This window comes from Papaver somniferum, chromosome 8 (genome assembly GCF_003573695.1).
Source record: "Papaver somniferum cultivar HN1 chromosome 8, ASM357369v1, whole genome shotgun sequence".
In the NCBI taxonomy this organism is placed as follows: domain Eukaryota; kingdom Viridiplantae; phylum Streptophyta; class Magnoliopsida; order Ranunculales; family Papaveraceae; genus Papaver; species Papaver somniferum.
In genome coordinates, this window is record NC_039365.1 from 40,747,604 (window position 1) to 40,819,692 (window position 72,089).

At 37.7% G+C, this 72,089-nt stretch overlaps 3 protein-coding genes across 7 annotated transcripts; 2 read left to right on the forward strand and 1 right to left on the reverse strand.

Annotated features, from left to right (window-relative positions):
* Nucleotides 1-9,060: 9,060 nt before the first annotated feature.
* Nucleotides 9,061-13,587, forward strand: LOC113306714 (exosome complex component RRP45A-like). 2 transcript variants are annotated; one of them, XM_026555624.1, is made up of 10 exons: nt 9,061-9,216; nt 9,337-9,475; nt 10,047-10,256; nt 10,779-10,874; nt 10,967-11,081; nt 11,647-11,727; nt 11,813-11,998; nt 12,434-12,672; nt 12,810-12,868; nt 13,098-13,587. In XM_026555624.1, exons 2-10 carry the CDS (start codon nt 9,339-9,341, stop codon nt 13,304-13,306), a joined length of 1,332 nt encoding a protein of 443 aa, XP_026411409.1. In that variant the 5' UTR covers nt 9,061-9,216; nt 9,337-9,338; the 3' UTR covers nt 13,307-13,587. The 2 variants fall into 2 exon arrangements, with proteins under 2 accessions (XP_026411409.1, XP_026411410.1); XM_026555625.1 differs by having other exon boundaries at nt 13,101-13,587.
* Nucleotides 13,588-14,120: 533 nt separating this feature from the next.
* On the forward strand, nt 14,121-16,346 carry LOC113301694 (2-(3-amino-3-carboxypropyl)histidine synthase subunit 1-like). Of its 4 annotated transcripts, none has more exons than XM_026550484.1 (2): nt 14,121-14,216; nt 14,791-16,346. In XM_026550484.1, the coding sequence occupies exon 2, from the start codon at nt 14,821-14,823 to the stop codon at nt 16,192-16,194; it is 1,374 nt and encodes a 457-aa protein (XP_026406269.1). In that variant the 5' UTR covers nt 14,121-14,216; nt 14,791-14,820; the 3' UTR covers nt 16,195-16,346. The 4 variants fall into 4 exon arrangements, with proteins under 4 accessions (XP_026406269.1, XP_026406267.1, XP_026406268.1 ...); XM_026550482.1 differs by having other exon boundaries at nt 14,794-16,346; XM_026550483.1 differs by having other exon boundaries at nt 14,121-14,212.
* Nucleotides 16,347-18,234: 1,888 nt separating this feature from the next.
* On the reverse strand, nt 18,235-21,678 carry LOC113306716 (FT-interacting protein 1-like). The gene has a single exon (XM_026555629.1). The coding sequence runs from the start codon at nt 21,334-21,336 to the stop codon at nt 18,334-18,336; it is 3,003 nt and encodes a 1,000-aa protein (XP_026411414.1). The 5' UTR covers nt 21,337-21,678; the 3' UTR covers nt 18,235-18,333.
* Nucleotides 21,679-72,089: the final 50,411 nt, after the last annotated feature.

Consider the following 72,089-nt stretch of genomic DNA (forward strand, 5'->3'; position numbering starts at 1 on the left):
AAAAATTGCATTCCTTATTATATAAATGTTTCAGTTCATGGACAAACCAATTTTAGAAAGTACCCTACCTAAGTATGCAAACGGGTACGCGTACTTAAGTAACCACATTGAGTTTGTTTTTCACTTTCAAACTCCAGCAGAAATTCACGGACGTGAAATTTCCGCCAGTATGCGTACGGGTACCCATACTTACCCGAATTTCCAACAACCGCCAGTACGCGTACGGATACACATACTTTGGGTTCCCGGTTTTAGACTTTTACATAAATGTGATAACATACTATGTTTATATTCAAAGATGGTTACATGTTTCTAAACTCTCATTTCAATCATTGAAACTTTCTTAGAGGATGTGATATAGTTGTTATTCACAAACTATTTTTCATCCAAACGATTTTCAAGTTATGGAAATAATCAAAATGACTTTCGTCACGAGTAAATATGAACTTGGCTAAAGCGAAAGCTTACCAACACATATTTCGAGAAATAGATAAGCGAGACAAACTCGGCTCGAAATAGAAAATGTGTATAATCGAAGTCTATATAGCAATACGACTTTTGTCTCAAGATAGGAAATAAAATAGATAGACTTTTGAGTGATATATAAGTTCAAGTCTCCACATACCTTTTTGTTGATGAAGTTCCACAAGTTCCTTGAGTAGTTCTTCATCTTCGCATGATGAACACCATGGAGTCTAGAGCTTGACTACATTTACTATCCTAGTCCGAGACTTAGCTATAAGTAGACTAGAAATCAAGACTTATAGTTTTGGCAACTAAACTTGACAAAAAAGCTTGGATAGCAATGCTTGCGAGTTCGACCGAGCAGTGCTCTAATAGTAGCAGTTGTATACTGATTATTATAATCTATAATTTAGGGATGCACATCGGTCGCTCGGCCTGATTTTCACGAAAAACTATTCATCAAACTGCAATAGGATGGTTCTTCAGCGAAATGTTTTCATGACAACAATCTGCGATTTTTTTTTAATAGTTTGTAACGATAAGTAGGATTCAGCGAATGGAATATAGGTAATGGTTTAACGTTTTCCAAACACCAAAGACTGATGAATATATCTGCATGGTTGTGAGAAAAACTTTCCAGTTAAGCATGCTCACCCAAGAATAGCCAAAAGAAGGATGACCTCTTAGGGAGCTGCTATTAGATAACGACAGTATTGAAAATAAAAATCCCACGCTACTAGGATAACTGCAGCAGAAAAATGGACATAATAACTGTGACATTTTATATTATTACAATTATGGACGCGTTGTTTGTGCTTGGGTGAGAAAATATGCTAACTGGTTGGGCTAGATAGTGGTCTCACAAAAGGCAAGGAACGTCTATATTATACCGAGCAGTAAAATTGGCTCAAGAGTTAGAAAAACCTATGCGTGTTCATAATCTAGAGTTAAGTGATATTCTGGGAACCTGCTACTGGATGACACGACGGTGTCCGTTAAAAACTCCACACTGGCAGATAACCAAAGTAGCTAGCTAAGTAGGGACAATATAAATGAAAGGTCGAGTCATTATATAACTGTTCGTCATTTCGAGTAATACAAATTCACCTTTTAAGATTATATACATAGATATGTTAATTACAAACTCATCTTAAACATTCATATGAAACTAAAATCAAATGTATATAACAAGTAAATTCAATTACCTTTACTGGTGATCAATCAGTTGAAGGATCAATTGTTGGTGAATCGCTGTCATATACTAAAACATACAACTGAAGTTAGCGGAGAAAAAAAAATAACCAAAACCAAATCCAAAACAAAATTGCATTATAGATTCAAATATATCTAAAGAAAACCTTTCATGAGTTAATCAAGATCCTTCAAACATTATCAGTTGTTTTTGTGAATCATGTTAATCTTAAGAAGAAGAAGAAGGTATTGGTAGACGGTAGTGATGGGGTTATTTTTGTAAATTGGTAAGGAAGTGGTGAGGGGTTGTACTATTGCTGGTGTGGGAATGAATAAGATAAGAGATAAATATGTTTCAAAATCAGGGCTTAGGTGTGTTTTTGATCTAATTAGATGAACGACTGCAAGTACCTGTTTAAAACCGTCAAGCTCGGTCGGTCTTTAGACTTAAACCGTGGACCAAGCTGATATCAAAAATTATGTACCGAGCCCAATATATGCACAACAACATGAATTTTCAAATTACTATCCCGAATCAGCCTAAAGACCTAAATTTGGATCTTGACCCACAATCTATTACTACTGTAACTCAAAGTCCTTAATATGACCAAACATTTCATAAGTGATCTAAAATATATACAGGGGTTTAGTCCACAAGTGAGTTGGGAGGAGTTTAATGTATTTTGAATTTTGAGGATTTTCAGGGAGTGTAAGAGAGTATAGGGAGTTTGAGAGAGTTTGGTGTTTTGAGTGTAGGGAGTTTGAGAGACTCTCCCAAAATCTCTACTCTTTTGAGAGATTTGTAGTGAGGCAAAAATACACTGTAAACTCCCCAGAACAAACCAATTCCTTAGCATTCTAGTTTTTACCACTAATAGGGAGTTCAAGAGTTTCTTTTTAAACTCCCCCACGACTAACAAGGTTTTTTAGGAGTTTGGGAGACTCTTCTAAACTCTCCCACGACTAACGGGGTTTTTGAGAGACTTTTTCGAATTCCTCCACGACTAACGGGTAAAAACTGAACTACACTTAACTCCCCCAACTCCCTCGAGGACTAACCCCCTAGTAATTTTGTGTTAGACCTAACATTGTCGTGGGGCTCAAAATTTACACCTTAATTATAAGTTTTTCACTGTAACACAAAATTTTACAAGTGACCCTAAATTTAATAAGGGAAACTTAAGAAAATGTCCATGAGGGGAAATGTAATTAAGAAAATGCCCACGTTTTTTTGAATATTAAGAAAATGCCAACACCGTCACGTTTTCCGTCTGGCCCCACCACTTTGGTAAAACCTGTTTTACTTTGTCAATATATCATCACTCGAGATGAGAAATTGGTGGGCGTAATGACTAATATACCCATTGGCCTAAGGTATATAAATGTTAATCTTCCACCGTCCATGTGTCAGCTCAGTTCAATTGACAGATGAAGATCTAAAACATCTGTACCGTCCACGCGTGATATTAATCGACGACTAAAATATTAAGTGCATCAGTAGCTAACACGTGTTTAGTAGATAAGAATGGGAATGAAAACACGAGTTAGGGTTCATTTCCTTCATTTCACTCATTTTTCTCCGCCTCTCTATCTGTCTCTCTAAGTCTGAAAAACAAGAGTATGAGTGATTGAAATCGAAGATTTGTTCTTCGTACTGGTAATTAGGGTTTTTAGATCTTTATTTCTGTAACGTGAAGATGAAGAGCAAAAAGGAGAAGGCGAAGTCGATTAAGCCGTAAGTTTTTTTCATAAACCCTAACTTTGTTTTCTTCTGTTTAGATCTGTTTCTTTTATAATTGATTGGTTTTATTTGTTTGAAAAGGGAATCAAATCTATGATGGGTGCTGTGAGGGTTTTTTCTTTTGTTTTTTTGTTTAAAAACAAAATCAATAATCCCGACGAGAAAAATATAGTATCGGATTTAGTTTTTAAATATTTTGTCCATTTTATATGTAACTAGGGTTTGAATTTGAAGATGTTATGGTATTAGGGATTTAATTTGGGTATTTGATTTAATTAGGGTTTCAATTTTTTGATTTTGTTTGTAATTTGAGTTTTAATTTGTTGATTTTTGTAAGGGATTAGGGTTTCAGTTTGGAATTGCATTTTCAAATTCCCTAGTTTTAATATGTAATTGGTATTTCAATTAAACTAATTTGGGTAATTGTTGTTCTGTTGCAGTGGATATATTCATTATCCCTACAAGAACATCAGTGTGTATGTTCAGATGAGTAAGATGACAGTATAATTCCCTCACATAGACAAATAAGAAATTGATTTGAAGAGGTTTGAGAGCATGTTGCATGTAAGGTTGGGTATGGAAAAAGAAGAAATAGTGAACTTGTATTACACACCTGATGATCCATGTTCCCCTGAATGTTTGTTAACAAATGATGACTTCTTTAAGTTCTGGGACACTTCTGTATCTGATGAAGATGATTTTATACATCTTCAACTGTCTATAACTAATTCTGAATTTGGAGATGATGACTTCTTGAATGCTGCAATGGAACTTCCAGTAATAAAAAATGATGAGACACCAAAGAAGACTTGGAAGACAAATAAGAAGCCTGTTTCAAAGGAAAAGACTAAGCCATCAAGGATACCACCAAGGTTAAATACAGCATCTGAAGTGCAGAACGTTGATCAACAAGGAGGAGCATCTAGAAAATTATGTTTTGTGGATTTATTGAATAAAGTGGAGAGTATGTCATGTTTGAGTCAAGCAAGTAGAGTTGGAACTAATACAACATAGGGTAGCAGTCAACCATGTCAAGAGAAGTTTCATCAACCAATTCAAGAGAGCTTTAACCATGATTACTGGTTTAATATAACACAAGGAAGCACCGTGTACAGTGATGAGAATCAATCTGAAGATGAGGAAAATGTGGAGCTAGAGAACACAAAGTTAGATGAGAGTAACCCAGTTGAAGATCCATATGCCTCTTTAAAATTTGATAGTGATGAAGATGATGAGAAGGATTATGCTGAATATTTAAAGACATATAAATTTCTATCTCACAATGAGGAATCAGTAGCAGTGAAGGTATGAAAAGTGGTAAATCTTGAATAGTAGTAATAAATGTTAATTTATGTAAGTATAATGACTCTAATGTTTGTAATTTGCAGATGAAGATGGTAGTGGTCTTGAAGATGAAGATAAAGATGATGGTGGCCCTGAAGTAGTGATTAATAAAGTTGGTGGCAAACCTGATTGGTACAACAAATACCAACCAGATATCAACAACATCGTTGAGGAAGATAATCCAAATCATATTCCCTGAAGAAGATGTAATACCACCAGTAGACCCTAGTAAGATGTTGGTAAAGTATGCCTTTCATAGCAAGAAACATTTTAAAAAGCTTAAAAGATTTTGTGTCATTCATAATTGGTAGTTCAAATGTAGAAAAAGTTGTTCTGTGCAAGTTAGGGATCTGTGTAGGTTTAAGGATAAATATGACTGTAAATGGTTTGTTTATGTTAGTAAAGTAAAAAATGAGTCAACTTTTGTTGTTAGAAGTGTTAACTTGGAACGCACATGTGTTGGGGATAAGAAAGGTAGGATAGGAGTGCTGATCCAGAAATTGGAAAATATGTTGTACTTGAAAGTTTGAAAGAAAGTTTTGGGGCTTTCATACCAAAGCCCAAGAATATTCAAGAAAACTTTGTAGTTACTCACAACATAAACATTCCCTATATTTGTTCATGTTCAAGCTAGTGTGGTTGGGGAGGTTTATTTGGTCACCAACAAGTCCACCAGAAAAATATTCACAGTGAATTTTATAGAGAAGAAGTGCACTTGTTTGCAGTGGCAGTTTAGGGGATTCCCCCGTCAACATGTTATGTCTGGATTGAAAACAAACTCACCAAAATGGGCTGAGTCTGTATTATGTCTTGATCTTAGCATTTATTGTGGCATTTACATTTTTTATTTCTCTTTTATTTGTGCATTAATGTACCAGCAAACACTATATGGAAGATTCTAACAATATTATTTACATTTCTTTTGTCAGGTATTGCTCTCCTTAATATTCAGTGGATTATTATAGGACCACATATGCTCCAATAGTTTTTCCATTGGAAGACATTTCTGACTATCTAGAGGTACTATTTTAAACTTTATGGGTTGTTGTGCATTTACTTTAAACTTTAACTTTATTTTTCTATTTAAAAGCACTTTAGGGTTTCATCACTTCTCATCTCATCTCATCTCTTCTTTCTTCTATGAAATTTTCTTTTCTTTGTCTCTTGTTGCAGCCACCAATGGAAAACAAGATACTACACCCTCCCATCCAAAGAAAGCCTGGCAGACCTCATTCAAAGAGGAAAAGAAGTTATGATGAACCTCAAACTGAGAAGAAGAAAAGGAAGTGTACTCAGTGTAGATATACAGAAGGTCACAACAAGAGAATTTGTAAAGGTGGTGGTGTTGGTAAGAATCAAACTGGATATAAGCCAAGAACTGAGTGTGATGCTACAAACTTCACTTTCACAAACATAGATGGAGCTGAAACTAGCACTGCAAGGGGTAAAGCAAAGAAGCAAGGAAAAGCATCATATGTTGGTGAGTCTTCTGCAAGAACATCCTCTCATGGAAAACCACCTCCAGTACCAAACACTCAAAGATCTGCATCTGCAGGACCTAGTAAAACACAAAGTTTCAGTCAAGCTTTTGCTGGTATTGGATATGTGGCTCAAAATATTGCTACTGTTACACAGGCTAAGGGAAAGAATGCAAAGAAGAAGTAATGTGTGTGTCTGTTTTGCTTTTTTTATTGGATTTGTGATCCTCTCTTACAGTGTTTTTCTTTTGTTTCAAGTGCTTTTAGGTCTGAACTTGTTTATGGATGACAAAACAATATGGATTTGAAGTACCTTTTAATATTAATCAAGTTTATTAGTTTAAAGTATTGCAGATTACATTGTAAGCCTTTTGTTAACTTCCTTACATATTTCTTTGACATGAATACTTGAATGCATAACACTTTCCCTTGCAGCAATGACTATGTGATCAGAAACCCATCTGAAAGCTTCACAATCTGTGCAGGTAAGATAAGCTATGTTGAAGTTGTGATTATTATTACATAATTTCAGTTTTATTTCTGATTTGCAGTGACCTTTGAAGCATTGTAGATTGTGCAGTGGACATTTGTTGTAGGAGTGACCAGCTTCTCCACAAGCACATCAACAAATCTTAAATGGCAGCTTGATATCAGCACATCTGACTACATCAATGGCTAAAGCAAACCATTCAAAGTATGTGAAGGTAGGATTTGAGCACTTCAAGAACATTTCACCTTCTGTTTCAGTTGCCTTTGATCTAAGTAATTGCCTTATGCCATTACAGGGTATATGTTTACACATAGAATACATCCAAGGACAAACCTTTGATTCATGGCTTCCTACATCATAGGTTGAACATAGATTTGGTTGGTTATCTTCACTAGCCTTGATGTTGTTGTTTCTATTACTACTAGGAGAATGTATCAAACTTTTACTCATGACTATGTGTGTAGTGGTTTCTTTTTGATGATTTGGGTGAACTTGGGTCTGATCATTGGTTTTTATACAGGCTGAAAGAGAACATGACCGTTACAAAAGGGGATTAAATCTGGGTCATTGATTGTTTACTACAAGATAGTGACACGTGTCAGCCGACCGTTACTGAAGTTCGCACGTGTAGATAACGTGCTGTCACTCATGAGTCGAGTTCATGCTGAGTCATAGTTCCAACGAGGGCCGATCCAGCTGATTTAGGGGTTAGAATGTCATTTGACATAGCAGATTTAGTGCCACATTTCATGTAACGTCCGTTAGCCGTTTTTTTGAAAAAACGGGACGGAAAAGGTCAATTCATGGGCATTTTCTTAATATTCAAAAAAACGTGGACATTTTCTTAATTACGTTTCCCTTCATGAGCATTTTATTAATTTCCCTATTTAATAATGTGATCAAAAACTTGTGCATAATTGAAAGCTTGCTTTTCACCCAAAATTTACCCCTCGACGACTTGCAATTGTGGCCCAAAATCTCCCATCTAAAATTTGTCATCAAAATATGCCTGCTAAAATTTATCACCAAAATATGCGTGCTAAAGTCCGGACTTTCGACACATTATAAAAAAAAAGTTGGTTAAGAAGTTTAGGGTGTGAAAATTAGCTACAAGATTAAAAAGAACTTACTTTTTAGTACAATGGAGTTTACTGCCTCTCCTTTTCTCTTTATGTGTAATGGGTGGGACTCCTAGAGTTCAATCTTCACTGGTGGAAGCATTAGTGGAACTTTTACACCCACTCCCTGGTGGATAAAGTTAGAGGTGGAACCTGTCGAGACATGTAGACGTTACATGGGGTTTTGGGATGCAGCTGTTTCAGGATGAGGCTCAGTAGCAGTGGATGCGACCTCAATATAAGTGGAACAATTGTAGGATGTACAAACTGTGGAGTTGGGTCTGATTCTACCGTTGGAATTGGTAACGAGCTAAGTTGAGAGAAAGGAATGAACTACTTTCATGTATTCATTTTTATATCTAGACTCACGGATTAACTATCCCACATTTTCCCACCCAATGTAGCGAATCTCCGCTAAGACGGCCGAGATCACGTTGAAAATTTCGGTTTCGGCAATCGAGATAGCGAGATGTTTGATTTCGTCAACATGAGATTTGTTCGGAATTCTCGGTTGACTCGGCTGGAATTGGCTGGAATTTGACCAGAACTGGCAGAAATAGCAGTCGAACTATATTATTCTTGTGTTTTCAGTTTGAAATTAATATGAATTTTAGGTTTTCTACTACGTATATACAACTTAATAATGTAATGTGTGAGAAATGTTTGATATAATTATATTACACAAAATTGGTTAAAAAGACCAAAATCAACAATTTCTGGGTGAAAAGGACATTTAGATTTTGATACTGTTTAAATGGACAAAAATGTAAAAGTAGCCAAGATGTAAACAGTTTCATCCTACCCATTTTCAAAAATTTTCCTTATTTTTAATTTATATCAGGATGCATCCATTTTCATCTTGCTATTTTTAAGTTTAAGTCAGGATGAATCCAGTTTCATCCTTGCTATTTTTTTGGTGCCCATTTCACCCATATTAATTTTTACTCGTCTATTTGAATCATGTTTTAAAAATATTTGGACAAATGACCCATTTTCCGATTATATTACAAGTATAAAATTCGAAAATGAAATTTCGATAACTACTACGAGATTTGACCGAGAATCTTCCCGAGATAAAATTGTTTTAGTACCTAGGTCATACGGAAGTCCGGAATTTACTTTGGGCCAACTTAAGTGTTTTCGGAGTGGGTGGGTCTGCCCTGCCCAGTATCACAAAAGATCAGTGTCACGGTTGAAACCAGATATAATCGGTTCAAGGTGTTAACTATTCCTTCCCCATTTGCCTGGTTCTAGTTGCTCCCACTCTAATTTTCCAAAACCTTTCTCCTCCTGCCGCCAAGTAAAACCCCCTCATTTTTTTCAATTAGGGCTTTACAAATTCACTCCTCTTTCTCTTCTACTACTCTTGCCGAAAATTGCTAGTATCAGGTACTTTTTCTCATTGCATTATAAAGTCTTTTATTTTGATGCTCAGAATCTAGGGTTTATGGTTTCACTTTTTGTTTACCAAAAGGGTTTAAAGTGTTTTTCTTTTTTGACGTAATTCAGAGATGGAGCAGAGGTTATCTAATACATGGAAGATGACAAATAATGAGAAGAAATTCATCGAGATTTCACTGCTTTCGGACCTTAGAGTTGATGGCCGCACATCTTTTCAGTATCGTGGGTTAAATATTAAGTTTGGGAGGTAATTTTTTACTTCTCTGATAAGTTTTAGTTGTCGTTTTCATTACTTGCATAAGATTGTTGTACCTTAATGAATGCGAAGAATATGGCTGATTCCCAGGGTCTTCTTGGGTTGAATACTGTGTTGAGTGATCAAAACCCTATAATTTGATACAGCTTCAAACTCCAACAGAAATTGTTTTATATGTTTGGGGGTAATTGATGGATTTTGACAAGTCTAGCTGATTTCAGGGTTTATGACAAGTTTAATATTTTTACTGTATAAGATTAAGATGATCAGTTGGTGTGTGGGCAGGGTTTTGTCCATTTGTCTAGGGTTCATGGAAAAGCACGGAAGTCTTGTTGTCGATTCTTGACCTTATTTCTTTTGAACGCCGATGAACAGGCCTTAAATCTCGGTTCTGAAATGTTTCGAGCCTTGTTTTAACTTTTATTGATTGTTGATTTAGGGCTGTCACGTAAATGAATTTAACGCGATAATTATTCACCCAGCTTATTTATAAATGTGTATGTACTGAGACTTGGCTTGTAGAAATTCTCATGCTTCGTTTTCCTTGCCTACGGATTCACAGGGAGGATGGTTCATCTGAAGTGCAGCTAGGGAAAACTCTTGTGATGGGTTCTGTGACTTCTCAACTAGTTCAACCTTATCGTGATAGGCCCAATGAAGGAACTCTTTCAATATATACTGAGTTTTCACCAATGGCCGATCCTTCATTTGAAGCAGGGCGTCCTGGAGAGTTTGCTGTTGAACTAGGGCGTATTATAGACCGTGGTTTAAGGTGATACCACTTATTTGCTTATAGAAATTCGAGATATTGATTCACTGTGACAATCCCTGGTCTTGTTGTATTGAAATTCTTAGTGATGGATGGACTTGCTCATGAAATGTTTAATTCCACGAGAAGGGCCTGGAATCCGAGAAAAGTACAAATTATGTAAATTGAGTTAATTAGATTAGGATTAGGCCTCATGCAAGTTTTGGTACCCTTTTTTTCTTGGTACTGTATCTTGTTTTTCTCGTAATATACTTGATTCTTTAGAGACATGTCAAATTCCCATTATTATCTGTAAAACATGAAATCATGTAGCTTCAATGGGAAAGAAAAATTGATTAAGTTGTATCATTTGACAGAAAAATAGCTACCGTTACTCATGGTAACACATTAAGCTATACTGTCCATTAAGTAGGTTACCCTGGAAGCAAGTTTCTCTTTCACTAAGTCGTTCCATTATGAGATTTATATCATATTAAGTTGTATCATTTTCAGATTTTATCTGAAAATCTAAAATCTGTACTGCAGGGAAAGCAGGGCAGTGGATACTGAATCTTTGTGTGTCCTAGCAGCAAAACTAGTGTGGGCCATCCGTATTGATCTTCATATTCTGGACAATGGAGGGTAAGAAGTTGCAAAACAATGCATACTTTGAAACCAATATTAATGCTGTGTACAAATAGTTATATGTAACTCTGGCTTTGTCAATGTATCAGGAATCTTGTTGATGCTGCGAACATTGCTGCTTTGGCTGCACTCATGACATTTCGCAGGCCTGAATGCACATTGGGAGGAGAAGACGGGCAGGAACTAATAGTACATCCACCCGAGGTCAGTCCTTATTTGGGAATAAATATTAAAGATTCCTGTTTGTTTCTGATTCTACACCTATTGTAAATGGATTCACCTACTAAAGAAAGTCAACCCATCTCTAAAAACTGTCAAAATATCCTTTTTTGCTTGAAAGAATGCTAAGTCAGTTTTATTCTCCATTGTTGACATTATTAGCATCACACATGTTATACTGACAAGCATGACAACACTCTGTTCATGTGTTCATACATTTATGTCTCAACTGTTAACTGATGTCTTCTAGATTAAGATTTGAGTACACGGTAAAACATCGCAATCCACTTTGTCTTCCTCAGATCATCCTCTTCATGAGGTTTGTTGAAGTCTGGCTATTTTGAATACTAAATTATAAACTCCTTTTCGAATGATAAGTTCTCAAGTAATTGGGCTATATTTGGCCTGAATTCTTTAGTCTTAAAATCTTAATATGTAGCGGACGTGTGAAACTTGACAACACTATTTGAAGGCTCCTATCCCAAAGGACTAGAGTAATATCTTGAGAAGTCTGGTTACCAGCTATTTTCTTTTTTTTTTTGTATCTCAGGTGAAAGAGCCACTTCCTCTGATAATACATCACTTGCCCATTGCAGTTACCTTTGGAATTTTTGGCGATGGAAACGTTATGGTAAGGAAATGGAATCCAATTCGAAAGGATATCATAGTTTAGTTATTTCTGCATATTCTTCTCCTGAAACCATGCGAGTGTCCAGGTGATTGATCCAAGCCACGACGAGGAGGTTGTTATGGGAGGAAGAATTACGGCTACATTAAATGCAAATGGTGATATCTGTTCCATCCAAAAAGTCGGAGAAGGTGTCATGCAGAGTTCAATCATGCAATGTTTACGTATTGCAAAAGGAAAAGCTGACGATATTACGACCAAAATAAGAAGTGCTGTGAGTATTCCCCTCAATTGTACAATTTTTAGATACTCGTAATCCGATATTCTTATTTAATATCTCCCTTATTAAGAAATTGCTTGGTTATATACATTGTTTGTTAGGTTCTGCGTGGCATTTGAACGTGTCTTGGTTGTGGTTATTCTGGGTAGTCACTAGACTAATTTGCAGATGTCCTCCCACATGTGTATTATTAGAAGAGTGTGTGATATTTGCTTCAAACTTCATTTCCTTAAACACCTTAAATATGCAATTGGTAACTTAGTTATTTCTCCATCCTTTCACACTGCATAGAGTGACAGTTGCTGGAGGTGCGCAGGATAGAGAAAGAGAACACCTTAAGAGTTATTAGTAATAGGTAGATGTAAAGTGATCTTTTGGTTGAGCGACTGTCGTGTTTATGTCCGAGTCATCTAAAATAAGTTTGTGCAGGTAGAAGCACACTGTACGGAAAGAGCAGCAAGGAAGATCAAGCGTCACCCATCATCTTCAGTTGCTGTCAGTATAAGTAGACCTGATACCGTAATGATGGACAAACCTACTCAGAAAGGAGGTGGGTTTTCAGTTGATAAATCAGAGGAGAGCTGCAGCCATGCCAGTAATGGAATTGGAAGTGAAACTCTAAAAAGAGGGGACTCTGTAAAAGCTTCTGTAGGAGCGCCTTCTAATTGGTAATGCTAAACTTGAGACGATTTACTAAAATGTATTATCTTTGACAACTGTGGTAAACATGATGCGTCAGGTCCTGAACTCCTGACCAATTTATCTGCTTATCTAATTTTAATCTTTTGTTTTTTGTTGTCTTCAGGGATCCATATTCGAAAGGAGTTGATGCAAATTCCCTAAAGACATCTCTAGCTGTGTCTGGTATGAGTTGTATGACTCTTTACATTCTTTCTTCAAACACATGTCGAGGCTGTGTTTACCATATTAATGCTCTTCTCTGAACATGTTTTCTTGTTGGCATATTAAATTGATAAGAAACCTGAATTTAACAGATGCTGAAGTTGCGGGAGAATTTTGTTCTATTCATACCATCAATAGTTGGATGTAATCTCTAAACTAAGTTTCTTTAAATGTTTAACTTTGAATCAAGCAGGTAGGTCAACACCAAGTAAGGAACATAAAGAATCAATAGTTGATGAAGTCATGGACGAGGAACCAATTTCAAATGTCGGGAGTGCTGATTCCAAACCTAATGAAGCTGTCCAAAGTCCCCAATTACAGCAACAGTCTAGTGAAGTGAAGACTCTGAAAGATGCTGTGAAACCAAAAAACAAGAGAAAAAAGAAGACACCATCCTAATTTTCTGGATGACATGTTCTGAGATTATGGCTGCAAATGGGAAGGTCACACTATCTTGTATAACTCTACCCTTGTGTACTTGATTGGTGGAGTATAGGGGAAAGGGGCATTATCATAGTTTAGAAAGTACATGATGTACCAAACCTTATTTTTGAATATTTATCTACAAAATCATATTTATCTGGAATAGCTTAACTAAGGATGTGTCAAATGATATATACATCATGGCTGGCAGATTTTTCATCAGTGTAATTGTAGGGTCTGACGAATTTTTTGATTTAGTTTGTTTGGTTGCTGGAAATCTTACATTCTTTCTCACCTCTAGAAAATAATGTTGAAAACCTTTTTGCAGTCATTCAGAAGCTCAAGCAAATTGAACTGATTAAAACTTATGAGACTTGTACCAGTGCTCCATTTTTGGTATAATAACTATAAAGACATAAAAAATCTGATAACTATTAAAAAATCTGATACTGCAAGTTGAAGAATTCTCAGAAACTAACAAAAGCAATCCTTAACAGTTAAAGGTATGCATTTTACATCCGGAAACTGTTTTTAGCCGATAGGTTTGGAGAAAGCTGGAGAAGAAAAGTTGGTTTTTGAGCCCTCTCATAATTTTTTGTGGTCGGTTCTATAGATCCGACGTGGTGCCTTTACTTATGAATCGGGGTTGAAATAACACTAGTTCGGCTCGGACTCGGAGAAAGCTGGACATGAAAAGTTGATTTCTTTTTGGTCGGTTCTACACATCCGACGACGCATCTTTACTGATAAATCAGGGTTGAAATAACACTATCTGGAAGACTGGAACTACTGTTTATCAAAGCTTTGTCTCTCTGCAACTGAATTTTTCCAAGTAGAAGAGGACATTCCTTGGATTACTCGGGTGCTCAAGATTGTTATTCTGTAGGTTTGTCTTCCATGATTCCATTTATTGTATTATTATATACGTTGTTGACCTTACCCAGAAACTATTTTTATTTGTGAATTTCTTCAAAATTACTCCACAATAGGGGTTTAGGGTTTAGGTCAGATTTATTGAAAACGCTGAATTCGTTAGATCTTATCATATATATATAGTAGTAGTCTTACATGGCAGTTTTAGAATATCGAATCGTTAGGTTTTTGGGTAATTTGGTTGAGTACTTCGTTGAATAGTTTTTTGAGCTGCCTTGTTACATAAATTTGTTAAACACAGAACCAGTGTTGTTTCCAGAGTTTTATTTCTCAGCATTAATCAAATCAATTAACATGAGTATCTTATAGTACAAGATTAGTCAGCTTGAATCCATAACTAATAATGACATTTTACTTAGAGGGGGAAGGTGCACCAATTAGCTCTTCGTCAGTAATAATTACAAATTGATCATTTCTGTGTAGTGTAGTGCATTGAGATGGCTTATATAATTTACATGGTGTTGTATTTATACACTCTGCTATAGGGATTTGGATTTGACATTGTTTCGATATCTTGATTTTTCTAGCAGAGACTACAGTGTAACAAGATAACAGAGATGGAGAACAATAGGAGTGATCTTATTTTACCCTGTCTGGATCCTAGTAGGAACAAACCTCGACCAACTCCTAAGAGGTTCATCAAGAATCAAATCCCGGATTCCATCACCAATGATCCTGCACTTAACGCAGCAATTTCCCTTCTCCCGTCCAATTACAGTTTTGAGGTTCACAAATGCGTTTGGCGTATACAGACAGCCGGAGCTAAGCGCGTCGCCCTCCAGTTTCCCGAAGGACTCCTCATGTATTCTCTTGTTCTCTCTGACATCTTTAAAACTTTCTGCAAGCTTGATGACTGCTTCGTCCTTGGTGATGTTACCTATGGTGCTTGTTGTGTTGATGACTTCTCAGCCACTGCTCTGGGTGCTGACCTCCTCATCCACTATGGACACAGTTGCCTCGTTCCCATTGACACCACCAAAATTCCTTCTCTCTATGTCTTTGTTGAAATCAAGATCGATGTGGAGCGTCTCATTGATACCATCAAGCTAAACATGGATGGAACAGTATCAAAATCAAAAAAGCTTGCCTTGGCGGGTACGATTCAGTTCTCTACAGCAATTCATGCTGCAAAATCTTCCCTAGAGAGTGCTGGCTTTGAGGTTCTAGTCCCGCAATCCAAGCCATTATCTGGCGGGGAAATTCTTGGTTGCACCTCTCCAAGTATTCCTAAAGGGTCTGCCGATGTGGTTATATTTGTAGCCGATGGAAGATTCCATCTTGAAGCCTTTATGATTGCAAACCCTGAAATTAAGGCTTTTCGTTATGACCCTTACAGTGGGGTTTTGTTCTTGGAGGAGTATGACCACAAAGGAATGAAAGAAGTAAGGAAGAATGCTATTGCTAAAGCAAGGGAAGCTAAGAGTTGGGGTCTTGTGCTTGGGACATTGGGACGGCAGGGTAACCCCAGAGTTCTTGATCGGCTGCAGGAAAAGATGAGGGAACGAGGTTTTATTTGGACGGTAGTATTGATGTCAGAGATTTCTCCTGCCCGCATTGCATTATTTGGTGATTCTATAGATGCTTGGATCCAGATTGCTTGTCCTCGACTATCTATAGATTGGGGGGAAGCTTTCACAAAACCTCTTTTGACTTCATTTGAGGCTGAAATTGCTCTTGGGCTCATTTCCGGTTGGTGGGAGAAATCATCATCGAATACTAGTTTGGGTTGTCAAAAGAACAAATCATGTTGCATGAATAACAACAGAAAGGTATGTGAATGCAACAGCAATGACAATTGCACAGACTATCCTATGGATTACTATGCACACGATGGAGGCGAATGGAATGGCGCTTACTCCAAAAAATCAACTCGGCTTCCTCACAGAAACTCTCAAATTTGTACCAGTAATAATAATGGAGTAGTTGGTTAATTGTGACCCTTCGATGCCTGCTTAGTTAGTACTTAAGATTTTGTTTTTGCTTGTTGGAAAAGAGGGAGATGTTTAGATCATAGCATAACCAACCATGTTTGTCTTAATATGTATCATTTATCTCATGATTAATTTATGAGCTGTGTTCATGACTTGGATTGTCTAGCCTTTCTCTATCTCCCAATCTCTTTCTCTCAGTCTCTGCTTTATCTTCTTGCAACTTAGATTTCGAATTACCGAGATTTCTTTTTGCACAGTGCTGCTATGCTGGTGAGACAAAAGGCGACCGATCATGTATGGAGGTTTTAGGACCTGGTGGCTACATTACTCTATCGCTTTCTCTAAATTTCTCAGGTATTAGGTCTCCTTGGCACTGCTGTGATTCATGAATCCTGAATAGGGGTATAATTTTTAAACTTTTGCAGTAAACAACAGGTTGTGCCAGTGTTGGGTTTAGCCCACTGACTTTATTTATCATATTACCTTCTTGACTTTTTTTTTGGTTGAAACTTGATTGCCTTCTTGACCAGTTGACTCTATCATAGAATGAGTACAGGCGACATGTGATTTAATGATAAGCCGGGGGGTCGGATAACACTAGTAGGAACTTCTGTATGTTGTCTCAGTTCCTGACAAAGCTCTCTGTCTCTCTGGAAATGAAGTCCGCCCAGGTAAAAGAGGACATTCTTGAATCCTAGGGCACTCAAGTTGGTTGGCAATCGGTAGGTTCTCTTCCATGTTCTTGATTTTCTTGCAAACTCTTTTATTTGTGAATTTCTTTTAAATTACTTCATGTTGAATGATGGTAAATTTAATTAGGATGTCTTGTGTTTATAATGCAGCATTAACAATGCCTTATCACAAATTGTTAGTCGAATTGTTTTTCAATAATTTAGGACTTTGGGGTTTAGGTTTCTCCCCTGTTTGGTGGCATTTGTTTTTAACACTGAATTCTTTAGATCTTATATACGTGACTGACTATATAATGGTGTCCTTATTGGCTTATTGTTACTTTCCTTGCAAAACATATACGGCCACATATAGACGACTTAATGATTATTTGTCAGAGGATGAATTCTTTGTCACTTTGTGCGACATGTATGCTGTTTTGTGTTGAATGTGTACATGTCAACTAGGTTAAACCTTTAGGTAGGACTGATGCGTTATTGTTTAGTTGGTTTGTTGTGGAATTTCAATTCCAACTTTGGAAAATAAAATTTGCAGTATTAACAGGCATACAATGACGGTGGACATCAGAAAAATTATGCTCTTGCTAGTCCATGTAGTTGCACATAGCTCTAAGAACTAGAAGGTGGTCAATGACCAAAAAAGCTTCGGATTTGAGCTGTGATACGCAGATGAAACTTAGTCATAACAAAGGACATCCAGATGTGCTCATTTTGTATTGAGAAACCACAGAGGTCAAATGATTTTGTAAGCGCACCACACTACCACTGACCACCCCAAGAGATAGGATAGGGCTAGAAAATCGAAATAACAGGACTCCAATATGTAGCTAGTGGTTATGTAAAGTGTGAAGTTCGTGGACCAGGTCCAGGAGGATAAAGAAAGATGGGTACGAATACAGAACCTTTAACATCTAAATTACATTTGGAAGAGTAGTGACTAGTGAGTACAAAAAGGATGAATGAATATGCACTTTCTTTTCGACACCATCTTTCTGTTAAAATGATCACGGCTTGACTGTCAGAAATGAGTCAGTATTATAATTACGGAATACCTTTTTGGCATTTATCTTTTTAGATTCTGTAAAGATTGCTAAGAAATCTATATTTGGCTCCCTTTTTATTTCCTCAGAGTTAGTGAAACTGCAAGAGAATCTAATGCAAGAACCAACACTAAGCCTCTTCCAAAACATAAGAAAGTGGTCTGGAAAGATGGAAGTGCATGAAAAAGGTTTATTCTCTGTAGGTTGGATCATGGACCAGGGAAAATGCATCTTTTTCACATCCTTTCTCTTTCCTTTTCTTGTCAGTTTATTGTTAGGATTTTGGGAGCCTCACCATAATAGATTCCTTATTTCTTCCCGAAAGTTAACTGAATTTACCAGTATTTGATTTATTCATGGATAATAATAATATGTTCCATTAACAAAAACATCTACTTTTATTTATTTTTTCAAAGAAGCATGTCTGACTTGGCAGGCAACCTCTTGAAGAAATTGAAAGGTACAGAAGGCATCCTGCTTCTAAACCTGGGATGCCGTAACATGTAAATACCTAGTAATATCGCCACTACTTGAAATGGTGTAACATACAAAATGATGGCCCAGATCAATGAGAAAATTATAAAGATAGCAGTGGCCCTTGGATCACGCCAGCTCAGTATTGCTTGCAATCTCTCTCCTTGCGTTGCCAGGTCACCTGCCACTGTCTGTATTCGTCCTGCAACACTTCGCAGCCGATCATACCTAATCCTCACAAGATCTGGTGGTCGTGAAGTTGGGAATGTATCAAATTCTTCATCAAGCTCATCTGGATGGGCCCTATCTGCGTGAGATAACTTTGCATCCATATGTGGAGGTTGCCTTGGCCTGAAGCGGTAATTCCATATCCCGATAAAAAACAGGTAGAGGAAGGTAGTGGGCAGGATTAGTTCTGGGTAGCACACTAGAATTACAAACAGGATGTGAACCAGACAAGTAGTCACTGGGTTCCTCCACATACAGATATCATTAAGCCATCTACCAATGGCCATAACTCCAGATAAGAGCGACATTATTCGGTTAAAATTTGCTTTACTTCGTCTCAGGCTCCACATGTGGTAATCCACATCAAGCATGTACTCAATAGCTTCTCTCCTGAGTGGCGGCTCAGAGCGGGAAAGTCGAGCAGCCACTATCTGCATTGCTTGGTGCCGAAGCCAATCCAAGTGATGGACAGATATGGGTTGAGAGTAATGCATCTTGGGCAGCAAAGGCTTTGAATAAAGGTTCACCATGTTAACCCATGCCGTGCAAGTGAAACGCAGAGCTAACTGAATTTCTCCTGTTTTCTTGAGACCAGGCTGAAGGACCAACAAGGGGTAGTAATGGATGTAAACACGATCAGTCTCCAACGTGGATAACCGAATTCTCACCTTGCCAATCCTTTTATCTTTGGATTGATCCTCTTTGCTTCCGTTAAGATGACAATTATCAAATACCCCAATAGTGATAACTGTGCAAGGATCATAAACTTCCCAAGTGTACTGCTCATTCCAACGAGGTGCTAATGTGTCGAGTATGGTTCGAGTTCGAATCCATTTGTTTGCATATTTGGCAACACAATAAGCATCGGTGGCTCTACCATCACTGGCCTTCATCGGAAGCAGATTTCTAGCACTTAATATCCCTATCTCCAAAACACCAATGCTTGGTTTTTTTAAGTGTTTGGCTGATGGTTGTAGATCGCTGCTGTAATGAGTTGCCTCATCAAGAACATGGTAACCTAAGTCTAAAGTAAGACGGAGATGAATCTTGCTAGAGAATCTTACTTCTTTCTTCTCTTCATCTTCTTTTGCAGATGAATGCTTTTCGAGGTTGAACCACTTGGGATCTACCAACCTGTGGTCATGCCGCTGTGTAGCAGCATAAACAGGTAAAGCCAACACTCCCAAGATTTCATGCTTGTCAGGTGCAGTTCGATCCTCAACAGTGATAATTATCCGATCATCCATTTGTTCAGATGCCACAAACATGAGTTCTTCATTCCATATCGGATTCACAGAATGATTGGGGGAAGGCCGAGTAATCCTAAGCTGATTTCCCAACTGTATCCTTACGAAGGTATTAGGATTTCTGCCTCTATCAGAAGGCACAAGATCCTGAGCTTCAATGATATGAATGCGGAGATAACAAAGTTTGGGTGAGAAGTAAACCTGCGAACGAGTATTGGAAAGGTTTTCGACGTTGACTGAATGAGCGTCAGAATGCCAAGCATCAGGAAATGATTCATCAGCTTGGGTTCCCATCCAAACAGCAAGCATCACTTCTCCTTTAACCTTCACCCCATTTTTATCCTCCAATTTATACCACTCCGGTGCCAGTGGACTATCAGGAGGAACCCTGACAGGTACTTCTGAAAGATCAAAAGCAACTCGGCCAACAAAATCATCTTTGCCAAAATCCTTATCTTTGAGTACTACTTCAACCAAATTTGACTGTAATCTTTCTCTTGAAAAAGCAAAGATTCGCCCCCAGACAGGATTTTGGTTCTTCTCAAGGTACTTGGTGACACCTTTGTAATTTCCAAGCTTCACTTCGACATACGGGTCTAAACTACCAGTCAGATCCATAGAAGGGAGATCTCTTGCTTTAACTACATTCACATATAGGTAATGCATTTGTTCGACGAGATCGTAGGTAGTTGCAGTTTTGTACCTCCCTCTGTACCCCATTCGAGCTGCTACTGGCGGGCTTGTTTCGACCAACCCGAATTCAGGCTGTCCTGGAAACTGCATATGCATTGCTGTTGATTGCCCTACACGTGCAAAATCACTTCTTCTTTCTGTTGTTACAGGTTTGCCAGATTCGAACCCAAAGCCAGAGAAGGATGGAGGTGGAGCTGTGTGAAAATTAGTAGTTCCAATTGAATGAAATGTCCTCCTTTCCTTCTCTTTCTTTTTCTTCTTTTTCCCAGCATCATTCTTTACTTCTTCCTCCAACTTTTTGTTGTGGATTTCTTCTAATTTTTGAGGCTCTACTACGCCGACACCTTCAAAATGCATTGGCGCAGCAGAGTAAGAAGGATCGCAGATGGCATAAACTTTGAGAGCTATATCACCACGGATATTCGAAAATATGCCTCTTTTCTCAAGTGGGTAACGTTGGATTGCAGCTTCAGATTCAGATAAAGGTACAGAAATCCCAGATATTCTAACTCGTCCGAGAAAATTCTTGTGGTGGTTTCCTTTCTGATCATTATATACAACAACATCAACAGTGGTGTTAGGAAGATTTTTTGGGTCTGCAACATTGAACACAAGTTGTTCACTCCATGATGGATTAATATCTTTATACTTGGTTTGTGTTCGCTGACGCTGGTGATCGAAATCAACTTCTACAAATGGACTTGCAGAACCATTTCCATCTTTGGGCATAAGATCACTTGCATCAAGAACTTCAACAACTAGTTTTGACATGGCTATAATTTGAGTTTAGAAGAGAATTTGATAATGCAAATAGTAAGAAGAATTAGCAAAGAAATGCAAGGAGAAGGAAAAGATTGGGTTAAAAAGAGAGGTTGAGAGAAGAAATTGGCGGTGGATGAGAGAAGGAAGTGAAGCTATTTTTAGAAGCAAGAAGACAGAAATTAGAACAAGGGTCTTTTGGTGGAAGTGGAGTCACAGGACCCATTTATGTTGTAATATATATTGTTTGATTGAGAAGGAAGAGCGTTTTTTTGGTGGACACAAACTTTATTTTGGTTTGAAATTTTTTGGAATAGTTGCTGATCTGATGGTCTTGTCTGTAAACCTTAGGAATCATGCAAGTCACAATTATCAGAGAATTACAGTGTTGTACTGTATATACAAGATTGCACACAGGTGGTTGTTAATGCTCTAAATTATTAGTATTAAATTCACTTTTTTCTATGCTCCATTGAATTTCACCATTTTGGTTGGTTGGCAACAACTTTTTTTTGAGAAGTGAATAAAGTTCATCACCATTTTATTTTTTTTTGACTTTTTTCCCTTCTTATTAAATGCATTGTTTTTCTACGGCTTAGCTGGACCACCAGCCGGTCTGAAAAAAATAAGCGAATTAGTGTAATGAAAACAAAAGCCAGACATCAAAAACGTCAGGATGGCCGAGTGGTTCTGGTCCTCGAAAGAGGGCGTGGGTTCAAATCACACTTCTGACATTATTTTTTTCTTTCCTGCGATTGTCATGTCGACTCGGCATTTTGTCTAAAACAACCGTACTCTCTTAATGAACTACCATCCACTCAAAACGAGGTATCTTATCTCGTTTTAAGTATGAGGATTTCATTATCATCTAGAGTTTTTTTGTTCAACCAAAACGTGGTTCCCTTAGGTTTTACGATAATCTGTAGATATGAAGTGGGAAAAGTACCATTGATGTCGATGTCATGTACAACAAACTTTTGTATTAAGTTATTATTATGTAGTTAGTTGCTAGACTTGGGCTACACTACAACATGAAGTATATGCATACGAATTTAGGGAAAGAAAATGAATGACACTGATGGCACATGGCCTACGAATTGCCTAGCTAACAATTTTTAAACCTTTAAAACAGGGTTCGGACTCTGGACAGTGATGATTTCAGCTCTACCAAGGCCTCTCAATGTACCATACAGTATTACTCCACTAGTTGCAAAGACCCTCAGCTGAGCAGATGCTATCAAGGACTACTATTATCAGCAACTGAAGTGAAGTCTAACAAGTTCAAAGAAATATCTTCGCCCACCCCTTTTTCTTACCTCACTTTTGTTTTAGTGTTTGACAGTGTACAAGTCGAAAACGACATCTCTTAAAGATCTGACACAACAAATCCAATGACAAAAGGTTTCACCTCTATGATTTATTGATTGATTGGTTAAAAAGACACCTATTTTTGCATTATTTTTTTGTTAGCAATATGGCCAATGCACCATTTGATGAATTTCGGAGGGGACCTCGAATTTTTTTTCCATTGATAGAGAGAATATTATCATGACGAAAAAATACAAAGAACTAGTTGCTATAAAATTTTTTGCCAAACTTGTTGGGCTAACTAACTAGCTCTGTTAAAACTACAAGAAATATCATTTGCATGCATTACTGGTTACTATACCAGGCATGCTAATAGAAATACATATGAAAAAGTACTGGGGTGGCTGAAAGTAGACGGTGGTGCTTCACCATGCACATTTCCTCGTCGGAAACAGGGAATGCACAAAGGAAGTAACAAAGATGGAAGAAACTGTTCAGAAAAGCAATCTGCAATGTACTTTCTCCGTTTCAAAATAATAGACAGGTTTAATGCTACGCTAGTATGCTTATGTTAATTCATAAACATTAAAATTTAATTGTCTTCGTTTCTACTCTTAATCTGTTAATCATCATCGCACATATAGCATATTTTTACCAAATTTCTTTGAAGACAATTGAGTGAAAGTAAAGAGTCAAAATAATAATTGAAGTGGGTGGCGTTGATGAAAGAGTGGATTCTTGTGTGGGCTCCTCCATGTGTGAATAGTTCTTAACCTAAGCAACACTACAAAAGAACCTCACAAAAGAAGAATAGAAGATCCAAAGAATCAAAGGAAACTGTGAGTCAAGAATCTAAATTTGGTAGAGAAATGTAGATGTTGTGTTTGTGTTCTCAGCTATGGTTTTTTTTTTTTTTTTTTTTTTTTTTTTTTTTTTTTTTTTTGCGTTGAAGGGACGAACCAAAAAGCCTTGGCTAGCTTTCATTTTTGTTTTCTAGTAACTAGCATCGAAGGAGCCACATGCAACATCTGTTTTTGGGGCTCATATATTTATAATCTTTCAAAGGGTGTTTCATTGAAACAAGAAAAGAAAAGAAAGAAGTGATGAGAACTTTGTGAGTGGGGCCAGACCTAAGTGTAGCTAAAGTTTCCAATTGGCTTCTGTTCAATAATGTTTTAGGTACTCATTTCATGACTTTGTTTTCTCTACAAATTAGGAACAAAGGTCATGTATTGTCAAGAAGCTTTAAAACTCATGAACTCTGGGATAGTGAGATTTACAAGTTCATCAAGTTGGGCTTGACATTCGCATGTTAATGCAAAATAGGCTTTGCTAGCTGTGTTGTTATTTCTTCCCTCTTTCTTTTGCCAAAATGTGCTTCATGCCGAGCAAAGATGAATCCCTAAAAAGAAAGCAATTTTTCAGATAATATGACTGTTTCATCCAAAACACCTGGCATTGTTGTTTGACACTATTATTTTTTAGCTACTAGACATGCAATCTCCTTCATGGACCAAGTTCTTTGTGAACACAGAAATAAGGATGTATCCAAATGTTCACAAACAATATTCGCATTTCATACAAAATCATTGGGAGAGATAAAATACATATAAAACAATATGAGTTCGAAGCCTATCAGACTCTGAGTCTTCGGGCTCGTCATTGTTTAGTCACGGGGAATAAATTAAACCATGCATACGATTAAGGCATAATAATAAAACAAAAAGTAAAGTGTTGAACACAAATGAGACAATGATTTACGTGGTTCATCACTAAAGCCTACGTCCACGGGGTTGGTGTTTCACTATGTATTGAAGAGTTACAATGATAGTCAACTGACTCTGTGTGAATTACGAAGCTAAAGGGGAAAATGGAATTCATACTTACTCTTTCTATTTCTTTCTCCTAAGATCTCCTATACTCACTCAAAACTGGTCGACCCTTCTCTCTCCGTGGAGAGGGCTATTTATAGGGATGTAATGTGGGGTCCACTGTCAGAGACAATTGCAACCTTATCTTCTTGATCTTTGTGCTAATCCCGCTGGTATCTTCGTTCTCGACCGATGGATCTCAACGGTCATGCTTGGTAACGATGGGTCACGTCTTTCTCCACCATAGGTTGATTGACATATACTCTATGTTTAGGGCGTTTAATGCGGGTGGTTGGGTCGTCTGCACGCGTCAGACAGGTGTCTGCGGCTCCTGTCCCATCTGTGTCAGTATGTCCAATCTCCACCGTTGATCTCAGGTTCTCCTCGAGATGGAATAAAGTAGATCCTCGGGTGTTCATCAGTACTTCTCAGTGGCTCGATACTTTTATGCTCCTAGGTTCTTATCCGTCGGATCGGCTCGGTGATGAACATGTGTAGATGATAATCGATGCTTGGGTGTAGAGACGTGGCATCATGACTTGATGTCTCAGGCTGTGCATCCTCCACGCGTAATTCTTTCGACACGTGGCAAATGATGAATTATCTGTATACAATTTTCCCATTTTCTTCTGATTTGGATGTTAGTCAAGATTAGAAGAAAACTGTCTTCACAACTTCTTCATCTTTCCACAATAACTTCCCCTAGATTTTAGAGCACGTTTCCCACTTCTTGCAATAACTCCTTCTTGAATCATGGGACGGTTTTATCATCTTTGTTATAAATAAGAGAGAGGATGTCATTGAAATAAATTTTATTGTTTCTTCATTCTCTTGTCAGTTCATATTCTCGAACCTCTTCATTTTCTTCTTTTGTTCTTTAGTTCTTTACTCCTGCTGGTGCTACTTAGTTTCGGCAAGGTCCTTGGAGGTCCCCTACTGTTGCTGCTCTTCGGGTGTTTGCGGATCACCTTCTTCCTCTTATTGATTCTTCTGATTCAGGTATGGAGTTCTTCCATCTTTTATTTGCTTTTGATCAATTCTCTTTTTCTGCTACTGTACTTAGGTTTCGTGATGAAGAACAAATATACGGAAGTATATATACTTTCCCCTGTTCTTTATCATGAAACCTAAGGATTCCTCGTTGATTGTTTGAAGCTAGTTTTTGATGGTCATGACTGGATTAGGGTTCCTTGATTTCCGATGGTGAGGAGCGCACAGATATTTCTCCCCAAAATCACGAGGATGGTGAGAATATTGGTGACAGAGCTACTGAAGAGGAGATTTCCCCTGGTGGTCAAGGAGGTATTCCTGCTGATGATCCTACACTTTCTCCCTCCCCGAATCAAGAGAACGAAGGTGTTGATCTTCAAATGACAATCCCTGCTGGGTCGGCTCAGGAGTTCTATTTTGGAAAGATCTATTCCTCCGGTAGTCAGGTTGATATTGTGGCTGCCTTTTTCGCTGCTTCGTCCCTAGATCCGGTCAGCCTTTCGTAGTACTTAGCTTGACCTTGCTGGTGCACTAAGTCATATTGAGCCTTTTAAAGCCTTTCATTTGCAAGGTTAAGCTGTCCCTCGAGCTCTGAAAAAGAAAACACAAATGGATTTGAAAATTATAACTATGAAACTGCTCACGACCAAACAAATGTATACCTTTGACATTAGCCGAAGCCATTTCATATTCATTTACTACGGCGTCCCGGGCATCGTCGAGAAAATCATACTCGTCTGAAATTTTCTTATAATCCAATTGAAGATTTGTGAGAGCAAACTGACACTCATACAACTCTACCTGCTTCATGGAGTCTAAATGTCGAAGACGGTTGACTTCGTTACTCATAGCTTCTATCCTTTTGGTAAGCCTGTACACTTAATCTCAAGATCTTTTTCAGAATCCACTAAACGAGCAACATCGGCCCGAGAAGTGGCTAAGGCATTACTAAGGGCATGGGCCTCAGCTCTGGCATCGTCCCTCTCCCGAACGAGCCGCTGTATATAATCCCGAGCTTCAGGACCATGAGATGATCAAGCTTGACGCAGCTCTTCTTACAAGTTTGCGACCTTGGTTTCTAAACGAGAGGTATCCTCACGAGCCTCACGCAGAAAACTAGCTTGGTTCCTCTTCTAGTCATGACCATCAAAAACTAGCTTCAAACAATCAACGGGGAATCCTTAGGTTTCATGATAAAGAACAGGGGCAAGTATATATACTTTCGTATATTTGTTCTTCATCACGAAACCTAGGTACAATAGCAAAAAAATAGAATTGATCGAAAGCAAATAAAAGCTGTAAGAACTCCATACCTGAATCAGAAGTATCAATAAGAGGAAGAAGATGATCCGCAAACACTCGAAGAGCAGAAACAGTAGGGGACCTCCAAGGATCTTGCCGAAACTAAGCAGCACCAGCAGGAGCAAAGAACAGAAGAAGAAAATTAAGAGGTTCAGAGAATATGAACTGACAAGAGAATGAAGAAATAATAAAATTTATTTCAATGACATCCTCTCTCCTATTTATAACAAAGATGATAAAACGTCACATGATTCAAGAAGGAGTTATTGCAAGGAGTGGGAAACGTGCCCTAAAATCTAGGTGAAGTTATTGTGGAAATATGAAGAAGCTGTGAAGACAGTTTTCTTCTAACCTTGACTAACATCCAAATCAGAAGAAAAAGGGTAAATTGTATACACATAATTCATCATTTGCAACGTGTCCGAAGAATTACACGTGGAGGATGCACATCCTGAGACATCAAGGCACGATGCCACGTCTCTACACCCAAGCATTGATGGTATTTTTCAATAATTTTGTAGTAAGATGATTCGTTCACTCAGATTTGTTGAGAATTTGTTTTAAGATTTAGTAAAGAAAATAAGGAAAAATATATATACAAAATTTGTCACAGAATGAAGAGAGACCGGGACTCGGAATTCCACTGGTTTTCATGTTCATGGGGTTCATACATTAATCCTAGACATTTATAGCTCAAAGCAAAAGAAACAATAACTCTATTCTTTGCCAAAGTAGATTTCGTAAAACATCAATTGTGAATTACAAGCATAGTGTATCTAAAGCATCTAAGACTAAGCATACACTATCTAACAAGATAACAAATGATGAATAGAAATCATAAATCATTTAAAATTTATGCAAAAAGTAAATAAGGAATTTATTAAATTACCCCAAGGATGAAATACAGCTTCCTCCGTCGTCCCAGTGATGGGTTCTAGCTCCACATGGTGAAAACACACTCAAAAAGATAACTCATAGCTCAAATGGTGTTTTTATTGGAGAAATAAGATAAAACAGAGATTTGCAATGGTCTATGGGTTTTACAAATGTTGCAAAGAAGCTGTTACAAAATTATAGCACAAAACAGTCGCAGAAGCAACAGTCTTTTTCTGGAAGAAAACGAAACGGTTTTAAGACATTAGAAAACGACTGCTACTTGCAGTCTATTGTTCTTCGTGTTCTTCTCTAATGGCAGCAACAACAACTCTCTGCAACTCTAATTTCTATACTCTGTTCTCACCCCTAACTCTCCATCCCCCTTTCTCTGAGTTCCCAGCACCCTATATATACTCAACAGGACCAAAATATCTCTCCATTACTCCCAAAATATCCTCCATTACCCGGTAATCAATAAAAATTATTTTCATGCAAGATACGGGAATTTCTTCCCTGTTTTAACTTCTCACGCAGCTAGCTGTTGTTTACACACTCCAAACCGATTGATACACGTTCCAGAATGAGATGACAACGCTGTATACTCGCTCCAACTTTCCAAAACGAATCCAACAGAATCCCGTGAGTCTCTCAATCATGTTTCACGTCATTCCCACGCACACAACCCAAATTTGCCGAGATAAAACACATTACCACCACTGTTTAATCGAAACAGGGTTGTAACAATCAATATCGGGCATTAAGTCTCAATTAATCGCCTCAAAATCTTCCGCCAGAAATTTGCCGTAACAAAATATTTGAACTGAAGAATTCCCGCCAATTTTATGTCTCCCGTGAAGAAGAAGAAGTGCCCCTTATCCGGCTGTGGAGTGTAAATAGCAGCTGTCCAGTTAGGGTGCCCCTTATAAACCGAGGTGCCCCTTAGCCAACGGTGAGAGTCCGAATAACACATGTCCTCCAAGGGTGCCCCGGGAAACTTTTCGAGCCGAATTTTCCAAAAATGTTTATTTCCCAAAAATGCCTACAAACACACAAAACACCATAATAAGTACGAAATCGAGTACTAACAATACGAAACATTGAGGACAAATTAGACACATAAATGCGTCTATCAAATACCCCCAAACTTATTATTTGCTAGCCCTCGAGCAAAAGAAAATAAAAAATAAAACCGAGTTAATCTCGGGAGGGTTTACCAGAGGTGTACCCACAAAACCATGACTTCTACTTGGTCACAAGTATCCAAAGAGCTATGAGGACATACATATTCTCAACCTATCTCCAAGTAACTAGAATGCCAGAGAAATTAAAGGTGTCAACTCTAAAGCTGACTGAAGAAAAGGGGAGACACATCCGCACCACTGCTAGATAAAGAGATATCCGCTACACAGCTAGATAAACATTGTAAGATGCGTCCGCTTCTTTACAGCTGGATAAGATTAGGAGAGAGATAAAAATGAGAGGGACATCTGCTACATAGCTGGACTAATTACGTGTGATGAGTCAAACCAGTGCTAGAAAGATCTTGTGCTAGATTGAAAGCGGACTAACAAAGCAACCAAATGTATCTTTCTTCGACTCTCTCATAGTGCTCAGTAGAAACAACGTCTTCTTCGGTCTTCAACTGTTGATGATAAACTATCGAACCTCATATAACCTTGACAATTAAATCTTATCTTCGATTTCTTGCTCGACTTATAAATTTCTACTTCCCTTTTGGCCTTATTGAACAAAACGTAACGATGATTTATTTTTTTTCATTTTTTTCATTTTTTTTCTTTTTTTTCATTTTTTTTTCGGTAACAAAAAATTACAAGACAACAATTTACATGGCCATGAGAGAAGGACTTCCAAAACTTGGATCTTCGCAACTTGTGATTTCTTGGTGTCATGGATTCTAACAACTTATATCATTTGCTCTTATAACTTCAACTTGATTTTTGAATTATTCTTTTCTATTGTTGCTTCTAAACCTAAAACGTCTTCAACTTTCTTCATAGATTTTGATGTCGCTCCGCTTGTTGATGATGATAAGTTTCTACTGAGAGAGAGTCGCAATCCAGTAACTAAGACTACATTGTGAGGTTGCTTTGTCTTTCTGGCATTTCCTGACCTACTTGCCTTTCTATCATGTATGGTTAGATCCATCACGGTTACCCTCTGAAAGGAACAAGTTCTCTCCTGAATTTCAAGGATCTCAATGTATTTTTCTCTAATGTCTCAATAGGTTGTTATCTCTAGCATTCCAATTTCTATCTTTTCGGTGAGAAACAGTATGTAAACTTAGCTAACCGGGTACTATGTGACGCTAGAAGTTTCAAAAATGCGACTAAAATGTTTCTCCCATACCCCCAAACTTAAATCTAACATTGTCCTCAATGTTCTAAAGATAAAATTAAAAGCCTGAACAAGGAGAAACTGTTACCACTTGAAGCAAAAGAGATAAGGAAAGATATTACTGTGTCGCAAGAATATTGGGTTACCTCCCAAGAAGTGCTAAGTTTAAAGTCTTCAGCCAGACATCGGAAGGAATTAGTCACCTCATAGAATCATATAGAAGTAGTTGGAATAACTGTGGGTCATCTGGATCAAAAAGTATTACCCAATAGAAGAGGAAACTGCAACAGACCAAAAAGATGCCGAACATACCCTTGTTTAAGACAACTACATCTAGTTGTGGCTCAGGTTCAGGTTCTACAACTGGGTCTAGATAACAGGTTTTCATCGGTTGGATTTCCCCAAAGCTAAGATCCGGTTCAGGTATTAGAGTCTGGAAAAACTCAACTAAGAACTTATAAGCACATAACAACAACCTGAATAACTGGGGATCCTCTAAGTCAATCAGATTTGACTCACACAGCTGACCACAATGAAAGAGGTGGTCTTCCTTAAGAAAATGTGTCGACCCTAATATCCTAAAGTGATTAGGTTTAGTCTCAAAACTTAATAACCGACACATCTTAAAATCAAAATTTCCCACAATTGGTTGAAAAGTTTTTGGTGGGAAAATAAAGTCAATCTTAGTATCATATCCTGAGTTAACCACATCAACCAGAGGATGGGTTTCTAACAACTGAGCTTCTTTCTGGACATCATTAGGTTCGGGAAAACGTGTATGAAGATAATCTTGTAAGATGGTTGAGGCACAAATGTCAAGTCCTACAGGAGGGTACTTTCTAAGAGTTCAAGCACACGGAGAATGATAATCACCCCCAAACTTAGAGTTTTCTGTGTCTCTAGAAACACTAGTCACAACTTCCCTAATTTCTAGGTCATCAGATTCCTGGAAATGGTCAATAGATTCTTCTAAGTTGGGTTCATCCTCACTTATTTCTACGAGTTTATCATCTTCTAAGACTAGTGTTTCTGAATTTCTAGACTCTAAAACAATATTCTCCTAATAAACTCGTTCCTCAAAACTATCATCGGCTTCGTAGACAGGAAATACTACATCATCTAAACCGGGGGTATCTCTAGTCAAATCCTCGTCCTTTTGAATAGGTGAATAATTAGTAAAATTATTTGTATTTGTACTAGAAATAGTACTATCATTATAACGCTCAATCGGAGTAACAAATTCCTGATCATTATGCCTACATATTTCATGTTCTTCATCAATACTATCCTCATCATAATCATCACTATAATAACATGAAAATGATCGAACCTTATCAAAACAAGTAGTGTTACCAATTCTAACCTCGTCATCTTGATTATGTGAATAAAAACTATCCTTATTTTCGAGGGTGGTATTGGGAAAACTACACTGGAAATTAAGACTATCCTGAGCAAGTTTTTCCACAATCCTATCTGTATTCTCAGTAAATTGCTTGAGGGTCTCTTCTAGAGATATCTTAGTTGACCGCTCTACGGACTCTTCTGGGAGAAGAATATTATAAGTATCTTTCATAAATAACTTCCGTGCTGACTCATTGAAACTCTTGATAGACTCTTTTAGAGAAATAGAAGGATTGTTTTGCTCGTATGACATGTGGGTATGTGGATAGTAATTGGGCTCACAATGGTATGGACCATGGCCTTCAAAAGTTTCGTGTTCCCAATCAATATTCACACTATGGTCATAAAAAGGATAATGTCTAAGCTGCTCAGTCGGATACTCATTGTATTGGCTATTATAATACCAGTTCGACATCCTAACTGCAAGGGAATTCTAAACAAACACAAAGAAGGTTGTCTCGACCACAACAAGCCTATTTTATCTAGCAAACAAAAATCATGATCGCTCCACTTAGATTGTTTCTAGACCAGCTTCTAATCCTTCGAAAGGGAATTCGTTACAATTTGAGCAAACCCCTACGGAATCAATCCGAGTCAAAGTAAGTTGAATAGAGGCGAGGGAAGCTGCGTGGAGCTTTGATACCCAAGGCCTCACCGCATTACAAGGCGGCGCAGTCACGCATTCAACTCACAGAAACCATCATGAACTTCGAAGTATGCTTAAAAGAGTAACCAATATTTTTCGAATGACTTTCCTATTAAGCTCGTTACCCTATCGGTCTCGTTCTAGTCCAAATTTTAAGGCTTAGGTTCGCGTAGGTTACGTCTTCCTAAGGAGGGCAAGAAGAAAACGGTGATGAAATCCGAGTCCTTATCTTGATTTGGCCAGGCCTTGCCCTTTACTAGAAAATTAAATCCTATTTCAGGTCCTCAACATATAAGCATACAAAATCATCCAGTAAACCCGCTGACAGGGGATTCGCGGGTGTTTAGAATTCTTACCTCCCGTTCCAGACGGGGGATGAACCGTTGAAGTCGACTCGGGCCACGACTCCTATGTCATGTACGAACCCGAGGGGCCGAGATGATATCATAATCGTCGTCCTTCTCTGCAAACAGTTTATTTAAAAGTACCCTTCCGTAGGGTTTTAAAAAAAATAAATAAATAAAAATGTCCAATGTCCAAAAATAAAAATGTCCAAAAATAAAACTTTACAAAAATAAAAAACTTAATTATAGTTTCTAAAATAAAAATAAAAATTATTTACAAAATCTTCTTCACTCCTTTTGGATTTCTCTTTTCTTTTCTTTTTGGGCTTCGCCTTTCTTTTCAGCACTTCTCTTTTCCTTTAGCTTAGCTCCAAATCTGAAAGCAAACAAAAGTACCAGAACGCGTAAAAAAGAACAAATAAAATAAAACCTAAAAACAAATCTATAAACAGATCCGCGTCGGCGGCGCCAAAAATTGATGGTATTTTTAAATGATGTTGTAGTAAGATGATTCGTTCACTCAGATTTGTTGAGAATTTGTTTTAAGATTTAATAAAGAAAATAAGGAAAAATATATATTCAAAATTTGTCACAGAAAGAAGAGAGACCGGGACTCGGGATTTCACTGGTTTTCATGTTCATGGGGTTCATAAATTAATCCTAGACATTTATAGCTCAAAGCAAAAGAAACAATAACTCTATTCTTTGCCAAAGTAGATTTCGTAAAACATCAATTGTAAATTACAAGCATAGTGTATCTAAAGCATCTAAGACTAAGCATACACTATCTAACAAGATAACAAATGGTGAATAAAAATCATAAATCATTTAAAATTTATGCAAAAGTAAATAAGGAATTTATTAAATTACCCGAAGGATGAAATACAACTTCCTCCGTCGTCCTAGTGATGGGTTCTAGCTCCACATGGTGAAAACACACTCAAAAAGATAACTCATAGCTCATATGGTGTTTTTATTGGAGAAATAAGATAAAACAGAGATTTGCAATGGTCTACGGGTGTTACAAATGTTGCAAAGAAGCTGTTACAAAATTATAGCACAAAACAGTCGCAGAAGCAACAGTCTTTTTCTGGAAGAAAACGAAACGGTTTTAAGACACTAGAAAACGGCTGCTACTTGCAGTCTATTGTTCTTCGTGTTCTTCTCTAATGGCAGCAGCAGAAACTCTCTGCAACACTAATTTCTATACTCTATTCTCACCCATAACTCTCCATCCCCCTTTCTCTGAGTTCCCAACACCCTATATATACTCAACAGGACCAAAATATCTCGCCATTACTCCCCAAATATCCTCCATTACCCGGTAATCAATAAAAATTATTTTCATGCAAGATACAAGAATTTCTTCTCTGTTTTTGTAATACCCCGATATTCGGCAGTGGTTGGCCGAATGGAATATAAGTAATGATTTGTCCTTCCCTAACACCGAGGCCTTTTCAGCACAATTGGCTCCAGAGTTGGCAGAAAACTCTGCAGTTAAGCGTGCTCGGGCGGGAGCAATCCAGGGATGGGTGACCATCCGGGAAGTTACTGCTGGATTACCGCAGCGATGCCCGTTGAAAACCCCACATTGCCGGATAACCGCAGTGGCTAAGTGGGGACAGGATCGGTGGAGGGACGGGTCATTACAAATGGTATCAGAGCCGACGACGGTTCACCTGCCGAGGGTGAGAAGGTACGCTGGACGGGGTTGTTCCAGGTGCTTCTCATGAGGGGTAGGGAACGTCGGAGATCTGAGCTTGCGAATATATTCTGGAGCCGAGGACGGCTCCAATTTAAGGTGGTGGTATTGTAATACCCCGATATTCGGCAGTGGTTGGCCGAATGGAATATAAGTAATGATTTGTCCTTCCCTAACACCGAGGCCTTTTCAGCACAATTGGCTCCAGAGTTGGCAGAAAACTCTGCAGTTAAGCGTGCTCGGGCGGGAGCAATCCAGGGATGGGTGACCATCCGGGAAGTTACTGCTGGATTACCGCAGCGATGCCCGTTGAAAACCCCACACTGCCGGATAACCGCAGTGGCTAAGTGGGGACAATATCGGTGGAGGGACGGGTCATTACAGTTTTAACTTCTCATGCAGCTAGCTGTTGTTTACACACTCCAAACCGATTGATACACGTTCCAGAATGAGATGACAACGCTGTATACTCGCTCCAACTTTCCAAAACGAATCCAACAGAATCCCGTGAGTCTCTCAATCATGTTTCACGTCATTCCCACGCACACAACCCAAATTTGCCGAGATAAAACACATTACCACCACTGTTTAATCGAAACAGGGTTGTAACAATCAAAACCGGGCATTGAGTCTCAATTAATCGCCTCAAAATCTTCCGCCAGAAATTTGTCGTAACAAAATATTTGAACTGAAGAATTCCCGCCAATTTTATGTCTCCCGTGAAGAAGAAGAAGTGCCCCTTATCCGGCTGTGGAGTGTAAATAGCAGCTGTCCAGTTAGGGTGCCCCTTATAAACCGAGGTGCCCCTTAGCCAACGGTGAGAGTCCGAATAACACGTGTCCTCCAAGGGTGCCCCGGGCAACTTTTCGAGCCGAATTTTCCAAAAATGTTTATTTCCCAAAAATGCCTACAAACACACAAAACACCATAATAAGTACGAAATCGAGTACTAACAGTACGAAACATTGAGGACAAATTAGATACATAAATGCGTCTATCAAATACCCCCAAACTTATTATTTGCTAGTCCTCGAGCAAAATAAAATAAAAAATAAAACCGAGTTAATCTCGGGAGGGTTTACCAGAGGTGTACCCACAAAACCATGACTTCTACTTGGTCACAAGTATCCAAAGAGTTATGAGGACATACATATTCTCAACCTATCTCCAAGTAACTAGAATGCCGGAGAAATTAAAGGTGTCAACTCTAAAGATGACTGAAGAAAATGGGAGACACATCCGCACCACTGCTAGATAAAGAGATATCCGCTACACAACTAGATAAACATTGTAAGATGCGTCCGCTGCTTTACAGTTGGATAAGATTAGGAGAGAGATAAAAATGAGAGGGACATCTGCTACATAGCTGGACTAATTACGTGTGATGAGTCAAACCAGTGCTAGAAAAATCTTGTGCCAGATTGAAAGCGGACTAACAAAGCAACCAAATGTATCTTTCTTCGACTCTCTCATAGTGCTCAGTAGAAACAACGTCTTCTTCGGTCTTCAACTGTTGATGATAAACTATAGAACCTCATAGAACCTTGACAATTAACTCTTCTCTTCGATTTCTTGCTCGACTTATAAATTTCTACTTCCCTTTTGGCCTTATTGAACAAAACGTAACGATGATTTTTTTTTTTTTTCATTTTTTTCATTTTTTTTTCGGTAACAAAAAATTACAAGACAACAATTTACATGGCCATGAGAGAAGTACTTTCAAAACTTGGATCTTCGCAACTTGTGATTTCTTGGTGTCATGGATTCTAATAACTTATATCATTTTCTCTTATAACTTCAACTTGATTTTTGAATTATTCTTTTCTATTGTTGCTTCTAAACCTAAAACGTCTTCAACTTTCTTCATAGATTTTCATGTCGCTCTGCTTGTTGATGATGATAAGTTTCTACTGAGAGAGAGTCGCAATCCAGTAACTAAGACTACATTGTGAGGTTGCTTTGTCTTTCTGGCATTTCCTGACCTACTTGCCTTTCCATCATGTATGGTTAGGTCCATCACGGTTACCCTCTGAAAGGAACAAGTTCTCTCCTGAATTTCAAGGATCTCAATGTATTTTTCTCTAATGTCTCAATAGGTTGTTATCTCTAGCATTCCAATTTCTATCTTTTCGGTGAGAAACAGTATATAAACTTAGATAACCGGGTACTATGTGACGCTAGAAGTTTCAAAAATGCAACTAAAATGTTTCTCCCATACCCCCAAACTTAAATCTAACATTGTCCTCAATGTTCTAAAGATAAAATTAAAAGCCTGAACAAGGAGAAACTGTTACCACTTGAAGCAAAAGAGATAAGGAAAGATATTACCGTGTCACAAGAATATTGGGTTACCTCCCAAGAAGTGCTAAGTTTAAAGTCTTCAGCCAGACATCAGAAGGAATTAGTCACCTCATAGAATCATATAGAAGTAGTCGGAATAACTGTGGGTCATCTGGATCAAAAAGTGTTACCCACAAGAAGAGGAAACTGCAACAGACCAAAAAGATGCCGAACATACCCTTATTTAAGACAACTACATCTAGTTGTGGCTCAGGTTCAGGTTCTATAACTAGGTCTAGATAACAGGTTTTCATCGGTTGGATTTCCTCAAATCTAAGATCCGGTTCAGGTATTAGAGTCTGGAAAAACTCAACTAAGAACTTATAAGCACATAACAACAACCTGAATAACTGGGGATCCTCTAAGTCAATCAGATTTGACTCACACAGCTGACCACAATGAAAGAGGTGGTCTTCCTTAAGAAAATGTGTCGACCCTAATATCCTAAAGTGATTAGGTTTAGTCTCAAAACTTAATAACCGACACATCTTAAAATCAAAATTTCCCACAATTGGTTGAAAAGTGTTTGGTGGGAAAACAAAGTCAATCTTGGTATCATAGCCTGGGTTTCTAACAACTGATCTTCTTTCAGGACATCATTAGGTTCGGGAAAACGTGTATGAAGATAATCTTGTAAGATGGTTGAGGCACAAATGTCAAGTCCTACAGGAGGGTACTTTCTAAGAGTTCAAGCACACGGAGAATGATAATCACCCCCAAACTTAGAGTTTTCTGTGTCTCTAGAAACACTAGTCACAACTTCCCTAATTTCTAGGTCATCAGATTCCTGGAAATGGTCAATAGATTCTTCTAAGTTGGGTTCATCCTCACTTATTTCTACGAGTTTATCATCTTCTAAGACTAGTGTTTCTGAATTTCTAGACTCTAAAACAATATTCTCCTAATAAACTCGTTCCTCAAAACTATCATCGGCTTCGTAGACAGGAAATACTACATCATCTAAACCGGGGGTATCTCTAGTCAAATCCTCGTCCTTTTGAATAGGTGAATAATTAGTAAAATTATTTGTATTTGTACTAGAAATAGTACTATCATTATAACGCTCAATCGGAGTAACAAATTCCTGATCATTATGCCTACATATTTCATGTTCTTCATCAATACTATCCTCATCATAATCATCACTATAATAACATGAAAATGATCGAACCTTATCAAAACAAGTAGTGTTACCAATTCTAACCTCGTCATCTTGATTATGTGAATAAAAACTATCCTTATTTTCGAGGGTGGTATTGGGAAAACTACACTGGAAATTAAGACTATCCTGAGCAAGTTTTTCCACAATCCTATCTGTATTCTCAGTAAATTGCTTGAGGGTCTCTTCTAGAGATATCTTAGTTGACCGCTCTACGGACTCTTCTGGGAGAAGAATATTATAAGTATCTTTCATAAATAACTTCCGTGCTGACTCATTGAAACTCTTGATAGACTCTTTTAGAGAAATAGAAGGATTGTTTTGCTCGTATGACATGTGGGTATGTGGATAGTAATTGGGATCACAATGGTATGGACCATGGCCTTCAAAAGTTTCGTGTTCCCAATCAATATTCACACTATGGTCATAAAAAGGATAATGTCTAAGCTGCTCAGTCGGATACTCATTGTATTGGCTATTATAATACCAGTTCGACATCCTAACTGCAAGGGAATTCTAAACAAACACAAAGAAGGTTGTCTCGACCACAACAAGCCTATTTTATCTAGCAAACAAAAATCATGATCGCTCCACTTAGATTGTTTCTAGACCAGCTTCTAATCCTTCGAAAGGGAATTCGTTACAATTTGAGCAAACCCCTACGGAATCAATCCGAGTCAAAGTAAGTTGAATAGAGGCGAGGGAAGCTGCGTGGAGCTTTGATACCCAAGGCCTCACCGCATTACAAGGCGGCGCAGTCACGCATTCAACTCACAGAAACCATCATGAACTTCGAAGTATGCTTAAAAGAGTAACCAATATTTTTCGAATGACTTTCCTATTAAGCTCGTTACCCTATCGGTCTCGTTCTAGTCCAAATTTTAAGGCTTAGGTTCGCGTAGGTTACGTCTTCCTAAGGCGGGCAAGAAGAAAACGGTGATGAAATCCGAGTCCTTATCTTGATTTGGCCAGGCCTTTCCCTTTACTAGAAAATTAAATCCTATTTCAGGTCCTCAACATATAAGCATACAAAATCATCCAGTAAACCCGCTGACAGGGGATTCGCGGGTGTTTAGAATTCTTACCTCCCGTTCCAGACGGGGGATGAACCGTTGAAGTCGACTCGGGCCACGACTCCTATGTCATGTACGAACCCGAGGGGCCGAGATGATATCATAATCGTCGTCCTTCTCTGCAAACAGTTTATTTAAAAGTACCCTTCCGTAGGGTTTTAAAATAAATAAATAAATAAAAATGTCCAATGTCCAAAAATAAAAATGTCCAAAAATAAAACTTTACAAAAATAAAAAACTTAATTATAGTTTCTAAAATAAAAATAAAAATTATTTACAAAATCTTCTTCACTCCTTTTGGATTTCTCTTTTCTTTCCTTTTTGGGCTTCGCCTTTCTTTTCAGCACTTCTCTTTTCCTTTAGCTTAGCTCCAAATCTGAAAGCAAACAAAAGTACCAGAACGCGTAAAAAAGAACAAATAAAATAAAACCTAAAAACAAATCCGCGTCGGCGGCGCCAAAAATTGATGGTATTTTTCAATGATGTTGTAGTAAGATGATTCGTTCACTCAGATTTGTTGAGAATTTGTTTTAAGATTTAATAAAGAAAATAAGGAAAAATATATATATAAAATTTGTCACAGAAAGAAGAGAGACCGGGACTCGGGATTCCACTGGTTTTCATGTTCATGGGGTTCATAAATTAATCCTAGACATTTATAGCTCAAAGCAAAAGAAACAATAACTCTATTCTTTGCCAAAGTAGATTTCGTAAAACATCAATTGTAAATTACAAGCATAGTGTATCTAAAGCATCTAAGACTAAGCATACACTATCTAACAAGATAACAAATGATGAATAGAAATCATAAATCATTTAAAATTTATGCAAAAAGTAAATAAGGAATTTATTAAATTACCCCAAGGATGAAATACAACTTCCTCCGTCGTCCCAGTGATGGGTTCTAGCTCCACATGGTGAAAACACACTCAAAAAGATAACTCATAGCTCATATGGTGTTTTTATTGGAGAAATAATATAAAACGGAGATTCGCAATGGTCTACGGGTGTTGCAAATGTTGCAAAGAAGCTGTTACAAAATTATAGCACAAAACAGTCGCAGAAGCAACAGTCTTTTTCTGGAAGAAAACGAAACGGTTTTAAGACACTAGAAAACGACTGCTACTTGCAGTCTATTGTTCTTCGTGTTCTTCTCTAATGGCAGCAGCAGCAACTCTCTGCAACTCTAATTTCTATACTCTGTTCTCACCCCTAACTCTCCATCCCCCTTTCTCTGAGTTCCCAGCACCCTATATATACTCAACAGGACCAAAATATCTCGCCATTACTCCCCAAATATCCTCCATTACCCGGTAATCAATAAAAATTATTTTCATGCAAGATACGGGAATTTCTTCCCTGTTTTAACTTCTCACGCAGCTAGCTGTTGTTTACACACTCCAAACCGATTGATACACGTTACAGAATGAGATGACAACGCTGTATACTCGCTCTAACTTTCCAAAACGAATCCAACAGAATCCCGTGAGTCTCTCAATCATGTTTCACGTCGTTCCCACGCACACAACCCAAATTTGCCGAGATAAAACACATTTCCACCACTGTTTAATCGAAACAGGGTTGTAACAATCAAAGACGGGGATTGAGTCTCAATTAATCGCCTCAAAATCTTCCGCCAGAAATTTGCCGTAACAAAATATTTGAACTGAAGAATTCCCGCCAATTTTCTGTCTCCCGTGAAGAAGAAGAAGTGCCCCTTATCCGGTTGTGGAGTGTAAATAGCAGCTGTCGAGTTAGGGTGCCCCTTATAAACCGAGGTGCCCCTTAGACAACGGTGAGAGTCCGAATAACACGTGTCCTCCAAGGGTGCCCCGGGCAACTTTTCGAGCCGAATTTTCCAAAAATGTTTATTTCCCAAAAATGCCTACAAACACACAAAACACCATAATAAGTACGAAATCGAGTACTAACAATACGAAACATTGAGGAAAAATTAGACACATAAATGCGTCTATCAAGCATCAGTTATCATCTACACATGTTCATCATCGAGCGAATCCGACGGCTAATTACCTAGGAGCACAAAAGTATCGAGCCACTGAGAAGTACTGAATAACACCCGAGGATCTACTTTATTCCATCTCGAGGAGAACCCGAGATCAACGGTGGAGATTGGACATACTGACACAGATGGGACAGGAGCCGCAGACACCTGTCTGAGCGTGCAGACGACCCAACCACCCTCATTAAACACCCTAAACATAGAGTACGTGTCAATCAACCTGTGGAGGAGAAAGGTGTGACCCATCGTTACCAATCATGACCGTTGAGATCCATCGGTCGAGAATGAAGATACCAGCGAGATTAGCACAAAGATCAAGAAGATAAGGTTGCAACTGTCTCTGACAGTGGACCCCACATTACATTCCTATAAATACCCCTCTCCACTGAGAGAGAAGGGGTCGACCAATTTTGAGTGAGTATAGGAGATCTTAGGAAAGAGAAATAGGAAGAGTAAGTATGAATTCCATTTCCCCCTTTAGCTTCGTAATTCACACAGAGTCATTTCACTATCATTGTAACTCTTCAATACATAGTGAAACTCTAACCCCCGTGGACGTAGGCCTTAGTGCTGAACCACGTAAATCATTGTCTCATTTATGTTCAGCACTTTACTTTCTGTTTTATTATTATGCCTTAATCGTATGCATGGTTTAATTTATTCCCTCGTGACTAGACAATGACAAGCCCGAAGACTCAGAGTCTGATAGGCTTAGAACTCATATTATTTTATATGTATTTCATCTATCCCAATGGTTTTGTATTAAATGCGAATATTGCTTGTGAACACTTGGATACCATCATTATTTCCGTCTCTATTACTAAACAAAGGGCATGCACTACGGCTTCGTATTCCAAGATGTTGTTTGTATGCCCCTTGAATTATAATCTTAGTGCCTGGACGATCCTTTCTCCGGTTGGGGTAGTGATTACGATGCCAATACCCGCGCATTCTCTATTCCTTGATCCGTCTACGAAGACTTACCATCTTCTTTTGCTTGAGGGCTCGACTACATCAACTGGATCTTTTCCGTCTTCTTCTGCTTCTGGTGTGTCCTTCACTTCTTCGTTGTTAGCCAGAGGTAAGTCCGCCAAAAAATCCGGTAAGACTTGTGACTTTTGGGCAGTTTGGATCTCGTGGATAATGTTAAATTGATCCAGATGAGTGTTCCATTTTGCTATCCTTCCTACTTTCCCTGCGCCCTTGAGGACAACTTCCAACGCTGCTTTACATGGGACCCGAACATGATGAGTCAAGAAATAGGTTCTCAGCTTTTGGGTTGCCCATACTAATGCTAGTATGAGTTGCTCAATCTTTGTGTAGTTTCTTTCCGGAGGGTTGAGAGTCTTGCTGACGTAGTAGATTGGTTGCTCAACCTTCGTGTTGGTTTTGACAAGGACCGCGCTGACCGCATCTTCGGTTTCTACTATGTACAGGGCCAACACCTCATCGGGATCGGGATTTTGAAGGATCGGGATCGAGGCCAGGTATTATTTTATCTTCTGGAAGGCTTCCTCGCATTCGTCTGTCCATTCGAACTTGCTCCCTTTTTTGAGAATGTTGAAGAAATGTTTGCATTTGTCCGATGATCTGGCGATGAATCTTCCCATAGGCGCTAGGGATCCGTTGAGCTTTTGGAATTCTTTCAGGTTCTTTGGGGACGACATTTCTATGATGGCCTGGATCTTGGCGGGATCCACTTCGATGCCTCTCTTCGTTACTAGATATTCGAGGAATTTCCCTGAGGTGACGGCGAATGTGCATTTTTCTGGGTTCACTTTCATTCTGTGTTTCCTCATTGCTTCGAAGATATCCCTCAAGTCTCGATGGTGGTCTTTGCACAGCTTATTTTTGACCATCATATCATCGACGTAGACTTCTAGAGTGTTCCCGATCGATGGTTTGAAGATAGCATCAACCATCCTCTGGCATGTTGCCCCTACATTTCTAAGTCCAAAGGGCATCCTTGTGTAACAACAGAGGCCGTGCGGGGTGTAGAATGTTGTGTATTGTTGGTCTTCTTCTTCCAAGGCTACTTGGTTGTAACCAGAATATCCATCCATGAATGACAGTTCTTCGTATCCTTCAAAAAATTCTACCAGCTGATCGATGCTCAGGAGTGGGTAACTATCCTTTGGACATGCCTTGTTGAGTTTAGTAAAGTCGATGCAAATTCTTACTCCTCCATTCTTCTTCGGCACGATGACCATGTTCGAGATACATGTTGGATACTTCACTTCATTGATGAATCCTGCTTCTAACAGTTTGCAGAGCTCTTTCTCAATTGCCTGGTGATACTCCGGCGCTACCTTTCGAACTTTCTGCCTGAAGGGGGTCGTGCCCGACTTTATGCGAAGTTCGTGCTGAATTATCTTTGGATCAATTCCTGGCATGTCTCCTAATTTACACGCAAAGATATACGCGTACTCCATGAGTAGCTTGATTAAAGTCATCTCTATTTCTTTATCCATTAAGGTCCCTATCTTGATCATCTTCGGGTTATCTTCGGTCCCTATATTCATCTCCTTCACGGGTTCCACCGATGTGAATGTAGGATTCGGTTCCCCTAGGAGAGGGACGTTCTTCAATTGATATTTGGTAGGCTCTTCAGCCCCCTTAGCTATCGAGGTACCTGCTTCGATGTTTAGAACGGTGCTTTCCTTCGTCAGACTTTTTCCGGAGATTTCTTCGAGATAAAGGTGAATTGCTTTCTCCTTGGCAGCTTCTTTGTTTCAGTTTCTTCAGGATTTACGCTACTCATCTTGTTTGTTATTGAGATGATTTTGTATAGTCTGACATTCTCGAGTGGTGACCTGATCTCCCTTTATTTCCATTACCCCTTCGGGTGTTGGAAACCTAAGGTACTGATGATTGGTCGCTGCTACTCCTTTGAGCTTGTGCACCCATCTTCGGACGATAATGGAATTGTAAGGAGAATGAGCGTCCACTGCGCTGAATCGTGTATCAAACTTCATGGGTCCTGCGTTTACTTGTAACACAATGTCTCCCATAGGATTCGTTGGAGCCCATTGAACCCGTATATGGTGTAGTAAGAAGACATCAACTGTTCGTCATTCAGCTCCATTCGTTTGAACGTGTCATAGAACAATACATTGACCGAGCTCCCTCAATCGATGAGGACCTTCCTGGTATTGTACCCTACGATGTGTAATGTGAGAACCAAGGGGTCGTTGTGATCCTCCATGTCAACCTCTACATCCTCGGCGTCGAAAGTTATTGGAGCTTTCATCCATTGTTCATGTTCGTCCATTTCTACTCCATCGATTTTGTACGACTCACAGTAATCTTCAAACTGCTTCCTTAACCTTTTGCCTATCTGGGAAGTTAGTGATGGTCCAGTGGCCTCAGAGCATGAGATAGTATTGAGCGTTCGATTACTCTCGGGTATTTGGACTTGCTTGCTTCGCTTAGCCTTCTCTTCGGTGTCGGCCTTCTGTAAGTATTGCTTGAGATCTCCAGCGTCAATCATCTTTTGAATCATTATCTTAAGGTTCTTGCATTTTTCAGTATGATGGTCGTTGAAGCAGTGGTACTCGCAGTAGTCTCTAGATTTCTCGTATCGTGGTAGTTGCTTCCCTTTGGACCAGGGCCACTCTAAGTTCTCTCGATCCTTAATCTCCCTTAGGATGCGAGTGTAGTTGGTGTTGATCTTCGTAAAGACTTGGTCTTCGAATTTACATTCGTCGCGACGACGATCATCCTTCGTCCTCTCTTATCTTCGTTAGGACGTTCAGTTGAACCGCCCTCTTTGATCCGCTGGCTTGCTCTACTGAGTTCGTCTGATGAGATCTTTGAGTTTGGGCTCTGGGATTCTCCTGTTGTATTTCTTCTAACCTGGCGTGCTTTTCGATGATTACTCGAAGGTCTCCTTCAATCATAGGTACACTTCCGTGAATCTCCAAAAATAGTGGGCTCATTCTGTCTAATCCCCATTTGTAACAGTTGATGTTGACCACTGGGTCTATGTTCCCTATAGCTTGACATATCTTGTGCCATCTGTCGGTATATTCCCTGATCGTTTCCTTGTAAGCAATTGCTAATGAGAAGAGTTTGTCCATCCCGGCGTTGACGGCCTTGTTGTACATGTATGTTCCTAAGAATTTCTCAGTGAGCTGGTTGTAGGAATCGACGGAGTTGGGCGGTAGGTTGTCGAACCAAGATAGTGCTGATCCTTTTAGGCTCGAAGGAAAATATCTGCAGAGGACTGTATCGTTTTGATCTCATCGGGCTAAAATGTGATTATAGTATCGAAGATGAGCTGCAGGGTCGCTGGATCCGTCGTAACATTCGAACGCTGGAACGAGACATTTTTGATGGATAAACTCTTTGTCCAAGTGGTGAATCAGCGGCGTGGTGTTGGATTCTCTCATCACTTCCTCTAGTCTTCCCCCCCCCCCCCCCCCTTGTCTAGCTTTCAACTGGTTGATTTCAGCCATCATCTACGCATGAAGGTCCTCCATTTCCCACTGGTGATCGTCTTTTGTTGTGGATCGTCCTGATCTTTGGTTTTCACTATCGAACTAATCTGAATCTTCGGGGACATAGTCAGGATCGGATGATCTACTTCCTCTGGTATGTTTTCGGTCTAATGGTTCCGGATTGTTGGCGTTTGTCACGATGATTCTTCGGTCAAGATTGGGCTCCGGTGCCTTTGAATTTGCTTCGTCATGTTGGCGCGCCGCTCCTATACTTTGGGAGATCCTATCCTTGAGCTTCTGATTTTCTCGAGCCAGCAATGCCACGACATCTACGTACACCTTATGATTCTTCTTTAACTGTTCTAGCTCTGCCATCAATTGGGGGGTATGGTTCGATCCTTGATTTGGGGTTCCGGTTCGCACCTGCCCTCCAATGGCTATTGTGTGACCTTCGTCTACTGTATGGATTAGAGGGGGCAGCGTATCAGTCGTAACTATTGGCAGATCCACGCGCGGGGGCGCTGGCTGGTTTACTATCAGCAAAGGTTGAGTAACTGGCAGAGTTTGGTTTTGGTCATTCGTTGGTGGCATTTCGAAGGCCGGTTGGTGCATCGTTGATTCTGCAAACCCTTCCCGTTGTTCATGAGTTCGGGCAGCTGCCATCGTCTTTGCTGCATCAGTTTTGGTTGCTACATCGGCTTTGGATGTGGCACCTTTGAGGGCCGTTGTTGCTACGGTGTTGGCATCCAATGATGAGGTAATCTCCATGGTTTCTGGTTTCTGATTGCCCGCCTTCGATTTCTCGCCTTTTTGCTTACTGCGGGTCACAACTGGGGTAGTCCCTGGTGTTTCTTTCGACGAGGCTTTGGTTTTGCCCACCTCCTTCGTTTTCTCCATCTTTAACTTTCTGCAAAAATAAGAAGTAGTCGAAGAAACAAAATCCACGTTGATTTTGTTAACAAAGTGCGTTTAAAGAAAGTTTGTTAGTAAGGTCTGTTCAAAGTAAGAGCATAGATCACAACGTGTATTTAAAGTTTTTCAACATTTTCGGTGGGAAATAATGTAGATCCGACTATTGTAAACATATATCTGTTGATAGGTTTAAAAATATTTCGCGAGAAATAACAAGTTCACGGGTTTTGTATATGAACGCCTAGTCTCAGCGTATGTTTTGTCAGAAAATACGCGAGGACAATGAAGATTTTAAAATGAAGATTTTAGAATGAAAAGTTTTGTCATGGAAATCACAGATCTGAAATGGGTTTTCCAAGGAAAACACAGATCTAAAACGCTTTTTGCAAGAGTATACGTTGATCTAAAGGAAAACATAAATCTAAACGAGGATGAGCTGTTTGAAATTTAAACGTAAGCTGCTCAAAACACTATTATAAGGGGAATAGCGCTGAGAGCCAAAAAGTAAAATCACAGGGAAACATAAATCTTTTACCGGGACAAAGTCCCTGTTTCTAGCGCCAGATTTTGAACACGGAAATAACGAAGGTATCCAAGTGTGTACAAACAATATTCGCATTTCATACAAAACCATTGGGAGAGATGAAATACATATAAAACAATATGAGTTCGAATCCTATCAGACTCCGAGTCTTCGGGCTCGTCATTGTCTAGTCACGGAGGAATAAATTAAACCATGCATACGATTAAGGCATAATAATAAAACAGAAAGTAAAGTGGTGAACATAAATGAGGCAATAATTTACGTGGTTCAACACTAAGGCCTACGTCCACGGGGGGTAGGAGTTTCACTATGTATTGAAGAGTTACAATGATAGTCAAATGACTCTGTGTGAATTACGAAGCTAAAGGGGAAAATGGAATTCATACTTACTCTTCTTAAGATCTCCTATACTCACTCAAAACTGGTCGACCCATTCTCTCTCAGTGGAGAGGGGTATTTATAGGGATGTAATGTGGGGTCCACTGTCAGAGACAGTTGCAACCTTATCTTCTTGATCTTTATGCTAATCTGATAGACACATTTTTGTGTCTAATTTGTCCTTAATATCTGTATTGTTGGAACTCTATTTTTGTACTAATATTGTGTTTTTATGTATTTTTAGGAAATAAACATTTTTGGAAAATTCGGTTCGAAAAGTTGATTTTGGCACCCGGAGGACAAGTGTTATTCGGACTCTCGCTTTTGGATAAGGGGTAACCTAATTACTAAGGGACACCCCCAGGTCACTCTCAAGGCAACTGCTATTCACATCCCCAGTTTGGTTAGGGGGCAGTTATCTTCTCCATTTGAATTTAGATTTTGGCGGGAAAAATTACACATCTCTGGCAGATTTTCAATCGGCAAAATGAACGGGTTGGAGTGCGATTCAATCGCTCAAACTTGGTAGGAAGTTGTGATTTATCCTAAGGAAGATATTTTGGGTGTCGAATTTGATCGAAATTGGCTGGAAATATCGATTTGATTCTCGAGCTCAAAACAGAGCTACACGGACTGAACACACCCTGTACACGTTGTTGTGTGTGTTTTGGCTATGCATGGAAGTGATTAAGGGACGTTCGACGACTTAATAGGCGTGGAGGAGATGAATTGGAGTGTGCAGAACCAATTCTAACGTGTGACAGAGTTAATTTTGGAAATTATCGTTATTATTGACAGCGGAGAATAATCGGATTAAATGGAGAATATACGCAAGTTATGGTCGGATATTTTTGTTCTAAAACACTATAAATACAAGGCTAAAGAGTTTAGAAAAGTTGGTCGAGAGTTGGGAGGAGAGAAGGAACGCTGCAGAATCGAGAACCATGATTTCTCTCTGCTGCTGCTGCTGCCATTGATGAAGATGAAGAACACGAAGAACAGACAGCCAAAGACCGTCGTTCTTCAACAGTGTCTAAGACGCACGCCCGAGGGTCGTAGTTCGTCGTACAACAGCAGTTACAATTTATCGTTCTTCTTGTAACAGCTGAACAACGCCTTTGCAACAGTTATTTTTGTTGCGATTTTTCTGTTCAATTGTTTTACACCTTTTCATCATTTGTAAACCACTTTTTGAGCAATAAATAATTATTTTGAGAGCATTTTTACTATGATGAGCTAAAACCCAACACTGGGACGACGGAGGAGGCCAAACTTCATACTTGGGGTAATTTCATTTAATTCTTTTTTATGACTTTTGCATTAATTTAAAATTGAAATATGATTTGAATTAATTGGTTGTTATTTAATCTGATGATGTATGCTTGGCTTAGGTGTTTTGATACATCATGCTTAGGACTTACAATCAATGTTTTGAGAATCAATCTTGGCAATAAATTAGAGTCGATATATTTAATATATTTTTTTGAGCTATTATTGATAAAAGAATTATTATTTGAACCTTAAGAAATGAAATTGGCGGAATCCTAGTCCCAGTACCTCTCGCCCATTGTGACAAATATTGTGTATATATTTTTATTTTTAAATCTTTACAAGTCCGAGCAACGAACTTTTACTACCACTTTCAAAACTATAACATAATGGCGCCGCCGACGCGGACTTGTATATAGATTGATTTTTTATTTTTTTTAGGTTTATTATTTTTTTTTAGAATTGTTTGTTCCTTTTTACGTTTCTTTTTGTCTTTATTTTGCAGGTTCAAAGTGAAAACTAAGGACTTGGAGAGGAAAAATCTTAAAGCGAAAAGCGAAAAGAGAAGAAAAAGAGGACAATTTTAGGATTTAATTTTTAATTTGTAATTTTTTTAGAGTGTGTGAGGAAAACTGTATTTTTTTTTATTTATTTTGGACTTTGGACTTTAAACAATTGGACTTTGTTTTTTTTAAACCCTACGGAAGGGTATTATTATTAAAAAAAAATTATTATATAAACTATGTGCAGGGAAGGACGACGATTACTATATCGTCTCGTCCCCTCGGGTTCGCACACGGCATAGGAGTCGTGGCTCGAGTTGACGACAACGGTTCATCGCCCGTCTGGTACGGGAGGTAAGTCCATCGAAACACTCGCGAATCTCCTGTAAGAGAGTTACTGTATTCCTTAAGGTGATTCATTGATTGAGGACGAATTTGGACTGTTTTTAAATTCCTAGTAAAGGGAAAGGTCTGGCCAATACAAGATAAGGGTTTGGATTTCATCACCGCTCCCTTCTTTCCCGCCTTAGGAAAACGAAACCTAACGCGAACCCAAGCTTAAAATTTGGAATAGAACGAAACCGATAGGGTAACGAGCTTAATAGGAAACTCATTCGAAAAACATTGGTTGCTCTTTAAGCACACTCCAAAGTTCATGATGGTTTCTGTGAGTTGAATGCGTGACTGCGCCGCCTTGTGATAGCGGTGAGGCCTTGGGTATCAAAGCTCCACTGATCTTCCCTCGCCTCAATTCAACTTACTTTGACTCGGATTGATTCCAGAGGGGTTTGCTCAAATTGCAACGAATTCCCTTTCGAAAGATAGAAGCTGGTCTAGAAACAATCTAAGTGGAGCCATCATGCTTTTCGTTTGCTAGAAATCTTTAGGTTTGTTTTGGTGGAGTCGAGTCGGCCTTGTTTGTGGTTGTGTAGAATTCCCTTGCATTTAAGAATGTCGAACTGGTATGATAGAAGCCAATACAATGAGTATCGATCTGAATTTGAATATGGACATCATCATTTTTATGACCATGGTGGGAATAGTAGTTGGGAACGCCAACCTTTTCAAGGTTATGGTTCATACCATGGTGAGCCCAATTACTATCCACACATGCATCAGTCTTACGAGCAAGAAGATTATAGTACTAGTTCTTCGTATCTAGAGGATACAATCAAACTATTGAAAAGTAGTCCTTTTTATGATCCTTCTGATAATTCCTCTTTACTAGAGTCAACACGTAAGTTAGCTGAGTCGACGCGTAAGTTAGCTGATATGAATAGTATAATTATAGACGAAAGAACTACAATAATGAGTGAACCTTCTTTAGAAGACCACCTCAAGCGGATAGCTGAGACGAACGAAAGAATTGCTCGAAATTACTTGAATTGCCAATATAGTGTATCCAATAATACCCTTGAGAATGAAGATAGTTATTTACACAATCAAGAGAACGAGGTTATAATTGGTAACACTACTTATTTAGATAAGGTTCAATCATCTTCGTACTATTATGATGATGAGGATAGTAGTGATGAAGAATCTGAAATATGTAGGCATAGTGATCAGGAATCTAGTAATCCAATTGAGCTTTATAGTGATTATATTATTTCTACTTCAAATCCAAATAATTTTTATGATTATTCACCTATTCAAGAGGACGAGGATTCGATTAGGAATACCACCGTTTTAGACGATGTAGTATTTCCTTTTGATTACGAAGCCGATAGTGGTTTAGAGGAACGGGTTTATTCTGAAAATGCTGTTTTAGAGTCTAGCGACTTAGAAACAATAATCTTGAATGAAGAACATAGACCCGTAGAGATGAGTAAAGATGCACTACCTGATAAAAACTTAGAAGAATCAATTGACCACTTCCAAGAATCTGATGATCTAGAAATTAGGGAGATTGTGACTAGTCTATCTAGAGACACTGAAAACTCTAAGTTTGGGGGTGATTATCACTTTCCTAGTGCTTTACCTTTAACTCTCAGAAAGTCCCCTCACATAGGACTTGATATCCATGCCTCAACCATCTTACAAGATTATCTTCATACTAGGTTTCCCGAACCTAATGATGTCCTGAAAAAAGTTCAGTCGTTAGAAACCCATCCTCTGGTTGTGGTTTGCCCAGGCTATGATACCCAGATTGACTTTGTTTTCCCACCAAATAGTTTTCTTCCAATTGTGGGAACATATAAATTTCAGATGTGTCAATTATTAAGTTTTGAGACTAAACCTAATTACTTTAGGAGATTAGGGTCGACACATCTGTTTAAGGAAGACCACCACTCTCTTTGTGGTCAGCTGTGTAAGTCAAATTTTTGACTTTAAGGATCCCCAGTTATTCAGGTTGTTATTATTTTTAATTGAGTTTTTCCAGACTTTTAAACCTGAACTGTTGGATCTTAGCTATGAGGAAGTGCATCCAATGAAAATATTCTATCAAGATCCTTTCATAGAACCTGAACCTGAACCACAATGGGACATAGGTATCTTAATCAGGAAACTAGATAAGGGTATGCAGTACATTTCATTTTCTTGGCTTGTTGCAGATTCCTTTTACTTGTGATAGCTCTATTTGGTTTCGATAACCCACAATTATTTCGGCTATTGCTATATGATTCGAGGTGATTAAACTTTTCTTAGTCTGGATGAAGACTATAAACTTAGCACTTCTTGGGAGGTAACCCAATCTCATGCAACCCGGTAATATCCTTCCTTCACTCTTTTGCTTCAAATAGTAACTGTCTCTCCTTGTTCATGCTTTTAATTTCATCTTTAGAACATTGAGGACAATGTTAATTTTAAGTTTGGGGGTATGGGAGAAACTTTTTAGTTGCACTTTTGATACTTCTAGCGTCACATGGTATCCGGTTAGCTAAGTTTACATACTGTTTCTCACCGAAAAGATAGAAATTGGAATGCTAGAGATAACAACTTATTGAGACATTAGAGAAAAAGACATTGAGATCCTTGAAATTCAGGAGAGAACTTGTTCCTTTTAGAGGGTAACCGTGATGGACCTAACCATCCATGATGGAAAGGCAAGTAGGTCAGAAGGAAATGCCAGAAAGACAGAGTAACCTCACAATGTAGTCTTAGTTACTGGATTACGACTCTCTCTCAGTAGAAACTTATCATCATCAACAAGCGGAGTGACATCAAAATTTATGAAAAGTTGAAGACGTTTAAGGTTTAGAAGCAACAATAGAAAAGAATAATTCAAAAATCAAAGTTGAAGACTTAGTTACAAGAAGTTACAAGAGCAAATGATATAAGTTGTTGAAGTTCATGATATCAAGACATCACAAGTTGTGAAGATCCAAGTTCTAAAGTCCTTCTCTCATGGCCATGTAAATTTTTGTCTTGTAAAAAAAAAAAGAAAAAAAAAAGAAGAAAAAAAAAAGAAGAAAAAAAAAATTGAAAATTGAAAAATGAAAAAAAAAAAAAAAATCATTACGTTCTTTTTGTTCAATAAGGCCATAGGGAAGAAGAAATTTATAAGTCAAGAAAGAAATCGAAGAGAAGAGTTAATTGTCAAGGTTCTATGAGGTTCGAGAGTTTATCATCAACAGTTGAAGACCGAAGAAGACGTTATTTCTACTGAGCACTGTGAGAGAGTCGAAGAAAGATGCATTTTGGTTGCTTTGTTAGTCTGCTTTCAATCTGGCACAAGATCTTTCTAGCACTGGTTTAACTCATCACACGTAATTAGTCCAGCTGTGTAGCAGATGTCCCTCTCATCTTTATCTCTCTCCTAATCTTATCCAGATGTAAAGCAGCGGACGCATCTTACAATGTTTATCTAGCTGTGTAGCGGATATCTCTTTATCTAGCAGTCGTGCGGATGTGTCTCCCCTTTTCTTCAGTCAGCTTTAGAGCTGACACCTTTAATTTCTCTGGAATTATAGTTACTTGGAGATAGGTTGAGAATATGTATGTCCTCATAGCTCTTTGGATACTTGTGACCAATTAAAATTCATGGTTTTTGTGGGTACACCTCTATTAAACCCACCCGAGATTAACTCGGTTTTATTTTTTAGTTTTGCTCGAGGACTAGCAAATAATAAGTTTGGGGGTATTTGATAGACACATTTTTGTGTCTAATTTGTCCTCAATGTCTGCATTGTTGGAACTCTATTTTTGTACTAATGTTTTGTGTTTTTATGTATTTTTAGGAAATAAACATTTTTGGAAAATTCGGCTCGAAAAGTTGATTTTGGCACCCGGAGGACAAGTGTTATTCGGACTCTCGCTTTTGGATAAGGGGTAACCTAATTACTAAGGGACACCACCAGGTCACTCTCAAGGAAACTGCTATTCGCACCCCCAGTTTGGTTAGGGGGCAGTTATCTTCTCCATTTGAATTTAGATTTTGGCGGGAAAAATTACACATCTCTGGCAGATTTTCAATCGGAAAAATGAACGGGTTGGAGTGCGATTCAATCGCTCAAACTTGGTAGGAAGTTGTGATTTATCCTAAGGAAGATATTTTGGGTGTCGAATTTGATCGAAATTGGCTGGAAATATCGATTTGATTCTCGATCTCAAAACAGAGCTACACGGACTGAACACACCCTGTACACGCTGTTGTGTGTGTTTTGTCTATGCATGGAAGTGATTAAGGGACGTTCGACGACTTACTAGGCGTGGAGGAGATGAATTGGAGTGTGCAGAACCAATTCTAACGTGTGACAGAGTTAATTTTGGAAATTATCGTTATTATTGACAGCGGAGAATAATCGGATTAAATGGAGAATATACGCAAGTTATGGTCGGATATTTTTGTTCTAAAACACTATAAATACAAGGCTAAAGAGTTTAGAAAAGTTGGTCGAGAGTTGGGAGGAGAGAAGGAACGCTGCAGAATCGAGAACCATGATTTCTCTCTGCTGCTGCTGCTGCCATTGATGAAGATGAAGAACACGAAGAACAGACAACCAAAGACCGTCGTTCTTCAACAGTGTCTAAGACGCACCCCCGAGGGTCGTAGTTCGTCGTACAACAGCAGTTACAATTTATCGTTCTTCTTGTAACAGCTGAACAACGCCTTTGCAACAGTTATTTCTGTTGCGATTTTTCTGTTCAATTGTTTTACACCTTTTCATCATTTGTAAACCACTTTTTGAGCAATAAATAATTATTTTGAGAGCATTTTTACTATGATGAGCTAAAACCCAACACTGGGACGACGGAGGAGGCCAAACTTCATACTTGGGGTAATTTCATTTAATTCTTTTTTATGACTTTTGCATTAATTTAAAAATTGAAATTTGATTTGAATTAATTGGTTGTTATTTAATTTGTTGATGTATGCTTGGATTAGGTGTTTTTATACATCATGCTTAGGACTTACAATCAATGTTTTGAGAATCAATCTTGGCAATAAATTAGAGTCGATATATTTAATATATTTTTTTGAGCTATTATTGATAAAAGAATTATTATTTGAACCTTAAGAAATGAAATTGGCGGAATCCTAGTCCCAGTACCTCTCGCCCATTGTGACAAATATTGTGTATATATTTTTATTTTTAAATCTTTACAAGTCCGAGCAACAAACTTTTACTACCACTTTCAAAACTATAACATAATCCCGTTGGTATCTTCGTTCTCGACCGATGGATCTCAACGGTCATGCTTGGTAACGATGGGTCACGTCTTTCTCCTCCACAGGTTGATTGACATATACTCTATGTTTAGGGTGTTTAATGCGGGTGGTTGGGTCGTCTGCACGCGTCAGACATGTGTCTGCGGCTCCTGTCCCATCTGTGTCAGTATGTCCAATCTGCACCGTTGATCTCGGGTTCTCCTCGAGATGGAATAAAGTAGATCCTCGGGTGTTCATCAGTACTTCTCAGTGGCTCGATACTTTTATGCTCCTAGGTTCTTAGCCATCGGATCCACTCGATGATGAACATGTGTAGATGATAACTGATGCTTGGGTGTAGAGACGTGGCATCATGCCTTGATGTCTCAGGATGTGCATCCTCCACGTGTAATTCTTTCGACACGTGGAAAATGATGAATTATGTGTATACATTCTTTATGTTCTTTTTTCGGACCATTTAACTTCTTCTAAAAGACTCGTAGCTTCCTCTTATTCAGTAGAGGCAACTTGGATTATCTCAGTTTATTGATATTAGTTGTGGGGGATATCCAAAATTTGCAACGATATTTAGGTTTAACAATACTACTAATGGTATGATTTGTTACAGGATTTCAATAGTAAAAACACGGGGGGTATAACAACCATACCCAATATTTCGTTCGAAAATCTGTATGGACTAAACTCCAATATAATTCCGAGGGCACAACTTAAATGTGAGACTCAATCAAGAAAGATATCAAAGAGCATTATCACTTTCTCAATACAATCAGTAAATTAACTAGAGAGAAATCTGTGAGTCTGATTGATATGAGAATAACTCGGATGGTACCAAAGACCAATGTCGAAGAGTCAATCAAGTTCTATCCAAAAAACAAGGTCAGATTTATCAACTGATTGAAATGCGCACAACCTGTGATATTTCAATTATATAAACAAATATAATGCAGAAAAGAAATAACACAGACACCAGAAATTTTGTTAACGAGGAAACCGCAAATGCAGAAAACCCCCGGGACTAGTCCATATTTGAATACCACGCTGTATTAAGCCGCTACAGACTCTAGCCTACCACAAGTTAACTTCAGACTGGAATGTAGTTGATACCTAACCAAGTATCACACTGATTAAGGTACAATCGCATTCCTTACGCCTCTTGAATCCCAGCAGGACTCTGCGCACGTGATTCCCTTAGCCGATATCACTCACAACTAAGAGTTGCTACGACCCAAAGTCGAAGACTTATAAACAAACCTGTCTCTTACAGATATGTCTATTCGGGTTTTGTTTCCGTCTTTAGATAAATCAAAGTGAACAAAGCTCAACTAATAATCCAGTCTTATACTCCCGAAGAGCATCCTATAAATATTAGTCACCCCACAATAACCTAACTGATTAACAGAAGAAGTTACTGCGGAATCACAAGAGTCTGAGACGAAGAACTGTTGTGATTACTTTTTATATCTTACCTATCGGAGATGAATCTCGAGTAAATCTTAGAGAAGATAAAACTCAATATGATAGAACGAGTAAGATCAGAATACGCAACTATAGAGAAAATAGTTGAATCTGGCTTCACGAATCCCAAATGAAATCTTCAAGTCGTTAACCCAACATTGGTTATGGAAAACCTAGGTTAAAGGAGAATCGACTCTAGTTTGCAACTAGGACACACGAGAGTGTCGGGAATAGGTTTCTCAGATGCTAGAGTTCTCCCTTATATGGTATTTCAAATCAGGGTTGCTTACAATCAAAGTAAGATAGCTTATTAATAAAGAAATTGATATTAACCGTTAGATGAACTCCTGATTTAAGATTCAAGCTAAGTCTGCTTAGAAATTAAGCAATCAATCTTCACCGTTAGATGGTATTAGCTTGATACACATAAATTAAATATACATATATTTAGATATGGATGAACCATACCGAAACGCGTAGTGATCTACACTACAAATTAGCTCAGAAGCAACTCAGATCTCTAAGGATAGAGATTGGATTGGGAAGAACAGAAAGTTGAGAGAAAAAGAATTTTTTAGATTAATAATTCTTGATAGGTCAGAACAGGACCAACCACAAGGACTTATACCCACTAACTCACAAGGATAGCGTGCACAACACGTGTGAGTAGCACATGGCTTCAATTAACTAAAAACAGAATTACAAGACTTAATTAAAGACAATTAACGACTAATAACTGAGTGCCCTTAACAACCTGGTGCCCTTACACCTAGCTAGCCTGTAACATGCCCACATAAGAGTGTCATTCTATGATAAGTGCTCCCCTTTCTTTTGATTCTTATCCTCAAGAATCAGTTTTGGAAACTGTACTTCTATGGCCTACTTGTCTTCCCAAGTAGCTTCAGAACTTTCTATTCCCTCCCATTGGATCAACACTTGTTTAACTGAGTAATTGTTCTTTTTAATAACTCTAGTGTTTAGCACCTTTAAGGGTCTTACCTTCATCTCCCTTCCTTGGATAACTTGGGTAAAGCTGTTTGTGGTAAGACTCCATTTCCAAGCTTGGGTTTCAACTGAGAGACATGAAAGGTTGGATGAATTTTGGATTTAGCTGGTAACTTCAGCTTGTAGGCCACTTGGCCAAACTTTGCTTCAATCTGGTAAGGACCAAAGAATATAGCTGAGAGCTTGAGATTTCTTCTCAGTTGGACTAATGTCTGTATATATAGTTGTAACCTTATAAACAACCATATACCTAGTACCAAGCTATAAATGACCTCTCTGTCATCTTCTTGTCAGCTTGTCTTTTGATCCTGTGTTGATCTCCTTTCAGTAACTGTTCATGGCTTGCCTTTTCTCTATGTAGTCATCTACATCTGGATTAACCCTGTGCTGCTGAAGAAATCCTAAACTGAGGAGGTGCATATCCATACAAGGCTTGAAAGGGTGTGAACTTTAAGCTTGTATGGAAACTGTTGTTGTACCACCACTGTGCCAATGGAAGCCAACTTATCCATTTGCTAGGTTTAAAGATGGTCATGCATCTTAAGTAGGATTCTAAGCAAGCATTCACCCTCTCAGTCTGTCCATCAGTTTGAGGGTGATAGGTTGTACTCATGTGTAATGCAGAACCTAGCCTAGAAAACAGGGCTTGCCAGAAATTGCTCACAAATATTGCATCCCTATCTGACACTATAGATTTAGGTAGACTATGAAGTTTAAATACAGTGCCTATGAATACCTTTGCCACTGAAGCTGCACTGTAGGGGTGGCTCAAAGCAATGAAATGGCTGAACATAGTGAATCTGTCCACCACTAGAGAGACCAGAGATAAAATCCATACTTATATGCTCCCATGCCTGTTCTGGAATGAGAAGTGGCTGAAGTAGGCCTGATGGACTAGTGTTGAATCCCTTGTGTTGCTGGAAAACATCACAACCTCTGAGAAAATTCTTAATATCATTTTGCATTCCTATCCAGAAGAAGTATAATTTGGCCCTTTGATATGTGGCTTGTACCCCAGAATTCCCTCCAATAGGAGAACAATGAGTAGAGTGGATGGCATTCTTTCTTAATGCCCCACTTTGTCTAATATAGATTCTTCCTTTGTACCTTAACACCCCCTGCTGGTAAGAATAATTTTCTACTGCTTCATCCTGCACAGTTAGTTTGGGAATTAAATCTTCAACATGTGTGTATTCCTTGTAACTATCGTGTACTTCTGTGAACCACTCATGCTGTAACTGAATTAAACTTTGGCATGACGGTTGCTCTTGAATGTGAACTCTGGATAAGGCATCTGCCACCTGATTTTCAGATCCCTTCTTATACTTCAATTCATAGTCATACCCCAACAATTTGGCCAACTATTTTTGTTGTAGTAGTGAGTGAATCCTTTGCTCCATGAAGTATTTAATGCTCTGGTGGTCAGTGAAAATTGTAAATTTGTTCCCCAACAAGTAGGATCTCCACTTAGTTACAACTGTTACCACTGCCATCAATTCCTTCTCATAGGTGGACATAGCTAAGAACCTGGGTCTCATTCCTTTGATGTAGTAAGCTATATGCCTCCCACTCTGCATCACCACTCCCTCAACTACATTGTCACATGCATCAATAGATATCTCAAAAGGTTTGCTGAAGTCTGGTATAGATATGACAACATCGTTTAGTTTTTGAAAAGATACTTGAGCTGAGTATTTCCAATGGAAACAATTTTTTTTAATAAGATTGTTAATGCTTTTGAAATGAGACCATAATTCCTCACAAATTTTCAATAATACCCTGTTAGACCCAGAAATCCTCTTAAATCCTTGATAGTTGCAGGAGTAGGCCATCTTACCATGCAGTGTATTTTGGTGGGATCAACATCTACCCCCTCACCAGATATGATATGCTCCAAATACTCTAACTTATCTTTACCAAATGAGCACTTGCTGAGCTTTAAAAATAGTCGGTTCTCTTGGAGAGTCTCTACTCTCTAGAGTCAGCTGTAAATGCTTCTTATGTGACTCCATATCTGGGCTGTAAACTAGTATATCATAAAAAAAATACTAATATAAACTTTCTCAGATAGGGTTTAATCATATCATTCATTAAGTCTTGAAATCTAGATGGAGCATTAGTCAAGCCAAATGGTATAACCAAAAATTCATAATGCCCTTGGTGTGTTTTGAAGGCAGTTCTCTGAGTATTTCCAGGTGACACTCTGATCTAGTGGTATCCTGCTCTCAAGTAATCTTAGAGAAAATAAATTACCCTTTTAGTTCATCGAATATCTCCTCAATCACTGGGATTATGTACTTGTCCTTAATAGTAATCTCATTAACCTTCCTGTAGTCAGCACAAAATCTCCATCTCCCATCTTTCTTCTTAATTAATAAAATTGGGGAAGGAAAAGAGTTATGACTAGGTTTGATTACTCCTGAATTGAGCATTTCCTCAACTAGTTTCTCAACTGCTTCCTTTTGTACATAAGGAATTTTGTAGGGCCTTTGGTTAGGTGGTGCGGTATTTGGTTATAGAGGTATATGATGGTCATGAGATATTATAGGTAGTAATGAAGTTGGTTCTTTGAATATTGAGGAGTATTGTGTGAGTATAGGATCTAGTATTTTTGGTGTTTGAGGGTTGGGCTTTATGGATGTAATGCAAAACAAATGTCCTGCCATTCTATTTTTATTCTTCTTGAGATATTTCTGGCAAGCACCCACTGACATGGAGGAGATTATGATTTCTTCAATAATTCCATTAAGCTCAATTTCCTTACCCTCCTGAGTGAAAGACACTGTCATATTCTTGAAATCAAACTTTACAGGACCTATGTTCCTCATCCAGTCTACTCCTACCACCATGTCACACCCACCCAAGTCTAACACCCTGACATCAAAAGAAATTTTGTGCCCCTGCATATTCCAGATAAATTATGGACATTTATCATCACTCAGCACCTTGTTACCATCTGCCACAACTACATGAAAAGCAGTAGTGGGCTCTATCAGTACACCATTGAGTCTGGCCATCTCTGGGTCAATGAAAGTATGAGTGCTTCCACTATTAATTAAGATAGTGAATGAATTTTTGTTCTTAGTAATACCCTGAATTTTAATAGTGTTGTGAGAAACATTACCAGATAAGGCATGTAAAGAAATATCCACCTTCTCTTCTAGCTCTTGTATGACTGGTGAACTACCAGGAGATTCTTCTTCAGAAGTAGCTAGCTCTTCTTCATCACCAACTAACATGTATAATTGTTGTTTATCACACTTGTGACCCATCTGAAAATGCGGCGGTCTAACAACCACGGCCAACAATTCGTTTGGAAATATGAGAGGACTTACTCCAATACACTTTCAAGAGAATCAACTAGACAGTTAGACTCAATCTAGAATAAAGTATATCAAAGAGTTTAATATCTCCAACTCTTAATTCAATCCATAATAAGCAAATAGAAATCTGTGAGCCCGATTGAATATAAGAGGAATTACTTGAACGGTACCAAAGACCAATGTTCAAGTGTCAATCAATGTAAATCAATAAACAAAGGTTGGATATTCTAATTGATTGATCTTAACATACAACCTGTGATATTTCAATTATATAACAAAATATAATGCGGAAAAGAAATAACACAGACACCAGAATTTTGTTAACTAGGAAACCGCAAATGCAAAAAACCCCAGGACCTAGTCCATATTGAAAACCATAATGTATTAAGCAGCTACAGACACTATCCAACTACCAATTAACTTCGGACTGGACTGTAGTTGAACCCTAATCAATCACATACTGATTCAAGGTACAGTTGCGCTCCTTACGTCTCTGATCCCAGCAGGATATTGCGCACTTGATTCCCTTAGATGATCTCACCCACAACTAAGAGTTGCTACGACCCAAAGTCGAAGACTTGATAAACAAATCTGTCTCACAAAGAAAAGTCTATAGGATTGAATAAATCTGTCTCCCACAGAAATACCCAAGAGTTTTTTTCCGTCTTTTTGTAAATCAAGGTGAACAGGAACCAATTGATAAATCAGACTTATATTCCCGAAAAACGGCCTAGTATTATCAATCACCTCACAATAAACTTAATCGACTAGCGAAACAAGTTATTATGGAATCGCAAACGATGATACGAAGGTGTTTATGATTACTTTTCTATCTTGCCTATCAGAGATATAAATCTCAAGCCAATTTTACAATTGCACTCAATCACGAAAGAAACAGCAAGATCAGATCACGCAACTACAAAGAGAATAGTTGGGTCTGGCTTCACAATCCTAATGAAGTCTTCAAGTCGTTAACCTACAGGGTATCGAGAAGAAACCTAAGGTTAAAGGAGAATCGACTCTTGTTATGCAACTAGTAACACATAGGAGGTGTGGGGATTAGGTTTCCCAGTTACTAGAGTTCTGCTTTATATAGTTTTAAAATCAGGGTTTGCAACCCAAATTACCTTGGTAACAAAGCATTCAATAATCACCGTTAGATAAAAAACCTGATTCAAGCAAGCTAATATCTTTCAACCGTTAGATAGAACTTAGCTTGTTACACACAAATGAAATGTACCCTCATTTAGGTTTATGCAACCGTACCTAAACGTGTACACCATGTTGGTTCAAAAATAGTTAACCAAGGTTAGCCATATGATTACTCTCATATCAACCTTATTCATCTCAACCATAACTAGTTCAAATGACTTATATTAAACTAGTTAACTCTCATGGATTTATACAAGAACACAATTGAAGCAAAATCGGTTTGATTCACTCGAATCAATACATGAACATTATAGCCACAATTTGCAAATATTGCATTCCTTATTGATAAATATTTTAGTGAATCAAAACTCATGTTAAAAGTCGCTTGATTATGTACTAGAGTCAACTTCGTATAGGTTAGCTTGAAAGTATTAGGATATGAGACATTACAAGTATTGCGAAGACTTGAAGATGTGAAGAAGCAAGGAGCTACAACGACAACAATCATCCTTCCACTTGAGGTTAGTGATATTTGACTTGAACTGTTTCATTCCCTAACGTATCTTTCAAGTCGTGCATATTGAAAACAAAACTGCGAAGCATGTTTGAACTCTAGATAGACATAGTATTAAGGAATACAATACGAGGTTTATTGCTTAACCATTAAAATTTGTAGATAAGACATCGCCTTAATCATTTGAATGTTATTGTGATTATGTATGGGTATGAGGTGAGAAATTCATCATAGGGAACAATGTTTTCATGTGTTCTAAGGAAGTAAATTCATGAACTTGGTTTGTAAATCGAAAAGGAAATCGCCAGGTGTTATTGGTTTTGTTGTTCATTGTTTATCTTATGAACAACCAATATGTGTGATTATTAGAACCGCTCATGACCTGTTATGTTCTTGGTAAAAATATTCACAAAGGTCTGACTTATGTATTGGTATAACTTTTATTAGTGAAACCGATCTTAAGTAATCATCCGAGATGGTATGATCGAGTTTGTGATTTTATGTCTGACCAAATCTGGGAAAAGGGGAACCAATCCTAGTAAGAGGTGCAGTACATCACAAAGGGGAACCGATCCTTGTATGAGGTGCAGCCGGTTTATAGCAGAAAGGGGAACCGATCCTATGGACATGTGCAACACGTTTTTAGGAAAAGGGGAACCGATCCTATGTACATGTGCAACACATTCAAGTTAGATACCATATATATGTGGGGAACCGATCCTAGTACCTAGTCAACCGAATTTTGGAAAGCTAGTGTGACTATGCACAGTACTCACATGGAGGTAGAACCGAAACTTGTTTTGATAGAACCGTTAAACCCATGATTTTTGATTTAATATTATTTGATCAATCGCATAGTTATTCAAAGTCAGATGAAACAATTCTAAACTTGTTTGGAAGTGTGGAAAATCGGTTTCAAGGTTGTAAGTATGAAAGAGAACTTACAAAGTTAGGATGTCGACATACTTTGAACACGTGCTGTGAATGTTTATTATTTAATTGTTCAAAGTTATTCCTTAATATCTAAGGGAAGAGAATCCCAGAATCGAAACACAAATAAGTTAAGAATATTTTAATTAAGGTTATTAATTTCATTTTTAGGAAAATAAGAATTAGTAATGTGCATTTACTAATTAAAGATTTTCTGAGAGATTTCTATCATTATTTTTGGACAGAGCATTTCTAGGAATTATGGAAACCGAATTTGTGCTTTAATGAATATCTTGAGAATATTTTCGGTTTTGGAAATTCCTTGGTGTCCAAACTTCATAGTCTATAAATACTTGAAGTTTTCATTTCTAGCTAACTAAACCTTCGTAACAGCAAACTACCTCTTGTTGTGCTGATACTGGTGAAGCCGCTTATTCGGAGAGGAGAGTAACCTAATTAGCGAAATCTCTTATGGCCGCTCAGTTTAAAGTCTTCTTTGGGATTGAGAAGATCTACGAGTACCGTTGGTGGGAAACTAGATAATTGCGGTTTATCTTTTATTTTTATTGATTTGATTGACTAACGGTTGTTGAACTTTGATTGCACCTAGTTTGTTTATGCTTGAGAATCTTCTCTTCTGATATAATATTCACTCAAACTAGTTCAGAGTTTCGACAGGGATCTTTAGACTGTTAGTAGTTCTAAAGATGATCTTGTGATAATCCATTGTTAACAGACTCCGTTCTGTACGTGATTGATCACCAGAGATTCAAGTGATTGTGTGCAGGTGTTTATTGAAGATCTAAGAAGATTTGAAGACGAAGAAGATATTGAAGATTTCTCATTTGTGGGTTCATAATCTTTAGTGTGCACAATACTTGTTTCGGTAAAAAGAGGATCCAATTAATAATCGGTTTTATCCTTGTGATAGAATTGGATTGATTAATTGAGTAGGCCGACATCGACAAAATTCTTTGGATTAAGAGTGTTGATCGCAAAATCTTAACGATTACTTTGGTAATTGAACATAAGATAGATCTAAGAACCTGACGAAGGAGTTTATATTAAGATAAACAAAAGAGCCTTTGTTCGACTCATATCACTTGGTTGAAGAGAGTTGATACCAAACAGATTTGTTGTTCCTTTACTGTTTGGAATACGAACCAAAGGAATTGTTCCAAGTACGTGACTTATTTATAAGTTGGAGGCGTGGGAATACAGAAGAAACTAGGTGAACTATAGGTTTAGTTGCTTGGTCTCAACTATACGAAGTTAGGTGTAATTTTGTGTAGCGGCTTAATCCTGGGAGTATTCAATTTTGGACAAGGTCCCTGGGTTTTTCTGCATTTGCGGTTTTCCTCGTTAACAAAATCTTGCTGTGTCATTTACTTTTATTTTCCGCAATTATAATTGTCTTTATTATAATTTAAAGTAAATTACACAAACGTTAGTTCCTATTTACTTGATAAGTGAATCCTATTGTGTTTGGTTAAGTCCGAACCTTTTTATCAAGTAAGCATATTTCGTTGTTGTATTGTCTCGATCTCGTATCCATAGATGATCACACGAAGTGTGAACCGATTAGTTTCATTGAACTCAGTCCATAGACAATCACTTTCGGAGAAAGGACTTATATGTAGGAAATTTTTAAATTGAGGTGTATTTGGGTACCCTCGCTTTTTCAATTGGTATCAGAGCAGGCAAACACGAAAAGATTTAACAATATGTGTTTGGTGCGATCCAACCTATAAGAAATTGAATCTAATGGTCGATTCAGTTAACGTAATGGCAGGATTTGACTACTTTATAAGATCGTGGTGGAAAACACGTATGAAGTATGTAATACTGTTATTCCTAAACCTATTAGGAATTATGCTTATGTATGTCTTGAGTGACTTACATAATCCTTTGGCTATCATAGGATTGTATATCATTATACTGAGTAACAATAATACAATGGCCTATGAGACATGTCGTATCTTGAAAATGCATAAGATTCTGCTCAATATTTTTATGAACATCGACTATTGTGTTCTGGAAAAATTAGGAATCTTAAATATATTTTGAATGGCCTACCAAAGTATACACATGTACATTTTCAGACCTAGTATTGTCAGTGTTTCGCTTTCTAGCATGTGATTTTGGAAAAAATATGATCCTACAAGGAATGAGTTTTCAGTTAATAATTCTATTAACAATGGTTTGCTTCATGATGTAGTTTTCAAGTCATAAGTAAAAGTTCATTGCTCAGACTTATGTAGATTCAATTTCAGACTTAAAAATATAAAACTCTAAAAACAAAGAAATATATACACAAAAATAGTCACAATATCGAGAGGTACCGAGACTCAGGATTCCACCAAACTCATAACATCAAGTTCAAATATTATTTCCTTTAACAATTATAGCTCAATAAATATTTTTGCCAAGGCAGATTCTCAAAATATTAGTTGTAAATTCTAAGCATGGGACATCAAAACATCTAAGCAAGCATGACCCATCAGATGAGATGACAACTAATTAATCAAAATCATAATTCAATTTTAATTAGTGCAAAAGTCATATAAGAATTAAATATAATTACCCACGTATGATATTAGGCTTCCTCCGTCATCCCAGCGTTGGGGTTTAGCTCTTCATGGTGAAAACACGCTCCAAAGATATAAACATGGCTCAAAAGGTGTTTTATTGAAGAAAAATAGTATTACAGCGAATTTGTAACAAATATAATTTTTACATACTCAACTGTTACAAAACTTGTTGCAAACTGAATATAATAGTTACTAATGGACTGTTATAGGATTCTGAATTTAAGACCCTACGAAACGACTATCCTTTACAACCTTATGTTCTTCAGCTTAGTCTTCTTCCTGCTGCTGTTGCAACTTCTCCTACAACTTGATTCTTAGCTCTGCATCGTACCCCAAACTCCCGATATCCTTCTCTGACATATCCCAACTCTATTTATATCCAACAGGACGATTAAAACTCGAGAAATTCTCCGGTTATCTTATTTTTCTTTCACCGGAAGTTACGGACTTTGAAACATTCCTTTTTATTCTCACACGGCTTTTTATTTGATGCAAACTCTTATGACGATAGCAGTAAATCTTGTAGAGTGTATATCCTTCCAATCTCACCACATTCTTTCCAAAGACAACCATAAGTCCGAGCATAACTCCACCTCCCTGTTTTATCGAATACACACAGAAATCTTTTATTTTCTCGAAACCAAACTTCTTTAATCCCCTGTTTAACCGCAACAAGACAAGACCTGTCCAAATAACCGAGAAATATCCGAGAACTACTCCCCAAATTCAATCCAGGGGATGACGAAATATCCCCACGCTTGTTTTGCTTCAAATCAATATCTAGCCCAGTTCGGTCGATTTAATCACCTATACTAACGTCATTTGGCCAAATCCAGTCCATCCTGATAAAAATCAGCGATTAAATCTCCTTTAATCGTGTTTAAAAATCCAACCCTAATTCTTAACCTTCGCTGCTCACATTTCCCGCCAATTTTGAGAATTTGAAACCATGAAGAAGAAGGGTGTCCTCCTAATCCACTGTTGGGGTGCGAATATAAAGTGGTAGTGAGTAGTAAAGAGGATAGCCCTTATCAACTGGGTGCCCCTTAGTAATTGAGGTACCCCTTATCCAAAAATGGGGGTCCGTATAGTAATTTTCTCCCACGAGCGCAAAAAACACTATTCATGCCAATTTCGCCGCAAAATCTTATTTCTCCAAAAACACCTACAAAGATACAAAACGCCAAAATAAGTACAAAAATGGGTACTAACAATATATGAAATTGAGAACAAAATAGACACATAAATGTGTCTATCACTTCATATACCTCACAACTGTTTTAATGAAGCAAGTGATCTTTTGAAATATTAATGGGATTATGATTCTAATGGTATTTTTGTTCAAATTTATTTCTGTATACTCTAGTAAAAAATTCTTGAGTAAATTTCAAGTGATATTATCAAAGTCTGGTAATAAAAGAGTAAACAGATTTTTGGACAAAAATATGGAATCAATCCGGAATAAATATCCATTTCATAGAAATCCGGTTTTCCAAAAGAAAGACCTAGACACAAAATCATAATTTGTTTCCCCACAACCCTTGGTTTCCGATTTTGAGTGCGTTTCCTAAAACTAGTTATTTCTGGTTTTTGATATCAAGTCTTCCTATAAAAGATAAACTCTTGCTATGTGACCAAACATACTGGGGAAGAGTGGTCAAAGAAGTAACTAGGTTTCTCATGTTTTCGCAAGTATGAGAAAAAAGAAATCAAGAATAATATCCGCTAATAATCGGATCAGAAATGAAGATATTGATGAAATCAGATTTCCTAACAGTATTGATAACAAGCATGAATTTGCACGTTTCATTGATAGCTCTTGCTTCAGGAAATATGAAACACTCAAGGGAATGGATTTTACCACTGAAAAGAAGTTTGATCCAGATGTTCAAAATAAGGATTATGTGAATTTTGTTCAAGATCGAAACTGGGGAAATCTTTTTAATCTTGAAGAATATTCACCTGATTTGGTAAGAGTGTTCTATGCCAATATACACAATTTTGATCACTAAAAACTTAGTTTTGTGACTTTTGTTGGTCGATTTATCTATTATATTGATCGTAAGACAATTTCTAATGCTATTAAGTACAATGAGGAATGTAATCACCTGATTACCGGAGTTGAAATTGAACACGATACCATTTCAACATGTCTCATTGAAAAGAAGGTTGCATGGAAAAATGATAGATTACCAACAAAGGATATACCCTTTCATCTTAGGGTTTTCGGTAAACTTGCTTTAGCAACCATATTTGCAAGTACAAGAGATAAATCAGTCTAGCATAAGACGTTTGCAGAATTTGTCTATTTCTGTTGAAAAAGGATACTCAAATAGATCTTTGTGGTATCACTGTCAGTCAAATGATCAAGATATCAGATTCTATCTCATCTTCTGGTATCAAGAGACATCTCAGTTTTCCGTGCATTATTACCAAAATCTATGAAGAATTACACCAAATTCCAACAACAAGTCTCTTCTTGTTCATCTTGAAAAACTTGGTAAACAACTTGACTGTTTTCAGAAACAGCTGGGATTTGCTGCTCAAAAAGATCCAGAAACTCTTAAAGGAATTCAAAAAATTGAATCAGAGTTTTGGAACCAAAAATCTGAAATTGAAGAAGAGCGACAAAAATTACTTAGTCTCAAGGAATGTGCTTTCCTATGATTGAGTTGCAAAAGAAAAAGAAAAATAAATAGTAGTTTTTGATTATTTCAATAAAGTCTATTATGAATAAAACTATCTTATTATGAATAAAATTATTTGATTTATAATTTTTCTTGTGATAGTTTTCGGTCTACATAGCCTGTGCTTGAATGCTTTTATATTATTGCTATGTATGTTTATGGGATGTTTGATTTCGGTTTTACTACCTTAATATTCGATCTCATATGTTGTGAACCCTTGTAGTTTGGGTGACTTTTTGATTTAGCAGGATTAAGTTCTAGCTCATGTTGGTAGGATTATCAAAGAATCATGAGAGGTTCTGGTAGAAACAATATGTGAAAAAGTCACAATATGTTGAATCGGTTTTGGTTTAGCATAAAAGCATGTGTGTTTCAACGGTTTTCAACTTTTGCTTGCAATTGTTAAAACCGATTTTCAACTTTTCTCTGGTAAAGGTTTGTTGTTGTTATTCTTTTGTTTTTGCATAAGGATGACAACATGATGATATTTCGATATCAATTCTCCCTGGATGGATAAGTGGATGCGAAATTTGAGGTAACAATGTTGTTAGTTAATTGTTTTCCTGTTTAAGAAAAGCCTGAGTTTATTTCATATATATGTATTGCTTTTGCTTAACAAAATTTCGGTACAATTGATGTTTATTACGTTATGTGTGTATGGATGTATGTGTGATTCAATTGGTTCAGGTTAAGAAAAACTATTGTTATCTTGGTTTATGGTATCAGTTATTTAGGCTTACAAAATTTCGGTGCAATTGCGGTGCTTTATTGTCTATGTTGTTTCAATTGCTTCCGGTTGAGGTGAATAATTATGCAAGTTGATTTATTTGGTTTGTATGAATTATTTATGGCTTAACAAAATAAAAGGTTTACGGGATGAGTTGTTTAGTCCAATTCGATTCCGGATAAGAGAAACTAAGTTAATTCTGATCTTAATTAGTTAGACTTATCGAAGTGAGGTTTCGGTTATCCAAGTCTAATCGAATCCCTTAACAAGAAATGCTAGTTAACTAACCTAGTATTTGTCTTGTTTAAAATTGAAAGGTCTAAGTTTATGGATAATTAGAACTTGATGAGAAAAATAGAGTTATCTTTATTTTGGTCTTATCGAATAAGCGATTGTTTTTGTACAATCGGTTTAGCAAAGGAACTAAGATGCTTAGTTGATTTTTGGTTTGCTAAACTAAAATGAAAAAAAAAATTGGACAATTGTTTCCTTGGTAACATATCAAAATAAAACTACTTGTGGTTTCGGTTTTTGATATTAGTTATCAGAACATGGTGTGTGGAACACTCGTGCCTAACTCCACAGGTTGCAAGTCTATTTTGAGATTTGTAAGATTCTTTTCGTGTTGTCCTTTATTTTTTCGTTTCTTTGTCATTTTGTGACAAAAAGGGGGAGAAATATATGGAGAAAACAAGTGATACTGGCATTGATTTTTATATTGATTGGTATCGCTAAGGAAAAGAACATTGGTGCTTTAACGTTTAATCTAAACGAAACAATGAAAACACAGACTAAGGGGGAGTAACATATCATATTAAGTGGTATAACAAAGACGTGCAGATTGAATATCTATCTTCCTTAGGAGGAGTATTAACTTTGTTATTATAATGTCAACAACGACATTTTTGAGGATTGAATGTATGCAGTTTACTGTGCTGTTGAATTCGGGAATCAAGCATATGTGTAATGAATTCTTGTAATTTGTTTATCCATATGATGTAAGAGATTTGTCACTAAAATTGACAAAGGGGGAGATTGTTAGAGCATAGCTCGGTTGAACCCACCAAGCATTGGTATGTCAAGTTTGGTTGTCATATTTTGGTGAATCAAAACTCATGTTAAGAGTTGCTTGATTATGTACTAGAGTCAACTTCGTATAGGTTATCTTGAAAGTATTAGATACATTACAAGTATTGCGAAGACTTGAAGATGTGAAGAAGCAAGGAGCTACAACGACAACAATCATCCTTCCACTTGAGGTTAGTGATATTTGACTTGAGCTGTTTCATTCCCTAACTTATCTTTCAAGTCGTGCATACTGAAAACAAAACTGCAAAGTATGTTTGAACTCTAGATAGACATAGTATTAAGGAATACAATACGACGTTTATTGATCAACCATTAAACTTTTTAGATAATACATCGCCATAATCATTTGAATGCTATTGTGATTATGTATGGGTATGAGGTGAGGATTTCATCTTAGGGAACAATGTTTTCATGTGTTCTAAGGAAGTAAATTCATGAACTTGGTTTTTTAAACCGAAAAGGAAATCGCCAGGTGTTATTGATTTTGTTATTCATTGCTTATCTTATGAACAACCAATATGTGTGATTAGTAGAACCGCTCATGACCTGTTGTGTTCTTGGTAAAACTATTCACAAAGGCCTGACTTATGTACTGGTATGACTTTTATTAGTGAAACCGATCTTAAGTAATCACTTGAGATGGTATGATCGGGTTTGTGATTTTATGTCTGACCAAATATGGGAAAAGAGGAACCGATCCTAGTAAGAGGTGCAATACATCACAAAGGGGAACCGATCCTTGTATGAGGTGCAACAGGTTTATAGCAGAAAGGGGAACCGATCCTATGGACATGTGCAACACATTCGAGTTAGATACCATATATATGTGGGGAATCGATCCTAGTACCTAGTCAACCGAATTTTGGAAAGCTAGTGTTACTATACACAGTACTCACATGGAGGTGAAACCGAAACTTGTTTTGGTAGAACCGTTAAACCTATGATTTGTGATCGAATGTTATTTGATCAATCGCATAGTTCTTGAAAGTCAGATGAACCAATTCTAAACTTGTTTGGAGGTGTGGAAAATATGTTTCAAGGTTGTAAGTATGAAAGAGAACTTACAAAGTTAGGATGTCGACATACTTTGAACACGTGTTGTGAATGTTTATTATTTAATTGTCAAAAGTTATTCCTTAATAGCTAAGGGAAGAGAATCCCAGGATCGAAACACAAATAAGTTAAGAATATTTTAATTAAGGTTATTAAATTCATTTTTAGGAAAATAAGAATTAGTAATGTGCATTTACTAATTAAAGATTTTCTGAGAGATTTCGATCATTATTTTTGGACAGAGTATTTCCAGGAATTATGAAAACTGAATTTGTGCTTTAATGAATATCTTGAGAATATTTTCGGTTTTGGAAATTCCTTGGTGTCCATACATCCTAGTCTATAAATACTTGAAGTTTTCATTTCTAGCAAACTAATCCTTCATAACAACAAATTACCTCTTGTTATGTTGTTACTGGTGAAGCCGCCTATTCAGAGAGGAGAGTAACCTAATTAGGCGAAATCTCTTACGACCGCTCAGTTTAAAGTCTTCTTTGGGATTGAGAAGCTCTACGAGTACCGTTGGTGGGAAACTAGATAATTGCGGTTTATCTTTTGTTTTCATTGATTTGATTGACTAACGGTGGTGGAACTTTGATTGCACCTAGTTTATTTATGCTTGAGGATCTTCTCTTTTGATATAAGATTCACTCAAACTAGTTCAGAGTTTCAACATGGATCTTTAGATTGTTTGTAGTTATAAAGACAATCTTGGGATAATCCATTGTTAACAGACTCCGTGTTGTACGTGATTGATCACAAGAGATTCAATTGATTGTGTGCAGGTGTTTATTGAAGATCTAAGAAGATTTGAAGACAAAGAAGATTTCTTATTTGTGGGTTCATAATCTTTGGTGTGCACAATACTTGTTTCGGTATAAAGAGGATCCAATTGATAATAGGTTTTATCCTTGTGATAGAATTGGATTGATTAATTGAGTAGATCGACATCAACACAATTCTTGGAATTAAGAGTGTTGATCGCAAAATCTTAACGATTACTTTGGTAATTGAACATAAGAAAGATCTAAGGACCTGAAGAAGGAGTTTATGTTAAGATAAACAGAAGAGCCTTTGTCTGAATCATGTCACTTGGTTGAAGAGAGTTGATACCAAACAAATTTGTTGTTCCTTTACTGTTTGGAATACGGACCAAAGGAATTTTTCCAAGTACGTGACTTATTTATAAGTTG

Bases quoted from the DNA above. Each gene is read 5' to 3' on its own strand.
- LOC113306714 (XM_026555624.1), top strand. From the start codon at position 9,339: ATGGAGCAGAGGTTATCTAATACATGGAAGATGACAAATAATGAGAAG. The intron at 11,728-11,812 runs GTAAGGAAATGG...GCGAGTGTCCAG, and splicing joins TTGGCGATGGAAACGTTATG to GTGATTGATCCAAGCCACGA. The intron at 11,999-12,433 runs GTGAGTATTCCC...AAGTTTGTGCAG, and splicing joins CGACCAAAATAAGAAGTGCT to GTAGAAGCACACTGTACGGA.
- LOC113301694 (XM_026550484.1), top strand. From the start codon at position 14,821: ATGGAGAACAATAGGAGTGATCTTATTTTACCCTGTCTGGATCCTAGT.
- LOC113306716 (XM_026555629.1), bottom strand. From the start codon at position 21,336: ATGTCAAAACTAGTTGTTGAAGTTCTTGATGCAAGTGATCTTATGCCC.